The 72089-nt window shown below is 42.6% G+C and overlaps 3 protein-coding genes and 2 pseudogenes across 5 annotated transcripts in view; 3 read left to right on the forward strand and 2 right to left on the reverse strand.

The window, feature by feature from the left end:
* Positions 1-9604, reverse strand: part of sacm1lb (SAC1 like phosphatidylinositide phosphatase b) — a 30311-nt gene extending 20707 nt beyond the window's left edge. Inside the window, exons 1-7 of the mRNA XM_080750459.1 lie at positions 9573-9604; positions 8506-8603; positions 7067-7141; positions 5901-6028; positions 2429-2578; positions 1481-1540; positions 816-849 (exon numbers count right to left, since the gene is read on the reverse strand). Of these exons, the coding sequence (XP_080606585.1) occupies positions 816-849; positions 1481-1540; positions 2429-2578; positions 5901-6028; positions 7067-7141; positions 8506-8603; positions 9573-9601 (574 nt within the window). The 5' untranslated portion in view covers positions 9602-9604. The remainder of the gene's footprint in view (positions 1-815; positions 850-1480; positions 1541-2428; positions 2579-5900; positions 6029-7066; positions 7142-8505; positions 8604-9572) is intronic.
* An 11275-nt stretch (positions 9605-20879) lies between these two features.
* Positions 20880-22917, forward strand: LOC308299253 (long-chain-fatty-acid--CoA ligase ACSBG2-like; annotated as a pseudogene). The gene has a single exon. The product of its transcript is annotated as a long-chain-fatty-acid--CoA ligase ACSBG2-like (transcript).
* A 2885-nt stretch (positions 22918-25802) lies between these two features.
* Positions 25803-27794, forward strand: LOC308299261 (long-chain-fatty-acid--CoA ligase ACSBG2-like; the record flags this gene model as incomplete). The annotated part of the gene is made up of 1 exon (XM_080743001.1): positions 25803-27794. The coding sequence occupies one exon, from the start codon at positions 25803-25805 to the stop codon at positions 27792-27794; it is 1992 nt and encodes a 663-aa protein (XP_080599127.1).
* Positions 27795-31113: 3319 nt separating this feature from the next.
* On the forward strand, positions 31114-33081 carry LOC308299270 (long-chain-fatty-acid--CoA ligase ACSBG2-like; the record flags this gene model as incomplete). The annotated part of the gene is made up of 1 exon (XM_080743013.1): positions 31114-33081. The coding sequence occupies one exon, from the start codon at positions 31114-31116 to the stop codon at positions 33079-33081; it is 1968 nt and encodes a 655-aa protein (XP_080599139.1).
* An 8810-nt stretch (positions 33082-41891) lies between these two features.
* On the reverse strand, positions 41892-57214 carry LOC308305539 (myosin heavy chain, fast skeletal muscle-like; annotated as a pseudogene). Its single transcript has 32 exons — positions 57008-57214; positions 56735-56878; positions 55995-56151; positions 55798-55825; positions 55236-55353; positions 55013-55105; positions 54851-54914; positions 54611-54709; positions 54415-54518; positions 53501-53639; positions 52871-52989; positions 52304-52453; positions 51641-51811; positions 50660-50963; positions 49946-50010; positions 49584-49671; positions 49258-49375; positions 49048-49171; positions 48805-48941; positions 48013-48272; positions 47166-47404; positions 46596-46772; positions 45990-46135; positions 45400-45490; positions 44712-45101; positions 44326-44452; positions 44053-44171; positions 43763-43959; positions 43405-43588; positions 43145-43310; positions 42228-42352; positions 41892-42084 (listed from the first exon to the last, which is right to left on the reverse strand). The product of its transcript is annotated as a myosin heavy chain, fast skeletal muscle-like (transcript).
* Between the last annotated feature and the right edge of the window lie 14875 nt (positions 57215-72089).

The raw sequence follows: 72089 nt of genomic DNA on the forward strand, positions 1-72089 counted from the left end.
CGGGACGCTAAAACCACCGACCGGGACGCTAATTCCACCGACCGGGACACCAATTCCACCGACCGGGACGCTAATCCAGCGACTGGGTAGGTAAATCCACCGACCGGTGGTCGCTTCCACCGACCACCGGGCTACTAACCCTAACCCTAACCCTAACCCTAACCCTAACCTCAGTAACCTTACCTCAGTTAGGCTAACCTGCCACGCAACCTACCGACCGGGTCGCTAAATCACCGACCGCGTCGCTAAATCACCGACCGCGCCGCTAAAGCGAGCGACGGGGTCGCTAAATCGACCGACTGGGGCGCAAAATCTTCCGACCGGGTCACTAGATGTACCAACCGGGTCGCTAAATCTACCGACCTAAAACTGCAGGCAGGTCGGTAGATTTAGCGACCGGGTCGGTCGATTTAGCGGCGCGGTCGGTGATTTAACGACCCGGTCGCTCGATTTAGCGACCCGGTCGCTCGATTTAGCGACCCGGTCGCTGAAAACTAACGACCATGTCGCGACCCGGTTGTAGGTCGCTAAATGATCTCACTCCTACTGGCAAAAACAGATCTCATGACTATCTTGTGAAACAGAGTAGATTGAGACTTTTATGAAATAACTGAGACCATTCATGTTTTATGGAAATATGCTTGTGAAATAATTTGTGGCGAGTTTTGATCCATGTAAGCAGTATTTGACAAAGTAATGGAAGACCTTACCCTGATTTTACTATAATAATAAATAACAATAATTTCATAACATGTTACAGTAATGAAGCTATTGCACCATTCAGAAGAAGCTATTGCACCATTCAGAAAGGATACAGCCGTGCATAACCGGATAGGCAAACTTGTGCAACTGCAAGGATGAGAAGATTCAAGAGTTAAATTAAGTTGCAATGTCATTATGAACATGTACTGCATATACAGTATAATATACATTAGGGCTGGGCAATTTAGCCGAAAATATATAGAAAGCGACATTTAGAAAAATAATAATTTACTAAATTGATTAATCTGATTAACCACTTGAGCCCTGTATTATACTTCGTTTTACAATGGTGGCATGCACAAATAGCCAGCACACAAGCTAATAATGCGTCCTGTCGCAACACGTTGTGAGCTTATAGATCTGCTATTTTCCCTATAATATATTTGTTTTAAAGTTCATTAATCGCAAGCGAGACAAAAGTTTGAAATAATTGTGAAATTGATTCATAGTCATATTGCCTAGCCCTATCATAAATCGTTTCTGTTGGGCAGAAACCTCTATCTCCATAATTCTAACTTTATTTCCATAAATTAATTAGTCACACAAAAGTATTCAAAAGTAGCACATCCGCAAGCTCAAAAGGCACCAATTTTCACTGTGATTTGAGCTTGCAGATCTGCTATTTTCTTATTTGAATCCTGAACAGTTTTGGACATATGGGGTTTCCGCCAGACAGAGACGAGATGTTCATCAAATAGAACAATGAGTTGTGTTTAACCTCTGGCTGTGCAAGGAATTCTCTCAGGAGATGTCCGTTCCACACAAACCGCTGGTCTGCCTGGAGGAGGAAGAAGAAGAAGAGGTACAATGAGCTGAAGTCAGCAGTCATACACACTCAGCTCAAAATATAACTGCTGCACCTGCTGGGTTTTTCTGCTGAATAGTTGAAATGTGTGACAATAACTAAAATAATCATGAGCCTGAAGACATTAACCCATTTAGACCCAAGGCCGAAACTAAAAATGCCTTCGAAATCAGTAGTTCTCAAAAAAAATAAAAAAAAAATAAAGTAATTTAAAAAACACCTTCAAGATTTTTCTAAAAAGTTCTAGAGCGTTTGCTTCCAGCAGCGATTATCAGAATATAGAGCCATTTAATTACACTTATAAACTAATCCGTCCTCACTTCTCTCATACAACCTTTTGGCTCACTCTCTCCAATAGGGTCTCTCCTCTCATACACACTGATGGAAAAAAGGGATATTTACACAACCCATAAAAATATCTGTCCGCGACCCACAAATGGGTCCCGACCCAGTGTTTGGGGAACAGTGTTCTAATCTGTCCTTTCTCCTCTCATACACACTAATGGCCACAACGGAAACAGAAACAACTCCCCAGGACTTTTTAGCCTTAATGTCTGACTATACCTTGTGCTGTTTACATTAGAGGGTAGCACGGGTCCAATTTTATCTACCCAAACCCAAATGGACCTGTGAGAAATGTACCCAGACCCGAATGGACCCGCCTATTATTGGGAATTTGAGATCCGATACCCGAACGGACCCGTGGCAATTAGACCCTACCCTACCCTGACCCGAGGGACAAGTCAATATTTTAGACCCGAAACGGCTCGGTTCGGGTCTCGGGTAATCGGGTCCTGGAAGACCCGTGCTACCCTTTAGTTTACATTTCTGACCAATAAGGTCAATCAATCAATGGCTCACCCTCTCCAATAGGCTCATCTCCTGGAACTCTGGGCTGGTGTTAGACAGGCGCTGCAGACTGTGGGTCAGGTCATAGTCTGTGGCAAAGTAGAAGCCGTCTGTGTGGAGGACGTTGTTGATCATGGACAAAAAACCCTTGTTGTCTTGCATCTGAGAAGAGAGGTTTACAGTGTGACCAGAGGTGAGAGAGGTTAACCCATTAAGACCTGAGGCCGATTCTACAAATGCCGTCTAGCAGTTCTTTCAATATTTTTCAAAAAAAGCAGAAAGCTCGCAGCGCGACTTAAAAATGTGTGTGATGATTCGTGTAGATTATCTTGTTGAGCAAAATGAGTGAATATAATGACCCTTTTTTCTTTTTATAGACACTTTATAATTCTCATACTTCACTCCCAAGAGATATTATTCCCTGGAGTCGAGAGACAAACCTTTGGTACTAAACAACCTTTGCATTTCTCAATCATGATAAGACAACATTCAAAGAACGATAAAGATTAGTGACCACAATGGAAATATGATAAAAAATGCTTCTTGCAGGGAGTAATCTTTTCTCTTGAATTCAGGCTTGTGCATAACTTTCATAACTTTGCATATATGTACCGGACTTAGGGGTGTAACGATATAGTAACTGCATCGAAATATCATTTTTAACTTAAAAAATCGAAGTATATCGAAATGAAAACAGCCAAAATCGAATCGTATCGTTTGATTTTGTATTGTATCGAATCGGCAGTGCAAAGAATCGATTGTATCGATACTACCTACTTGTGCATTGTATTTAGCATTTTTAAGAAAAAAGAAAAGGAGGGGTTTCGTTTAATTACTTTTCCTTTCCATATAGCTTCACTGGTCTATTGATAAATGTGTGTAATCACTGGGTTCATGTCAAGATGCAGGTTTGTCAATATACAATGTCCATGTATTGAGCTGTGAGCTTACAGTACAGACCTGTATCCTACCTGTTCTCAAATTCTGCCTGCCTCCTGCATTTAACTCATTTACTGCCCCAACCTGAGAATCCAGGGAATCCTGGAATTTATATAAATATTGTCTGAAATCTCTAAAGGAAAAAAATAATGGGTTTTCTATCTCTTGTATCACAAAATGGCAGACACTGCTATGCCCAATACTGCTGTATGGTCTGTTGCACTTTCCTGTAGGTGCCAATGCTGCCTTTACAATGGCATTATATTGATTGTGTTTTTGGAAAAAGTGACAGCCCTAGTAATCAGGGCACAAAATAATTGCTAGTATAACAGAGTGAGTGTTATATTTGACCAAATCAGTAAACCGTGCAGTCAAACAAATTGAAACGCAGACCGCGAGTCATGGACAAAACAAAGGCTTCATTGTAGCAGCCTTGAAACGTGATGCTACCTAACTGAAAGCACTTCTTGTTAAACCTGACAGCTTCTTGTTTTCTACCTCTCCATTTGCCAAGCACTAGAACCACTGTCTGTCACCAGCACAACCAGAGAATGCAGTCTCCACATAAGACAAACTCAAGACGCCAAGCATTCTCACACAAGACAAATGGGCATCTGATCTGCAACATGTGTGCTTATCTCTACCATAAACTACTGCATGTTAACCACAGGAGGAAATGACGTGTTTCAGCCTGTCAGTCTCATAGCCTGCATACCACGGTTATTACAAGAACGGCTTGTACTGCAGTCTAAGTCAACTTGGGCTTTAACAGTTTATCAAAAGACTCATATATCCAAGACTATTTGACCACTTCAATGTTGCTCCAATCTTAAAATAATAACCAGAAATAGCCAATATACAAATTGAGTACTCGTAGATTGGCTATTTTCGTTGCGCAACATGCATCTATAGAAGACATGCTGGCTTCTATGGAATCCAAATGAATGAAATCAGTCGTCGTGACTGAGAACTTTAATCCATGAGAACGTCATTCTCAATTATTCAAAAACATAACTAGAGGCAGTGCTCTTCCGAGCACCAGGCCAGACGTCCTGGTGGTGCTATAATAGGCCAATGTAAAAAGGGTGGCATGTGTTCTTTGCCAATCTTAGACCTTTCATGGCAGTCGGACGCTGCATGCATGATTTGAGGCATTGTGTTCCAAAAATGTGTTTTGCTTAAGTCTACCTGCTGGTGGCGCTATAACAGGCCAATGTGAAAAGGGTAGCATTTGTTCCTTGACGTAGTGGGAATATGTGTGGCAAATTTCATGGTAATCGCAAGCTGCGTTGATGATTTGAGGCAATTGTTCAAAAATGGAGCAATCCGGCAAACTTTGGAAGCCAATATTAGCCAATTAACTGTTCTGCTGCCCTTGACGATCCTCACCGTCATTAAAACCGGTTACTACACGACGCCATTGACAGCGCTCACCGTCAATCTTACTGTATTTACAGTAAATGTATTAATACTTACAGTATGTAGCTCCGGTCGCGGCCGCATCGGTAATGTCCGCGATTTGTTTAAAACGCACGTTGGGCGTGCACGCGAAGTGAAGCTCCTCCATGTTAAGTCAATGGAGAGGCCCATAAAGAGACTTCATTTACTCCAAAATAAGACTTTATATCCCATAGCACAGCTCCAAACAACAACAACAAGACAAGCCTTGCGGCTGCCATGACACACTGTCACATGACACATGTCATGTGACTAGATGACGTAATCGTTGATGTCATTCAGCAGTCCGTGTGTGTACACACATTCCAGGCATGCCTTACACAATAACAGCGTGTGCTAATGGGCGGATCTGCGTGGCGTCAACGAAAAGTTAACCCTTCGTACCCTGCAGCACTAATTGTGTTAAGATGGAATATGAAATATCAGACGGATCGGACTTGATCACATGACTATAGAGATACTGTGTACTGATTTGCATGATTGTTGGAGAAAATTTGATGGAGTAATAGGAAAGAATGTGTTTTACATAAGTTGTCCTCCTGGTGGCGCTATAAAAGGCAAATGTGAAAAATGCAGGGCAAAGGTTTATCCTTAGGCTCTTCTAGGGAGTGCGCATACAAAGTTTTCCACTTATCGGTGGAGTTAAAGGTAAAAACACAAATTGCCCTGTTATAGCGCCACCATGAGGCTGATTTGAAAAAATTTAAGTGGCATTTCTCGGCCTAGTGGGAACGTGCGCTCCCAATTTCACGGAGATTGCACGCTGTGTTCATGATTTGAGGCATTTTGTTCAAAACGGAGCTATCTTGCAAACTTTGGAAGCCAATTGTAGCCAATCAGGATGGAATATGGAAAATCGGACAGATCCATGTTGATCACACCGATTTGTAGGATTTTTGGACAAAATCTCTAAGAGTAGTGTACAGAAATGTGTTTTGCAAACATCGGCCTCATGGTGGCACTAGAACAGGGCCATTTGAAAACATACTCTCCCCCATGCCTTCAGCTGGTGGAGACAATCAATAGAATAATTGCAGCTCTAGTCAACCCAAAAGAGGCATGCAGACTGAGGGCGGTATGACCCTACCTGGTTGTCTGTCAGGTGTAGCACCGTCTTCTTATACGAGATCACATCAAAGTCTAGGGCCTTCCACACAGCATGGCCCAGGAGATCACCCACCTTCTTCTTCTTTGTGATGACAATGAGATACATGCCTGAGAAAAGAGTTGGTGTGAATGCAAGACTATGAGCTAGTCTTCAAAAGTATTGCTAGTTTGCCACTATTAACTGTTTTACTGCTACGGACGTTCCCGTTCGACCCCAATTCTCTGTGTCGCGTCGCGCCAATACGGCCGTTCGTTCGTTTACCTTGTTGATGTCCGTAAGCTGATGAGGGGTAGCGCCGCCGTGTACTGTAATCACATCGCCCGCAGTGATGGTCTTAAAAATCCCTTATGCGTTAACATCAACGGAGACCAATTCTCTTCCGTGTTGATTTCTCTGGCCCTGTGGCTCTGTGGCCAGAGACTGGTCTCAATGGATGGCAACACATAACGGCCAAATTCACATTAATTCTTGCATGACGCCGCCCTCTGCTGCCTGGTCTGCCAAAGTGCATGTTGCACAATCAAAAAAATAATAATAATAATAAATAAATAAATGTCTATCTATCTACTATAACGTCGCAAAGGTAAGCCGCTTTTTGCTGGCGCCAGACCCAATAAATAAATAAAACATCTGGCAGTAATAGAGTTAAGCAAAACGCACCTATGCTCTAGTCTATCAAGTACAAGTGCAAAAAGAGGCCCTACATATTTTTTTTATTTGCTACACTGCGTTACATCATTCCATGTTAAAGCGGCACCATGTAACATTTGTAATGAATAAAATACAATACAGGGATAACTTGGGGTGGTTGTATTTTGTCTCCACACTCTTCTATTGAGACATTTACATCACGTCAAAGGTCATGTCTCACCTAGACACAGGATCTGACACAAATTTTGACCTGATGGCCAAGATTCAATTTATCCCCTGAGCAAGCAGGCAGGCTCTATTAGCTCAATTGTAAAAATGTCAGCACTTGCGAAGGAAACAGAGTTCCGAAGGAAACTAAATTCGGGGTAGAACAGGACAGTTACATAGTGCAGCTTTTAAGTGTTGTCGTGTTTGGCAACAGGCAAATATTAACCATGTTTTACAGCTGATTTGCTCTAGAATTTACTTCTTTCGTGACAAACAACTGAACTTACCAGCTACCAAGCGAATCGTCCCCATGATCCCACATATTGGCCTAGTCACAGCGGAGGGAGGAATGTCCTTCCTCACTAGAGATGGAAACAGAGACAAGGTTGTAAACAGCAGCAAATCAGTCATAGTGTGTTGGCAAAGAGACACAGGATCTGTTTCATGAGCTCCAGGAATCCACTTAACCACTTAAACCCCATATGGTTGAGAGGAGTTCCTCAGGGATCTACAGTATACTAGTGTATTTTCTGTTATTGTGAGGAAAGCTCGATTCGATCTGTACATATAATTTGATTTGGTAGATTGCTTTCTATGTCTAGTTAAAAATAAATAGTGTATAAAATATATAATAAATAGAATATCATATACATTGCTAATAACAAATAGAAAGTTAAGTGTGCCTTATAATGTGAGTTATATAAAAATGTATTGATAAAGCTTTACACTGGCAGTCTTAGACCCATGGTACTGTAGGTAGGCAGATTATGGAATATTTACCTAAGTTATGTTCACAGATCCAAAGCAAACATTAACTCATATTCCTCTCAGGTCAATGTGAGAAAATATAGTCTGTGTAAGTAACTGGGACGACTGATATACCCAATACGCAAAGGCAGGTTTACGGTCATCACAAGTTTGTGAGGTCTATTCATTCCACTGAGCAGTCAATTTCAACCAGGACGGTTTACATTACCGATCAATTATGCATGATATACAATGCAGAATGATGATAGCTTCTACACCTGACCCGTCTTTCTATACTTGCCCTTCTTTCTCTCTCCATTCCTCTTCCCTTTCCTGAAAACTGCAAATGATGGAGAGCTTGTCCTAATGTGTGATTTATGAAACAGTGTGAAATATACACTACCCCACACTACATTAACACAATATGTAAAATGATGAAGCAATATTGTTCCTGCTGATCTCACATCACAGATCGAGACTTTAATCGTTTGTTTCATATGAAATATCCGAGACTATTAACATTGTTTATGGAAGATGCTTCTGAACATATTATTGCTGGTTTGACCACTTGCAATAATCTTGACAGCCCTATACGCGACATGCTGGCTTCTATGGAATCCAAATGCCTGAAATCAGCTATGTGACAATAAAGCCAATTATAATCAAGAAGCACATCCATGACATGCCATGCATGCACAATCAACCAATGCTTACCTGTGGGGAGTGTGTCGACATTGCCACATAGCATCTGTTCAACGGTTCATCCTTTCGACACGGGTGAATTTTAACCTAGTGAAAAGCTAACCTGTCGACGCGGGTGAGTAGCTAACCTGCCGATGTGGGTGAATGTTAACCTCTATGCCTAAACCTAACCCAAACCCTGACCCTAACCTCAGTAACCGTGACGCGGGTGAGTAGCTAACCTGCCGACTCCCTTGGTCGAAATGATGGGACGTAGGAATAGCGACATCTCCCCTACCTGTGAGGGTCATTTCTGTTGACACCCTGTCAATCGCAAGGACATCATTGGAGCCATCATCACAGGCCTCAATGTAGAACCTCTCTGGCGTGGTGTGCCTATTATGGTGAGGAAGAGACAACACAAAGCGAGGAGTTTATATTGTATATATTCACATACTCATTCCCCAATTTCCCCCCAGATTCGGCACAAACGTGGGGATGAATTCATGCTACCGTTATGCCACCAAAGAATGGAATACCCTACCACCAGCCATCAAAAGGTGTAGTCCCCACCCTCCTTCAAAACCGCTATGAAATAGCACCTGTCTGCATGCAATTTGCAACTGAAATCTGGAACTAGACAAGTCTTCAAGCTTGCCAAAGGAAATTACTCCACAATGTTTTTACTGTAACTATACTTTTACTGCTACTAGTTACTAGGCGTCTTAATGTAAGGCTAATTTCTTGTATATGTCTTGATTGAAACATAAGCCCTCAGGGCTTTGTGTGCCATCTTCTTTCCATCTCCATTCTTCTTAAGTTTCCCTTAAACTACAAATGATGTGAGCTAGGACGAAAAAAGACACGTTCGACCCACTTCCTCACAACACCACCTGTAGACCTGCAATGTGACAATTAAAGCGTATTCTGATTCAGGGTACTTATTACAGCTAGTGCTGGAACAGCCAACTTTAATAGTTCCTATTCATCATGGTGGCGTATATCGATAGGCTAGTAGCAACACTGCACACATGAAGGCACACTGTAGTGCGTTACAGGGTTGGCATTCACACGCCGTAAAAGCAGCTCTGTCCATTCATTATTATTATTTTTATTATTATTTTGTAAACAGTGGCTAACGTGCTAGCGCAGTACCTAGCGGCGTATAGTAGCCCCTCTGTCTATCTGTACCCCAGGCGACAAGAGTTGGCTACGAATGTAAACACATTTCTTACGTGAACAACAGAACCGTCATGTCATAAATGTGTTTACATTCCCCTCGAGCAAGCTGCCACCTCTACGCGTACACACAAAACAACGTTAACGCAAAATGTTTGAATTAAATGTATATCTGCTGGGACTTACAGGTTGAATCTCTCGTAGGTGGTCGCCATCTTTTCCTCCCCCGGTCAGTGACGTGTCAGTGAGTGTCGCTCCTGCACAGTGCACAAGCGCGAGGGCGGCGTCACGTCAATTGTGTTTTTATATATATTTATATACCAGTAACAGTAAGACTCCCTAATAGGGCAAAAAATTGTTTTTCCAAAATCTTCCTGATCCACGTTGATGACATGAGTGTAGACATGCTGTGTAGTGATTTTCGTGATTTTAGGGCAAAATCTGTAGGAGTCCAAAAATGTGTTTTTAAAAATCGGCCTGAAGGTGGCGCTATATGGGGCAGATTCATGTTGATGGGATGAGTGTAGACATACTGTGTAGCGATTTGCGTGATTTTAGGGCAAAAACTGTAGGAGCAGTGTCCAAAAATGTGTTTTAAAAATCGGCCTGAAGGTGGCGCTAGAAGAGGGCCATGTGAGAAATGAGGGGTGGGGTCTCCGCGTTGCCTTGGCGGACGAATAGGTACAGGCCCCGGCTCTCCCGGACGCTCCTAGCCCGAGTTACGGCATTTTATGTGAGCTGCAGTGGAGGGGGTCCTCCACTGGGGGCGCCACCACTTTTGCATCCGTTCTGGAGCACCAGGAGTGGGTGGTCCCCAGGAATTCCCCGTGAGCAGCCCCGTTGGGGTGGTCATTTGGTCATTTTTGCACATTTGGTCATTTTTTACACCTGGGGGTCCCCCAGGGACCTGGGGGTCCCTGAAGCTCCGGGGGTCCTTGGAGGTTGTAGTTTGGCAGGTAAGGAGTGTGTGTGCAAAATTTGGCATGGATGGGGGCAACGGTTGTGGAGATATGAGCAGGGCAAAAGTGTGACGTGTGACGGACGGAGAGACAGACAGACAGCCGGTGGAGGTTTTGGTAGTAAATGCGACCTACGGTCGCAATAAATATTGATATGGTTATGAACCAGTAAGACTCCCTAATCGGGAGATAAGCGACCGTTGGTCGCTTATCTCCACAAATAGGCCAAAAGTTTGTTTTACCAATTATTACACTCTATGTGAACATTTACATCAACAAATCCCAAGTACTATGCAGAACGACCCATTTCAAGTTTTTAATGTACAACAATATTTAGAAAATAGGTCTACAAGCTGACAGTCCTCGTCCCTTATATTCCCATAGGTTATATGGAGATCTCAGTGTTTGTCAGTCCTTGTTCATTTATGCCCATATATGGACATCTCTATATCTACTGTAACAGTCCTTGTCCCTTTATGCCCATATATGGAGATCTCTTAACTGTAAGTCCTTGTCCCTTTTATGCCCATATATGGATATTCCTGATGTCATCAGTATATGAACATATATGGGCTTTCTGATATGCCCATATATGGAGATCTCTTAACTGTAAGCCCTTGTCCCTTTTATGCCCATATATGGATATCCCTGATGTCATCCGTATATGCCCATATATGGGCTTTCTAATATGCCCATATATGGAGATCTCTGTATCTCCATATATGGGTATAAAAGGATACTTCAGGTCTGACATCAGGTTTGTTTATATTGGGTTGCTAGGTTTGACATCACAAACTCTATGGGCCATCTGACCTAGAAATCTATATTTGGGCATAGATGACTCATCGTGACCTCATCACACGTCGACCGCACGTGTGACGTGCGGTCGACCGCACGTGTGACCGACGGACGGCCGGTGGAGGTTTTCATACTAAACTGCGACCTTACGGTCGCAATAAGCAGATTTAGCAGCAGTACAGTGATTTCCCTACAGAGGGCGGTGTAGAGCAGCAGTACTTGTTTGTAGAACACTAGAGGTTCGCGGCCCTTCGGGCCGCTCACATCTAGAGTCCACGCCCGCCTTTTTTTTTTTTTTTTAATTAAAAAAAAAAAGTAAAAAAAAAAATTTTTTTTTTTGAAAAAAAAATAAAAAAAAATTTGAATACAATTTTTTTTTTTTTAATAAAAAAAAGTTTTGGCCTAATTGTGTTATTATTGTTACTGTAATAGGCCTGCCAATGTTTTATTTTCATTATTTCAATGTTTTCATTTTAGCAACACACACACACACACACACACACACACACACACACACACACACACACACACACACAGACAGACAGACAGACAGACAGACAGACAGTATCTTGCTGTGAACTCTAGAGGTGGCCCGAAGGGCCGCGAACTTCTTGTAAGATACAGGCTCTCGGCTAGCGATTGAGTCTCTCTCTCTCTCTCTCTCTCTCTCTCTCTCTCTCTCTCTCTCTCTCTCTCTCTCTCTCTCTCTCCCCCTGTGCAGCGCCCCCCCCCTTCCCTCTTGTAACCTGAGACTCTCTCTCTCTCTCTCTCTCTCTCTCTTGCTCTCTAGCGAATGAGCGGACGGCATAGGGTTAGGGGCGGTATTCCTTACGCCCTAGACGACTACCTATGAATTGAAGTGGATGTAAAGGGGGCGTGGAAGTGGGATGCGGCAATAAGCCCATTGTAAATATAAGATAGGAGTAGCCTAGTAGCCTACAGTGACTGTGGCGGTGTGTAGAATATAAAAAAAAATTACAATTCAGCTCAAATCCAGCACTAAAGAATGACAGCATTTTTATTCATGTTTTCAGCAGGGGTGCCAATTTCACAGAGGTCTAAAACCGCAGCTACAAGCTATCAGCGCATAAGCTAACAGCGCATATAGATCTGCGACGTTAGCTTGTAGATCTATTATTTTTAATAATAATAACCAGTAAGACTCCCTAATCGGGAGATAAGCGACCATTGGTCGCTTATCTCCTGTCACACTGCTGACATCAGTATGACATCACACCGTACACAAATGACCCTTATATAAGACCGGAATTATCTACCGACAGATTAGTAACAAGATGTCAAAATCATTGAAGGTTTACCCTACTAACCAACTGTTTACCATAGCAACCATGTTTTTTACCTTAGCAACCAACTGTTTACCCTAGCAACCAACTGTTTACCACAGCAACCATGTTTTTTTTACCCTAGCAACCAACTGTTTACCCTAGCAACCAATTGTTTACCATAGCAACCATTTTTTCTTACCCTAGCAACCAACTGTTTACCCTAGCAACCAACTGTTTACCATAGCAACCATGTTTTTTTACAGGGCCTGGGATTGATGACATCAGAAATCTCCATATATGGGCATGAAAGGGATTTTGTTTCTGGAAATATGTCTGTGGGGTGCCACATTTGGAATAAAACACTTACATCACACATCTGGATATCCATACAGCCCCTTCTAGTTTGCCTGTGTCCATTTATGCCCATATATCTGATGACATTGGGACAATGATCTCCATATATGGGCATAAAACTTATGTTAATAAGTAAAGCCTGGGGATCTCCATATATGGGCATGAGGGGTACCCTAAAAGGGCATCATCTGGGAATAGCAAATATAGTTATCCTAGAAAGTGAAAATCTTACATCAAAGGCCATAACTACCTACCTACCACCGTACTGCATTCCTCATTAAACTACCTACCAGTAAGATGCCTAAGGGAGAAAAGCAAAGGGCGAGGTTGCACCATTTCTTGGTCTTCTGGCCAGTGATGTATATCGGACCATTTAACCATATATGGAGACATCTGGTACCCATAGATATTCACAGATATGGGCTTAATATTGATGACATAAGGGATCTCCATATATGGGCGTAAAAGGGATTTGGTTCCCCTGGCATCACAGGGATCTCCATATATGGGCATAAAATGGATTTGGTTACCCTGGCAACACAGGGATCTCCATATCTCCATATATGGGCATAAAAGGGATTTGGTTCCCCTGGCATCACAGGGATCTCCATATATGGGCATAAAAGGGATTTGGTTCCCCTGACATTACAGTGATGTCAGTGGCTGTTTCTACAGAGGGGATCTCCATTTATGGGCATAAAAGGGAATGTATGTATGATGATGTCAGATATCATAGACGTCATAGGACTTTCACATAACGAATAACTGAGTAAGCATGTAAACCCGTAAAATCTATATTTGGGCATGGCTGATTTATGACCTCATCATGATGACACGAGCAAACACAGCTGAATTGTATAAATGATCAGTGCAGAAACCAACAGAAGTATTTGACCAAGACTCTTGATCTTCAAGAACCCTGAGAACCTGTATTGTTTGGTATTTTACCATTTTTGGTGTTTGAAATGTTGAACTGGACTTTACATCGTGAAAGTGGATTCAATATATTGAGACTAGGGTAAACAAATGGTTGCTATGGTAAACAGTTGGTTGCTAGGGTAAAAAAACATGGTTGCTATGGTAAACAGTTGGTTGCTAGGGTAAACAGTTGGTTGCTAGGGTAAAACCATGGTTGCTAAGGTGGTTGCTAACGTACACTAACAGACCAGCAACAACAGACTGTTGCCACAGCAACGTACACAAAGGTTTGTGTACACATGTGGTGTGATGTCATACTGATGCGGAGATATGAGCAGGGCAAAGGTGTGACGTGTGACGTGTGACCGACCGACCGACCGACCGACCAACCGACCGACCGACCGACCGACGGACCATAATATAACCAGTAAGACTCCCTAATCGGGAGATAAGCGACCGTTGGTCGCTTGAGCAGGGCAAAGGTGTGACGTGTGACGTGTGACCGACCGACCGACCGACCGACCGACCGACCGACCGACGGACGGCCGGTGGAGGTTTTGATACCAGTAAGACTCCCTAATCGGGAGATAAGCGACCGTTGGTCGCTTATCTCCACAAATATCACAACCTCCACCTCTCACGTCATACGGGTAGCCATAGTTACACCTGGAATGTTGAATCTCCATATATGGAGATAACCTACGCATCACACAAAGTCTGACCTCACCAGCCCATACTTGGGCATGGACGACTTATATCTCCATATACGGAGATGGCCATATATGGAGATACGATGACATCACAGAGTCCACAGCTGATGATGTGGCGTGATGTCATACAATAAACAAACAAGCCCTATATACTGATGCGATACGATGACATCACAGAGTCCACAGCTGATGATGTGGCGTGATGTCATACAATAAACAAACAAGCCCTATATACTGATGCGGAGATATGAGCAGGGCAAAGGTGTGACGTGTGACGTGTGACTGAACCGACCGACGGACGGCCGGTGGAGGTTTTCATAGTAAACTGCTCCCTGACGGTCGCAATAACCAGTAAGACTCCCTAATCGGGAGATAAGCGACCGTTGGTCGCTTATCTCCACAAATAGGCCAAAAGTTTGTTTTACCAATTATTACACTCTATGTGTACATTTACATCAACAAATCCCAAGTACTATGCAGAACGACCCATTTCAAGTTTTTAATGTACAACAATATTTAGAAAATAGGTCTACAAGCTCACAATGCTACGCATTGTCCTCGTCCCTTATATTCCCATAGGTTATATGGAGATCTCAGTGTTTGTCAGTCCTTGTTCATTTATGCCCATATATGGACATCTCTATATCTACTGTAACAGTCCTTGTCCCTTTATGCCCGGAGATCTCTTAACTGTAAGTCCTTGTCCCTTTTATGCCCATATATGGATATTCCTGATGTCATCAGTATATGAACATATATGGGCTTTCTGATATGCCCATATATGGAGATCTCTTAACTGTAAGCCCTTGTCCCTTTTATGCCCATATATGGATATCCCTGATGTCATCCGTATATGCCCATATATGGGCTTTCTAATATGCCCATATATGGAGATCTCTGTATCTCCATACATGGGTATAAAAGGATACTTCAGGTCTGACATCAGGTTTGTTTATATTGGGTTGCTAGGTTTGACATCACAAACTCCATGGGCCATCTGACCTAGAAATCTATATTTGGGCATAGATGACTCATCGTGACCTCATCATGATTTCAATCGCTATAAAAGGACTCTCAGTGACATACACTCTCCACAGATAAAGCAGTCAACCAGCCTACCAGTCAACCCATTCTTTGATTACTTTGTACAACTAGATTAACTTTTCAATGGCATCCCCACTGGAATTGACCGAAATGTACGACAGACAATGCCGGTCTTATACCAGGAAAGAAGCATTTCTTCGACTCAGACCTTATCGCCAGGGTTGGCTTATAGCAGCTGTCGGTAGATAATGCCGGTCTTATATAAGGGTCATTTGTGTACGGTGTGATTTGCCATGGTTACTCATTGAAGTTGAATCTCCATATATGGAGATAACCTACGCATCACACTAAGTCTGACCTCACCAGCCCATATTTGGGCATGAGCAACTTATGTCTCCATATATGGAGATATGATGACATCACACAGTCCTCAGCCGATGATGTGGCGTGATGTCATACAATACACAAACGAGCCCAGATATGAGCAGGGCAAAGGTGTGACGTGTGACGTGTGACCGACCGACCGACCGACCGACCGACCGACGGACGGCCGGTGGAGGTTTTGATACCAGTAAGACTCCCTAATCGGGAGATAAGCGACCGTTGGTCGCTTATCTCCACAAATATCACAACCTCCACCTCTCACGTCATACGGGTAGCCATAGTTACACCTGGAATGTTGAATCTCCATATATGGAGATAACCTACGCATCACACAAAGTCTGACCTCACCAGCCCATACTTGGGCATGGACGACTTATATCTCCATATACGGAGATGGCCATATATGGAGATACGATGACATCACAGAGTCCACAGCTGATGATGTGGCGTGATGTCATACAATACACAAACAAGCCCTATATAAAGGGGCAATTCTCACCAGGGAAGAGAGCATTGCCTGGAATGTTGAATCTCCATATATGGAGATAACCTACGCATCACACAAAGTCTGACCTCACCAGCCCATACTTGGGCATGGACGACTTATATCTCCATATACGGAGATGGCCATATATGGAGATACGATGACATCACAGAGTCCACAGCTGATGATGTGGCGTGATGTCATACAATAAACAAACAAGCCCTATATACTGATGCGATACGATGACATCACAGAGTCCACAGCTGATGATGTGGCGTGATGTCATACAATAAACAAACAAGCCCTATATACTGATGCGGAGATATGAGCAGGGCAAAGGTGTGACGTGTGACGTGTGACCGACCGACCGACCGACCGACCGACCGACCGACCGACCGACGGACGGCCGGTGGAGGTTTTCATAGTAAACTGCTCCCTGACGGTCGCAATAACCAGTAAGACTCCCTAATCGGGAGATAAGCGACCGTTGGTCGCTTATCTCCACAAATAGGCCAAAAGTTTGTTTTACCAATTATTACACTCTATGTGAACATTTACATCAACAAATCCCAAGTACTATGCAGAACGACCCATTTCAAGTTTTTAATGTACAACAATATTTAGAAAATAGGTCTACAAGCTCACAATGCTACGCATTGTCCTCGTCCCTTATATTCCCATAGGTTATATGGAGATCTCAGTGTTTGTCAGTCCTTGTTCATTTATGCCCATATATGGACATCTCTATATCTACTGTAACAGTCCTTGTCCCTTTATGCCCGGAGATCTCTTAACTGTAAGTCCTTGTCCCTTTTATGCCCATATATGGATATTCCTGATGTCATCAGTATATGAACATATGGGCTTTCTGATATGCCCATATATGGAGATCTCTTAACTGTAAGCCCTTGTCCCTTTTATGCCCATATATGGATAACCCTGATGTCATCCGTATATGCCCATATATGGGCTTTCTAATATGCCCATATATGGAGATCTCTGTATCTCCATATATGGGTATAAAAGGATACTTCAGGTCTGACATCAGGTTTGTTTATATTGGGTTGCTAGGTTTGACATCACAAACTCCATGGGCCATCTGACCTAGAAATCTATATTTGGGCATAGATGACTCATCGTGACCTCATCATGATTTCAATCGCTATAAAAGGACTCTCAGTGACATACACTCTCCACAGATAAAGCAGTCAACCAGCCTACCAGTCAACCCATTCTTTGATTACTTTGTACAACTAGATTAACTTTTCAATGGCATCCCCACTGGAATTGACCGAAATGTACGACAGACAATGCCGGTCTTATACCAGGAAAGAAGCATTTCTTCGACTCAGACCTTATCGCCAGGGTTGGCTTATAGCAGCTGTCGGTAGATAATGCCGGTCTTATATAAGGGTCATTTGTGTACGGTGTGATTTGCCATGGTTACTCATTGAAGTTGAATCTCCATATATGGAGATAACCTACGCATCACACTAAGTCTGACCTCACCAGCCCATATTTGGGCATGAGCAACTTATGTCTCCATATATGGAGATATGATGACATCACACAGTCCTCAGCCGATGATGTGGCGTGATGTCATACAATACACAAACGAGCCCAGATATGAGCAGGGCAAAGGTGTGACGTGTGACGTGTGACCGACCGACCGACCGACCGACCGACGGACGGCCGGTGGAGGTTTTGATACCAGTAAGACTCCCTAATCGGGAGATAAGCGACCGTTGGTCGCTTATCTCCACAAATATCACAACCTCCACCTCTCACGTCATACGGGTAGCCATAGTTACACCTGGAATGTTGAATCTCCATATATGGAGATAATAACCTACGCATCACACAAAGTCTGACCTCACCAGCCCATACTTGGGCATGGACGACTTATATCTCCATATACGGAGATGGCCATATATGGAGATACGATGACATCACAGAGTCCACAGCTGATGATGTGGCGTGATGTCATACAATACACAAACAAGCCCTATATAAAGGGGCAATTCTCACCAGGGAAGAGAGCATTGCCTGGAATGTTGAATCTCCATATATGGAGATAACCTACGCATCACACAAAGTCTGACCTCACCAGCCCATACTTGGGCATGGACGACTTATATCTCCATATACGGAGATGGCCATATATGGAGATACGATGACATCACAGAGTCCACAGCTGATGATGTGGCGTGATGTCATACAATAAACAAACAAGCCCTATATACTGATGCGATACGATGACATCACAGAGTCCACAGCTGATGATGTGGTGTGATTGCGACCGTCAGGGAGCAGTTTACTATGAAAACCTCCACCGGCCGTCCGTCCGTCGGTCGGTCACACGTCACACGTCACACGTCACACCTTTGCCCTGCTCATATCTCCGCATCAGTATGACATCACACCACATGTGTACACAAACCTTTGTGTACGTTGCTGTGGCAACAGTCTGTTGTTGCTGGTTTGTTAGTGTACGTTAGCAACCACCTTAGCAACCATGGTTTTACCCTAGCAACCAATGTTTACCCTAGCAACCAACTGTTTACCATAGCAACCATGTTTTTTTACCCTAGCAACCAACTGTTTACCATAGCAACCAGATACGCAGAGCAGGGATCTCCATATATGGGCATAAACAGGTGACATCACGCTGATGTCAGACACTCAGAGCAGGGATTTCTCCATAATATATGGGCATAAAAGGGATTCTGTTAGGGATCTCCATATATGGGCATAAAAGTGATTCTGTTAGGGATCTCCATATATGGGCATACAAGGGATTCTGTTAGGGATCTCCATATATGGGCATAAAAGGGATTCTGTTAGGGATCTCCATATATGGGCATAAAAGGGATTCTGTTAGGGATCTCCATATATGGGCATAAAAGGGATTCTGTTAGGGATCTCCATATATGGGCATAAAAGGGATTCTGTTAGGGATCTCCATATATGGGCATGAAAGGGATTCTGTTAGGGATCTCCATATATGGGCATAAAAGGGATTGTATCCCAGATGATGCCCTGTTAGGAGATCCACACTAACAGAATCCATAGATGGTCCTACCGACAGCTGCTATAAGCCAACCCTGGCGATAAGGTCTGAGTCGAAGAAATTCTTCTTTCCTGGCAAGAATTGCCCCTTTATACTGTAGGGCTCGTTTGTGTATTGTATGACATCACGCCACATCATCGGCTGAGGACTGTGTGATGTCATCATATCTCCATATATGGAGACATAAGTTGCTCATGCCCAAATATGGGCTGGTGAGGTCAGACTTAGTGTGATGCGTAGGTTATCTCCATATATGGAGATTCAACTTCAATGAGTAACCATGGCAAACTGTCAACTGCCCGTATGTCTTGATAATTGGTAAAACAATTTTTTTGGCCTATTTGTGGAGATAAGCGACCAACGGTCGCTTATCTCCCGATTAGGGAGTCTTACTGGTGTCATTGCGACCGTCAGGGAGCAGTTTACTATGAAAACCTCCACCGGCCGTCCGTCCGTCGGTCGGTCACACGTCACACGTCACACCTTTGCCCTGCTCATATCTCCGCATCAGTATACCAGTAAGACTCCCTAATCCACAAATAGGCCAAAAGTTTGTTTTACCAATTATTACACTCTATGTGAACATTTACATCAACAAATCCCAAGTACTATGCAGAACGACCCATTTCAAGTTTTTAATGTACAACAATATTTAGAAAATAGGTCTACAAGCTGACAGTCCTCGTCCCTTATATTCCCATAGGTTATATGGAGATCTCAGTGTTTGTCAGTCCTTGTTCATTTATGCCCATATATGGACATCTCTATATCTACTGTAACAGTCCTTGTCCCTTTATGCCCATATATGGAGATCTCTTAACTGTAAGTCCTTGTCCCTTTTATGCCCATATATGGATATTCCTGATGTCATCAGTATATGAACATATATGGGCTTTCTGATATGCCCATATATGGAGATCTCTTAACTGTAAGCCCTTGTCCCTTTTATGCCCATATATGGATATCCCTGATGTCATCCGTATATGCCCATATATGGGCTTTCTAATATGCCCATATATGGAGATCTCTGTATCTCCATATATGGGTATAAAAGGATACTTCAGGTCTGACATCAGGTTTGTTTATATTGGGTTGCTAGGTTAGACGGAATGTGATGTCACAATGTGATGTCATAGGTCAGCTATAGACAATTTGAGGCTATACGTATACATTGAGAGGTTGAGGCGTTAACCTTTGTATTTAATTGTGTAAATATCAAATCTGCTTGCATAAATCAGGAGAGAAAAGGTGATTACTTTGTATGATGACAGAATAATGCTATAAAAGGCTTGACCTATTTAAACATTGTTGTTCAAAGGACGTTGGAGTAGTGAAACTTTGCAGAAATATACCAAACAAAACCAGCAGACGAGACAAAAGAAGAGAACAGAGGGAACCTAACTACCTAATGAAAGTAGTGAGCTCTTGATCTTCAAATCCAGGAGCTCTCCTTTGAACGTGCCTGTTGAGAGAGCTCAGTAGTGCCATGTGGAGCTCAGCCTCCCAGCCTGTTTCATCAACAGTAGATGCGTCTCGTCTGTGGACATCCAAAAGCAATGAGGAAGTGACACTAAGAATAGAGTCTGGTGTGAACGATGAGCCCCCAATAATGGTCCACCAGATGTTCACCACATCTGTGGAGCGCTTCGGCAACTTCACTGCTCTTAGCTGGAAGGACGGGCAGCAGCAGAAGGTTCTTAGCTACAAAGATTACTACCTGACCTGTCGTACGGCAGCCAAGAGCTTCCTTAAGCTCGGTCTTGAATGGTACCATGGTGTGTGCATCCTGGGCTTCAACTCCCCCGAGTGGGTTATCTCTCATGTCGCTGCTATCTTGGCAGGAGGTTTTGCTGTGGGCATATACACTACCAGTTCTCCTGAGGCGTGCCAGTATGTAGCAGATAACTGCAAGGCCAATGTGATTGTTGTGGAGAACCACAAACAACTTCAGAAAATCCTCCAGTTTCAAGACCAGCTGCCCTACTTGAAAGCCATCATCCAGTACAAAGGCACTCTAAAAGAGAAGAGACCAAATCTTTACACATGGGCGGAATTTATGGAGCTGGGAGGCGATGAGCCAGATGCTCCCCTTGATGACATTATTGCCAGCCAAAAGCCCAATCAGTGCTGCACACTCATCTACACATCAGGGACCACAGGGCAACCCAAAGGAGTCATGCTAAGCCACGACAATCTAACATGGGCAGCCTTCGCCCATTGCCGTCATGTACAGACATGCTTGACAGATGCCACTGAGGCCCAGGAGCGAGTGGTCAGTTACCTACCCCTCAGTCACATCGCCGCTCAGATGGTTGACATCTGGCTGCCAATGAGGGTTGGAGCGGTCACGTACTTTGCACAACCCGATGCAAACCAGGGCTCCCTAGGAGACACTCTGAGGGAGGTGCGTCCCACATTCTTCTTGGGTGTCCCGCGTGTCTGGGAGAAGATGGAGGAGAAGATAAAATCTTCCGGTGCCCAGTCATCCACCGTTCTCAGGAAGGTGGCCACCTGGGCCAAGAATGTGGGGCTACACACCAACCTCAGCAAGATGAAAAATGGAGATGACGGTCATGCACCGCTCACCTACCACATTGCCAAAATGTTGGTGTTCAACAAGGTGCGCAGGGCGCTGGGTCTGGACTGCTGCAACAAGTGCTACACGGCTGCTGCTCCCATCACCAGTGGCACTCAGGAGTTCTTCCTCAGCTTGGACATCCCTGTGTATGACATGTACGGTATGAGTGAGTGTGTCGGACCTCACACCATGTCCAGGGCGGACACTTTCCAACTCACCAGCAGTGGGAAGGTTTTGGAAGGGTGCAAGACGAAAATTCACGAACCAGATAAGGAGGGCAACGGCGAGATCTGCTTCTGGGGCCGACATGTCTTCATGGGCTACCTCAACATGCCTGAATTGACCAAGGAGGCCATTGATGCTGACGGATGGCTGCGCTCTGGGGACCTGGGTAGGCAAGACGAGGATGGTTACCTCTTCATTACCGGACGAATCAAAGAACTGATCATCACAGCAGGTGGAGAGAACATTCCTCCTGTTCCCATTGAGGATGCCGTGAAGAAGGCCATACAGCTCATCAGTCATGCCATGTTGATCGGAGACAACAGGAAGTTCCTGTCCATGTTGCTCACCATCAAGGGCCAGGTGAACAGTGAGACAGGCAACCCAGAGGATGAGTTGACACCCGAAGCCGTGGAGCTCTGTAGGAAGCTGGGCAGCAAATCCACACACGTCTCTGATATCGCCAGCGGGCAAGACCGTGCTGTCAATGCTGCCATCCAGCAGGGAATCAACCAGGTCAACGAGAAAGCCACCTCCAACGCCCAGCGCATCCAGAAGTGGATTGTCCTCGGCCATGATTTTTCCAACATCGGGGGAGAGCTAGGTCATACCATGAAACTGAAGAGATCGGTGGTCATGAAGATGTACAACGATCAGATTGAGAACTTCTACAAATCTGAAGACCATCCCAGTACTCCTAAATAACCACCTGCCTCCCAAATAGAGCTGTGTGCAAGTAAATTATTTAAGTGGGTGCCAGTTAGCTAAATGTCCAAAATGCCCCCTTGGTGAAGCAGAATTAATCTTGGCTGGAAGTTTGAGATTTGTAGCTACTTTGCTGTAATGTACCTCTAAATATTGCCAGGATATCTTCTATCTAGAACAAGCAACCACCCCACAGGTGGCGCCAACAGGTTTTCAGCTATTACTTTCAATGGTGTTACGTTCTCTAGATAGGTTGCTCTGTATAGATTAACAAATCACACCCAATGTGAAGTGAGCGGTGGTTGTGCTTGCATAGCTTCTTCAGAATAGGATTTGAGTCTAGGATGTACAGGCTATGCTACACACACACGTTTTGCTATGGCAAAACGCTGAGGGAAAAGGCTACAGACACACGCTCAGCCACTCTATGGAGCGGTTTACCACCACTCAAAAATGTATGATCAAATTATTTATTTATTCATATTTGGTGATGTGACTGGGGAGTAAAAACAGAGACAGATACAGTACCAATGGAAATACATACAAACTACATTTTCATTCTAATCTTCTATAATATCCAATGTCATACCATGCACATCTGTTGTTTGTAGTTGGCAGCTTGCATTGGGGTAGTCAACAAAGGGCCATTTTGGCCAGGCCAGGTTTTTATTAGATTCTTTCCTATGGCATGTTTCTACAGGTAGAAGAGGTCAGTATACCCAATCCATCTTTTTTGTACTTGTTTTTGAGTGGTGCTAACTGCTCTGTAATCTACATGTACAGTATGTATGTCCCGCATCTGTATGTATCTCCCGACCCATCCTACACTGGCCAAGCTTTGCGGGATGCGGGATAACTCATAAATAGCTCACTTCACACTGGGTGTGATTTTTTTTCATTCATATGTTTTTTTTTCTTTGCATTACTCTTTCTTTCTTTCTTTCTTTCTTTCTTTCTTTCTTTCTTTCTTTCTTTCTTTCTTTCTAAATAAACTATCCAGACTATAAATAGGCAATTTACTTGACTATAAATAGGTCAAGCTTCACATGACATTCTGGCTATCCAGACTATAAATATGGACGGTGACGCTATAACAGGCCGATTCATGTTTTTGAAGCGGTGAAAGCCGCTTCCAAGGTGTGACTTTGTGTGTCCCGTACCTGTCCCGTGCATCTCTGCGCTGTGATTGGTCAGTTTTGTCTGTCCCGTACATGTCCCACCCCTTGCATGCTTGACCAATTGAGGATTGGTCAAGCTTCACATGCCAATTTGGCCCTCCAGACAAAATCATTCATTCATTCAGAATTCATAAAAATATAGAACTAAAGCACATAGAAAGTATAGATCTAGAACACAGAATGTATAGATCTAGAACACAGATTTCATAGCTCTAGAACACATAGAATAAAAATTCACCGCTTCACTTCGAACCAAGGTTTGATTTTTACCTATAACTCCATTGCACCGATCAGTGTAAAACTTAGATTCCGGAGGCCGCCTTATGTAAACTAGACCAGGTCAACCTGGTTGTGCCAGACCCCCTGTCTGTCATCATCATTTATGACATCATGCCTTTTGTAGGCATGTCATCATCATGTCATCATCATATATACCCTTTATATAGAAAACCCGGACCGACATTTGCTTATGTAGGCCTACCCATTTCATGGGTCTGGCAAACACATTCTTTGATATTACTCATAGAGACTTTATCCCAAAATCACGCAAATCAGTACACATTATCTCTATAGTGATGTGATCAAGACGGATTTGTCAGATATTTCATATTTTATCCTGATCGGCTAACATTGGCCTCCAAAGTTTGCAGGATTGGTCAGTTTTTAACAAAATGCATCAAATCAAGAACATGGTGCGATTTCTGTGCAAATCTTGCACGCACACACTACCACTATAGATCGAGGAACAAATGTCACCATTTTCACATTGGCCTGTGTGTGTGTGTGTGTGTGTGTGTGTGTGTGTGTGCGTGCGTGCGTGCGTGCGTGTGTGTGTGCGCCTGCATGGGCTGCTCAACAGCGCTACTGGTCACCCAGCGGTATTGCAGCTCATGTTACAGACAACGTTACGAAGTTACATACACACGCAGTCACGCCTAGGAGACGGCCACTGCTAAAATAAAGAAATAAAAAATAAAATAGAAGCAGTGCTCTTCCGAGCACAGGTCTCCTCCAGGTCAGGTAGGATTATTGTGGCCTCCTGGTGGTGCTATAATAGGCCAATGTGAAAAGGGTGCCGTGTCTTCTTGGGCCTTTCACGGCAATCGGACGCTGCATGCATAATTTGAGGCATTTTGTTCCAAAAATGTGTTTAGCTAAAGTCAACCTGCTGGTGGCACTATAACAGGCTGATGGGATCAATCCTGCAAACTTTGGAAGCCAATGTTCGCCAATTAGGAATATATCAAATCTGAAGGAGTAATATCAAAGAATGGGTTTTACATAAGTTGGCCTCCTGGTGGCCCTATAAAAGGTACCGGTAGATGTGAAAAATGCAGGGCAAAGGTGTTTCCTTGGCACCTCGACAGAGTGCAGTTCTATTTATAATTTGTAACATCTGCCTCCAGTAACTTGGTGTGTGTATTGCTGAGGACACAAGGGAGTACAGTGCCCCGTGTGAAGTCAATAGAATTAGCAGTTCTCCAAACATATTATCCTATATTAAATGTTGTAATGGGCGGACCACAGCCAAGTCACTAAGACTCAGACATAACCATAAACAAACCCGATACGCCCATACTGTATAATTGGCAGGACCGAGGCCACGACACTATGACATACCCATATCTATCCTATATAAGGATTGACTTTGATGACTTTCACATTCTGCTCACAATAGCAACAAAATAGAAAAGCGAGATACCACGTAAGATTGGAGATAGCTGCCATGAGATACCTACCAATAGCAGAGAAACCTCGTCTGTGGACATCCAGGGGCAATGAGGAAGTAACACTGAGGATAGCGGAGTCTGGTCTGGCCGCCGAACCCCCACTAACGGTCCACCAGATGTTTACCTCATCTGTGCAGCGCTTTGGCAACTTCACCGCTCTGGGCTGGAAAGATGGCGAGCAGCAGAAGGTTTTCAGCTACACAGAATACTACCAGGAATGTCGGACGGCAGCCAAGAGCTTCCTCAAGCTTGGCCTGGAGCGGTACCATGGTGTGGGTATCCTGGGATTCAACTCCCCCGAGTGGGTAATTTCAGACATTGCTGCCATATTAGCAGGAGGGTTCTCCGTAGGTATCTACACCACCAATTCTCCTGAGGCGTGTCAGTACATAGCTGATAACTGCAAGGCCAATGTGATTGTTGTGGAGAACCACAAACAGCTTCAGAAGATCCTCCAGATCCAAGAACAGCTGCCCTACTTGAAAGCAATTATACAGTATAAAGACACTCTAAAAGAGGACAGACCAAATATTTACACGTGGGCAAAATTTATGGAGCTGGGCCGAGCCGAGCCAGATGCTCCGCTTGATGACATCATTTCCAGCCAGAAGCCCAATCAGTGCTGCACGCTCATCTACACCTCAGGGACCACAGGTACTCCCAAAGGAGTCATGTTAAGCCACGACAATCTAACATGGTCAGCTTTGGCCCAGAAATACCATGTGAATCTGCCAGATGCCACGTATATGCCAGATGCCACTGTGGCCCAGGAGAAACTGGTCAGTTACCTGCCCCTCAGCCACATCGCCGCTCAGATGGTTGACATCTGGGTTCCCATGAAGGTTGGAGGGGCCACATACTTTGCACAGCCAGATGCCCTCCAGGGATCTCTGGGCATCACTCTAAAGGAGGTGCGTCCAACATTCTTTATGGGCGTACCCCGTGTGTGGGAGAAGATGCAGGAAAAGATGAAGTCTGCCGGTGCCCAGTCATCCACCGTTCGCAGGAAGGTGGCCACCTGGGCCAAGGACGTGGGGCTATACACCAACCTCACCAAGATGAACCAAAACGGAGCAGTTAGTCGTGAGTCGCTCAACTACCGCATTGCCAAGACACTTGTGTTCAAGAAGGTGCGCAAGGCACTGGGCCTGGACCACTGTTTCAAGTGCTATACGGGTGCTGCCCCCACCACCAAAGACACTCAGGAGTTCTTCCTTAGCCTGGACATACCCTTATACGACGTGTATGGCATGAGCGAGGTCACAGGACCTCACTCCATATCCAAGCCCAATGCTTTCAGACTCACCAGCTGTGGGAAGGTGATGCCAGGGTGCAAGACGAAGATTCAACACCCAGACGAGGATGGTAACGGTGAGCTCTGCTTCTGGGGTCGACATGTCTTCATGGGCTACCTTAACAAGCCTGACATGACGAAGGAGGCCATTGATGCTGATGGATGGCTGCAATCTGGTGACGTTGGTAAACACGATGAGGATGGATACCTTTTCATAACCGGACGCATCAAAGAGCTGATCATCACAGCAGGCGGAGAGAACATTCCTCCTGTTCCCATCGAGGACGCTGTGAAGAAGGCCATACCGCTCATCAGTAACGCCATGTTGATCGGAGACTACAGGAAGTTCCTATCGATGCTGCTCACCATCAAGTGCGAGGTGAACGGTGAGACAGGCAACCCAGAGGATGAGTTGACAACTGAGGCTGTAGAGCTGTGCAAGAAACTGAGCAGCAAATCCATGCGTGTCTCTGAGATTGCTGGTGGCAAGGACTGTGCTGTTTATGCTGCCATCCAGGAGGGAATCAACCAGGTCAACAAGAATGCCACCTCCAACGCCCAGCGCATTCAGAAGTGGATTGTCCTGGACCATGACTTCTCCATCAATGGGGGAGAGCTTGGTCCTACCATGAAGTTGAAGAGATCAGTTGTCATGAAAATGTACAAGGATCAGATTGAGAACTTTTACAAATAGTTGGCCACCCCAGTACTCCCAACAACCACCTTGCAGCCCAGTTAACTGGGTGCTAGGGATGTAACAATTTTGATTGATTGAATATTTTAGACAGAAATGTAAAACATCGTGAGTTCAGTCAAAACACTTAGTCCAAAAAGATTACACCAAAAGAATCCTTATAATAATAATAATAATATCTCAAATGTATTACCCAAAGACGCTTTACTGGTGAAAGAGAGGACTAAGAATAAACAACTTTATTGAGGAAAAACACTAAGACTAGGGGATAAAACCTTTAAAAACATAAAAATGAAGCGAGTTAGCTGGGGAAAGAAATATGGAAGAGGTGGGTTTTGAGGGCGGTTTTTGAAGGTTTGGAGGGTGGGGGTATTTCTGAGGGTTTTGGGGAGAGCATTCAAGAGGGTTAGGGCAGCAAAAGGAAAAACTCTGTCGCCCCAGGTACGGTATTTGGTCTTGGGGACAACAAGGAGGTTTGCGTCACCATACTTGAGGGAGCGGGAGGGGACATGAGGTTCCAGGAGATTGAAGAGGTATGGAGCTAGATTGTTTAGTGTCTTGGGTGTTTAGTAGTACTTTGAAGTGGATTCTTTGTTTGACTGGGAGGCGGTGAAGGTCGCGGAGGACTGGTGTAATGGTCTTCTAGAACGGGTACGGTGAGCAGGAGGGAAGCTGAGTTCTGGACATATTGAAGTGTCGCTGTTACTACATGTCATATTTTCGACACCCGACTCTAACCCTCACTGCCGTGGAGTGAGTCGCTAACCCTCCAGTCGAAATGATGGTCGTTCAAAAGAGCGGGATTCTCCCGGTGTAATGTGGTCTCTAGAACGGGTACTGGTGAGCAGGAGGGCAGCTGAGTTCTGGACATATTGAAGTTTATTGAGGACTTTGGAAGTGCCTTGCGGTCTTGTTTCCTTTCATCAACATAAACTAGCACCCAAAACATTCCATATCATCACAAATATAAACCACAAGTACAGAGTATGAAAAAATAAATAATGTATATTTTATATAATGTTATGTGTTTTTGGTACGTCTCTACTCCTTTTAAAAGAGAGCCTGAAGGTGATCAGTAAAGGGGAGAACCACCCATTTTCAACAATCAACTATATCATTGATATAGTTTTGTGGAAGGGTTTGGCTTGCAAAGTACACTTTAATGATGTCATCAAAGTGTACTTTGCAAGCCAAACCACACTCGAGGGTATATTAATGATATAGTTGATTTTTTTAAATGGGTGGTTCTCCCCTTTAAACTTGGGTTGACACACAGGTATAACAGCCTGAGGGACAGCTGCCAGGGCCCTTTTATAGCCTGCTACAGCATCTTGTCTATTAGGTCCTTAATGTTACCTTCAAGTGTGTTAGGTTTGTAAAACTGCTAGTTTGGCCTTTGCATGAAATGAAAAACCCCAAAAGTGCATTCTTGGACTCTTGTCTTTTTAGAGCCTCGATTAGGTTGCTTCTTGCAGACAACATATATGGATTGCATTTTTATAGGGCTTTTCTAAGCAAGTTGCGAACTCAAAACGATTTACAATGGTCCATTCATTCATACATTGGAAAGTGAAGCGGCGAACATTCGACGCCAGCGTCCTCACTTCCCATATCCACACACCAATTGTGGAAAGCTGACACCAACCGACTCATTGGAGGCAACGTAGGGTTCAGTGTCTTGCCCAAGGACACGTCGACATGTGGCCAAGAGGAGCCGGGATTCGAACCGCCGACTCACAGCTCTACCTCCCGAGCTACAGCCGCCCCAAGATATGGGACCTGGCGGTCGCTTATCTTTGACCCTCTCAATATCATTATGGGCCTGTGACGGCATCTAACAATATTGTCGTTAACGTGATACCTTGAATCAGATGCAATTGGAAATTGGTGGAAAAACATTTGGGAGCGGTGCTACCCCGAGTATTGGTTGAGCTTCACATGACAGTTAGCTTGCTGCAGAATATAGTCACGTCGGCAAGCACACTCGCAATTTCCAATTGCATTTTTCTAGTTATCTTGTTGCTGTTGGGCAGAGACCTTGTAGGCCTATGTGCATATTTGAACTTTTTATTTTTCTCTCTGTAAATTAATGCCCTACTTCATCACACAAGAGTGTTGCACAATTGCAAATCTTGGCGTGACCGCTGTGAGCTTGAAGATCATAGATAGATCATGTATGCTGTAGCCTATCTGACTGGGACCCCAATCTATAATGTAAAATCCACAGTTAATTTAACAGAGTGTACAAACAAATGGACCTGTAACATTCACGGTCCATTTGGTACACTCTCTGAGTTGTTCAATATCTACAGTACATGCTCCCACTAGCTCAGATGATGGAAAACAACAAAATAAGCAACCATAGTTATGTAGACCATACACAAATGAAATCTATATAACCGTATCACCGTAGGGCTACACTGAGTAAATGCATTGAACAAATCAATTGATTGTGCCATAATTTTCTTCAATTAAACGGGTGATAGTAGACATAAAGGAGCACTTCTCCCATTTTCAACCGTATGTTACTATAAATGCGACAAATCTCTGTGAGCATGCGTAGATGTAATCCACTTATCTCGAGAACCGTTCGTCCGACTGGCTTCAGATTCGGCACGCGCGTTCCCCGCCGTGGCGCGGAGTGCAGTGCCGGGCCGGATGCGCAGTTTTTCCGAACCGGCGCGAAACGTTCGGAATCTCCGTATGCGGAGATGATTGTTGACATCAGGCTGTTTCTGAGGAAACTGGCGCAAGCGCTGACTCATTGTGACATCACATCATAAAAGGCTCTGACATCAGGAACGGCACATGAGTCAACAAAAAATGCCATGGTTAGGTATTGAATGTCATCAGTATGACGTGTTCTGATGTTCATATGGACACAGGCAAACATATGGTCAAAATGGCTCTTATGACAACAGGTATAATGTGGTTTGCATTAAAGGGTAGGGCATTCACAGAGATCTCCATATATGGATAAAATGGATGCCCGTATGCGGAGCTGATGTCTGACATCAGAGTTTGTGGGGCATTCATTCCCTAAATATCATCAATATGAAGTCATAGGACATCATAGACCTGGCTACAACAGCTTCTCTGACAATAGGCACAACAGTATTGCCAGTGGCATGTGTTCCTAACGGGCATCGGCATTGTTAGGCAAGGGTTTTTTGCTGTGTGACAACAGAGCAGTGCTATAAAGGTCGGCTTGTCATCATAATTGTGCTCACAAGAGAAGAGGGGAAGCTGAAAGTGGAGAAGAGGAGACAAGAAAAGAGGAAAGAGATCAAAGACGAGACGGATTGTCTGCACCAACGGAATGTCTGCACCAATAGCAGAGAAACCTCGCCTATGGACATCCAGAGACAATGAGGAAGTGACACTGAGAATGGGGGAGTCTGGCATAGCTGCCGAACCCCCACTAACGGTACACCAGATGTTCACCTCAGCTGTGGATCGCTTCGGCACCTTCACCGCTCTGGGCTGGAAGGACGGCGAGCAGCAGAAGGTTCTTAGCTACAAAGAATACTACCTGACCTGCCGCACAGCAGCCAAGAGCTTCCTTAAGCTTGGCCTGGAGCGGTACCATGGTGTGGGTATTCTGGGATTTAACTCCCCCGAGTGGGTAATTTCTGACATTGCTGCCATCCTGGCAGGAGGTTTTGCTGTGGGCATATACAGCACTAGTTCTCCTGAGGCTTGCCAGTACATAGCAGACAACTGCAAGGCCAATGTGATTGTTGTGGAGAACCACAAACAACTTCAGAAGATCCTCCAGTATCAAGACCAGCTGCCATACTTGAAGGCCATCATCCAGTACAAAGGCACTCTAAAAGAGAAGAAACAAAATCTCTACACATGGGCGGAATTTATGGAGCTGGGACAGGACGAGCCAGATACTCCCCTTGACGATATCATCGCCAGTCAGAAGAACAATCAGTGTTGCACACTCATCTACACCTCAGGGACCACAGGGCAACCCAAAGGAGTCATGCTAAGCCATGACAATCTGACATGGACAGCCTTAGCCACCAGCCGTCACATATGCGTGACAGATGCCACTGTCGCTCAAGAGCGTTTGATAAGTTACCTACCCCTCAGCCACATTGCTGCTCAGATGAATGACATCTGGGTCCCCATGAAAGTTGGAGGGGCCACATACTTTGCACAGCCAGATGCCCTCCAGGGCACCCTGGTCAACACCCTGAGAGAGGTGCATCCCACATTCTTCATAGGTGTCCCCCGCGTCTGGGAAAAGATTCAGGACAAGATGAAAGCCACTGGTGCCCAGTTGTCCACTGTTCGCAGGAAGGTGTCTGCCTGGGCCAAGAATGTGGGGCTACACACCAACCTCTGCAAGATAAACCAAAACGGAGTCGGTCGTGAGCCGCTTACCTACCACATTGCCAAGATGCTGGTGTTCAACAAGGTGCGCACAGAGCTCGGCCTGGACTGCTGTGACAAGTGCTACACGGCTGCTGCCCCCATTGCCAAAGACACCCAGGAGTTTTTCCTCAGCTTGGACATCCCTGTGTACGACGTGTACGGTATGAGTGAGGTCACAGGACCTCACTCCATGTCCAAGACCAACACCTTCAGACTCACCAGCTGTGGGAAGGAAATGGAAGGGTGCAAGACAAAGATTGACAACCCAGATGAGAAGGGTAACGGTGAGCTCTGCTTCTGGGGCCGACACGTCTTCATGGGCTACCTCAACATGGCCGACAAGATGGAGGAGGCTATGGACGCAGAGGGGTGGCTTCACTCCGGTGACCTTGGTAAACACGATGAGGATGGATACCTTTTCATAACCGGACGCATCAAAGAGCTGATCATCACAGCAGGTGGAGAGAACATTCCTCCTGTTCCCATCGAGGACGCTGTGAAGAAGGCCATACCGCTCATCAGTAACGCCATGTTGATTGGAGACAACAGGAAATTCCTGTCCATGCTGCTCACCATCAAGTGCCAGGTGGACGGTGAGACAGGCAACCCAGAGGATGAGTTGACGCCAGAGGCAGTGCAGCTGTGTAAGAAGCTAGGCAGCAAGTCCACACGCGTCTCTGAGATTGCTGGTGATAGAGACTGTGCTGTCCATGCTGCCATCCAGGAGGGAATCAACCAGGTCAACGAAAATGCCACCTCCAAGGCCCAGCGCATTCAGAAGTGGATCGTCCTGGACCATGACTTCTCCATCAATGGGGGAGAGCTTGGTCCTACCATGAAGCTGAAGAGATCGGTGGTCATGAAGATGTACAATGATCAGATTGACAACTTCTACAAATAGGTGGCCACCCGCAGTACTCTTGACCGCCCCTGCCTCTCAAATAGAGCTGCCTGGACAAATACATACTAGAACAGACACACAACTGAAAAGCACAAACTGAAAAACACAAACCAATACACATTATGCCTTTTCAGAAATAATTGTTTACATTTGTTGGTGTTGTGTGCAAAGAAATTAAGCCATTGCAAAACAATCTATGATGTTTTTCTTTTCAACTTCTGTGTTGACCAGACCACACATTTCAGTGTGGTCTTGTTTGTCACTGCTGCCCCTACAGGCTACCGGCTATCAGACAGATATGTTTCAGATGTGAAACATAATAGCGCAAACAAAAATTATAATAAACTAGAAGCAGTGCTCTTCCGAGCACAGGTCTCCACCAGGCCACACAAATCGGCCTGTTATAGCGCCACCATGAGGCTGATTTGAAAAATGTGGGGCAGAGGTTCTAGATTGGCATCCAGGGAGTGTGTGTGCTCAGTTTGGCAGCGATCGGGCCAACGGTGACTGAGATTAGCTGCTCACAAACTGCGAGGACGCACGCACGGACGGACGGACGGACGCACGGACGGACGGACGGACGGACGGACGGACGGAGGGGAAAACATACTCTCCCTCAGCCTTCGGCTGGTGGAGACAATAAATTCATAGATGTGGTTCTTGGACTTGCCAGGAAATGCATGTGCAAAAACATGGAAGTCTGACTCCACATCCTCATAGCAAGAAGGTTCTCAGAGATTAACAGTTGTATTTCTCTTGATAAGATTACCTACAGTATGTTCTGAGAAATGTGCTTGACAGCTTTTTGAGGATTTGGCAATCGTATCTAGATTACATGTGGCAGAGAGAGTCGCAACCCTAGCCTTGAAGCCTCAAAAGTCTAGTATCTCCCTCGTTCCATAAGGATATTCCTTTGGAGCGATGGTTTAGATATTGGACTTACACGTGGGAGGCCTGGGTTCGAAGCCTGGGTGGGGAGGTCTGATTCACCTCCATTACAATGGTGCTGTGACCTGGATCGGGCTTCCCTGTAGGAGGAGGTCTAAAGGGGGGTGAGTGGCGGAGAGAGTCGCAGCCCTAGCCTTGAAGCCTCAAAGGTCTATCTCCCTTGATCCATAGGGATATATCCCTTTGGACCGATGGTTAAGATATTGGATATTGGTCTGGGTTCGAAGCCCAGGTGGGGAGGTCCGATTCACCTCCGTTACACATACAGTAATCTAATCGAGTGTCATTACCTGTATGAAAGCTGTTAAAGGTCCTGTCATTGTTTGGTAATATTAAGTGTCTCAAATTTACATCCCCCCTTTTCTTTTGTTAGTGTGGTTGCCCCAAGGGCAACACACTGTAGTTCTGGGGAAACTTTATTTTCACTAGATAAACTTCTCCGCTGTCATTGGAAATTGATTGAAATTGATGGAAATCAGATGTAATTGGAAATTAAAAAAACATTTGAGGAGTGGTACTAGCTCGGGTATTGGTCAAGCTTCACATGACAGTTAACTTGCTGCAGAATATAGTCACGGCAACCTGCATCTTTCTTGTTTGTTCTTATTCTTGTTTTTGTATACTTTTGTTTTGTATAGCTTATGTCTACTCTGGATGGTCAGAAATTGAAAAAGGAAAACAATGTGAGGCAACAATTTTCTTTCATTTCATGATGTGGTGTCTTGAAATTGCTACTTTGTTTGGGTGTCTATGTAAATTATGCACCTTGACCAGAATGATTTGATTGAAAACATGTCAGTCCAAGGGCCACTATGGAACCAACTATAATACACCTGGATTTGAGCTGAGTTACTTTGAGCCACTATAAGGCTTATTATGAGCAAACAAGCCAGGAAAAAGAAACACTTTAAAACCCTAATGTAAATCTTAGTATAATAAGCTTCGGACAAGCTAATGAGAGCAATGGTAGCGGTCTATTTTTTGTTTTGTTTTTTCTTGCCTATGAAGAACAACTGGATCTCAGAAGCCATTTTTCATTTAGTTGTATTGGCAGTGGCTGGGACTAGATGATAGCCTACTGTCTTATTGCAACGAAGAAAGGGTATTTTTGAGTGGTGCTTACCGCTCCTACATCTGACTTTTTGTGTATGTATGTCCATCCGTTCGTCCCACAAAGCTGGTCATTGGCCAAGCTCCATTGTTTTTAGGGCCTTTGAGGCGTCGCAATGCCATACGTGGACTCCATAATCAGTGCAACAGTTCCCGAGTCCACAACATAGACCCCATTCCTATGAACAGTGGCGTGCTTGATGTAGGCCTACCTCCATGCTGTTTACATTTTTGACAATGAAAGTATTCAAATAATCAATAAATCAATGAAGTGGCAAGGAGACAAGATCAGTAATTACCACATTAGAAGAGAAGGCCAAAGAGGAGGTTTTTGGATGCGCTGAGAGAGGGCTTGCAGGCAGCTGGAGTGAACCGAGATAGAAACAGATAGAAACAGATGATCCTCTGTGGCAACCCCTGGAATCAGACGAATGAAGAAGATTGAAGTGACACCTAAACTTGTTAAATTAACAGGAAAAAAGATTTTCATATATTTTGTGCTCTTTGATTCCAAATCAGGTCTTCCTGTGTCCTTTATCTAAAATAAATCTTTATGTAGTTGCAGTTTCCAAGCTGCCCAGCAGTTGGAGCCAACTTTCTATTTGGACTACTGTAGTATTCCATGTATAAAGTGGGTTCTGTCAACTGGACCAAATACATTTAAACCAGTAAGACTCCCTAATCGGGAGATAAGCGACCGTTGGTCGCTTATCTCCACAAATAGGCCAAAAGTTTGTTTTACCAATTATTACACTCTATGTGAACATTTACATCAACAAATCCCAAGTACTATGCAGAACGACCCATTTCAAGTTTTTAATGTACAACAATATTTAGAAAATAGGTCTACAAGCTGACAGTCCTCGTCCCTTATATTCCCATAGGTTATATGGAGATCTCAGTGTTTGTCAGTCCTTGTTCATTTATGCCCATATATGGACATCTCTATATCTACTGTAACAGTCCTTGTCCCTTTATGCCCATATATGGAGATCTCTTAACTGTAAGTCCTTGTCCCTTTTATGCCCATATATGGATATTCCTGATGTCATCAGTATATGAACATATATGGGCTTTCTGATATGCCCATATATGGAGATCTCTTAACTGTAAGCCCTTGTCCCTTTTATGCCCATATATGGATATCCCTGATGTCATCCGTATATGCCCATATATGGGCTTTCTAATATGCCCATATATGGAGATCTCTGTATCTCCATATATGGGTATAAAAGGATACTTCAGGTCTGACATCAGGTTTGTTTATATTGGGTTGCTAGGTTTGACATCACAAACTCTATGGGCCATCTGACCTAGAAATCTATATTTGGGCATAGATGACTCATCGTGACCTCATCACACGTCGACCGCACGTGTGACGTGCGGTCGACCGCACGTGTGACCGACGGACGGCCGGTGGAGGTTTTCATACTAAACTGCGACCTTACGGTCGCAACAAACAGAGCACCACTTGGACACTGCTTATCTCCATCCTACTAACTGACAGTGGGTAGATAACCTCATTCTTCTTACACTTCTCACCCACCAGTTTGAATGTTCAGAGAGACAAGGTGACATTAACATGGCAGTACTGAAATGCAGTACTGTTGGCACCATTATGGAATCTGGAACACTGTCTCTGCTGACCAGTTTGGGGAGCAGACCGGCAAAACGATCAGGATGGATGCTCTCATGGGCATGTCACTGTTTGATGAGCTTGTGTGTGGGTAAACTGATGCCTTCCCTAAAATGCACAGAAACAGTAGAAGGGGAGTTGAAGCACTGGTGTGTCTTGGATTGAGGTGTACCCTCACCCACTGAAAGATCACCGCCCTCATCAATCCCATCATTGGATACATTTCCGTCACTCTGTTGTGAATAGTAATGTCCTTCACCCAGAGTGAGAGACTTTTGTGCGTGCCAATCAGGAGGGAAGGGACAGGAGGATGTGGTGGGTGGACTTTCTGATGCCGATTATAAGTTGGAGCATATGATGTTTAATGTTGCAAAAGATAAATACTGTAATCTTTTTGGTTTTATACGTTGTCCTCATGTTATTGTGAATACCAGTTAAAGAAACCATGAATAAAGTGAATCATGGATGTTTATCAAGCTTTTTCTATGTGTTGTTCTAGAGGTCAAATGTAACCTTTAGCTGACCTTTAACATGTGATATTGACCTGATATATTTTTTAAAGGAATGGATTCTACTTTTCTAAAAAAAAAAAAAACTAACAAATAAAAACATATAGTCTGAGCTTTATCTCACCATTTCTCAAAGAGAGATGGTCAACTATACTATATGCCAGTGTGTGGAAATACTACTCTCACTTCCTTGGCCTACTGGCAGCATGCACAAGAAATGTGGTGCTGCTTAATGCTGATATGGGGTAGAAGTTTGCAAGACTAGTTCCTAGAAAAAGACAGATGGGTGAAAACGTAATCTCCGGCCCCTGCCTTTGGCCTGGCAGAGATAATGAAAACAACGATGAACAAAATGTGTATATTTGTAATGCTTTATTGAATACAGGCCTAATGCGTCATATTTTATGACGTTTTAGGGTGAGTTCTTAGATTGATTGATTGATTGATTGATTGATTGAATACTTTATTAGACAGAAATGCAAACAGCACAGGTATAGTCATACATTTGGCCTAAAAGGATAACCATTGCGGTCCTTTGTATTCAATTCATCAACAGAATAGATCGAAGAGACTATTCAGCAGGTTCTTTTCCCTGTGAAAAGATGACAAAATACATACAATTAGACTGCCTTCAACTCAAATCTTTAGTTAAATCTCAGTTCATGATAACTAACATAATGTGCCGTCCAGTGGTGTAAAATAACTAAGTACATTTACTCAAATATTTACACGTGCAGTTTTGAAATATTTGAACTTGAGTATTTCCAATTTCCAATACTTTTACTTCTACTCCACACTACATGTTGGTACAACTAATGTTGTACTTTTACTCCACTACAATTATTTGAAAATGTTAGTTACTAGTTCTTTGTAAATATAACTTATGATATTATTATATAAAACACATAACCCACTTTAGCCCTATTTTATACCTACTGTAGGCTGTTTGAAAATAGCCGATCTACAGGCTCACAATGCGCCGTGATGCTCACAACGAGCTTGCAGATCTGCTATTTTCAAACATTTTGTACTTTTACTTTTGGAACTTGAAGTATATTTTGATACCTTTGGTACTTTTACTCAAGTAAATCTTGAATTCAGGACTTTTACATGTAACAGAGTATTTCTACATTGCAGTATTGATACTTTTACTTAATTAAAGTAAGTTCTTTTTACACCACTGGTGCCTTGTTCATATTGCATTACGCATTTACCTTGGAGTCACGACTTTTAGCTCTCATCTTGTTGACCTGGGATTCTGCGATGTCAGCGCGCTCCTCCGCCTCCTCCAGCTCATGCTGAACCTTCCTGCACTTGGTCAGGTAAGAGTTGGCTGCCTCCTCCTACAAAATCAGAGAGATGCGGTTCAAAGCCTGAACACTTGAAAAGAACATCTTGCGATAACAGTTCATACTAGAACTGCACTCGAGGTGCCAACTTGGGTCTTGTGCACAAGTATGGCCTATTGTGTGCCAGCAGAGCGCACCATGAGGTGTACTCATCACTGGCATCACTGGCCACTTGCATCACCAGGTCCCTCATTGGCTGTTAATGATGACGTTGCCAGAAATGCTGGTCCCTGATTGGGCTACAGGCTTAAACAAAGAAGGACACCAACTTATTCAAGTCAATGGAGAAAATTAATTAATCATAAGTTAATATATATTAAACTATATATGTAAGCGTATCTCTTAGCAAAATGCAAGCAGACGAGTCCCAATGAATCCAGGTGATTTGACATCTGGGCCAGGTGCGTGCCCCTAAAACTGTGGGTGGAGTAGCGAGGCAAAATAAAGTTTATCTGGAAAGATGGAAGAAAGTCAGACAAGTACTATAGTCTGGTTGCCCTGTTAGAGCAACCACACTAACAAGACAATTTCAGGAAAAGTGTGGTTGCAGCTAATGCAGGATGTGGCCCATGTTGCATGTTCATTGGTGTCTTGGGTTCAGCTCTGACTTCTTCTTTCGTCTATCATCGTCCTTGTGATTGGTTGGCGACATTTTATTTCACAAGATTTCATGTTACTTAGGGGAGGACATGGGGCTGGCTGACATCTTCTCCCCCTTGCTTATGTCGGCCTAGGCAGGGTTTGAACCACTCACCTTCCGCATGAAGGGCATATGCTTGTTGTCATCATTCAGCATGATCATCCAAGACAAAAAGAAAAGGAAGACAGACATGCCATCTCCGGTTTACTTCTAATCTCTGAGTGAAGTAGGTGGCTGCCTTTTAGGATACCGGAAGCAGTTTGGAGTCTATTATTTCCAATGTAAGAGTGAACGTGAACACGAATCCATAGCCCATAGTTTTTCATACTAAGATTTATTATCGACCTTTCTCCTTCACTACAAACATTCTTACCGCTTCCTCAGCCTGTCTCTTGTAGCCCTTGACCTTCATCTGCAGTTTGCCCACCAGATCCTGAAGCCTGGCAAGATTCTTCTTGTCCTCTTCAGTCTGAAGTGACAGTGAATTTATAACATTAGCCATATGTTCATGCAATCTAATCTATTCATTTTGCCAATGGCATGATGATCAAACGTTATGTATATATTCTTATTTGTATTGTGCCTTGCTCTTTTTGACTGTACACAACAGTACCTTTTTCTTTTCATACTTATCTCTAACTTTGTAAACCTTAAACTGCTGCAGTGCTGCCTCTGGGCGACTGAATTTCCCCCTTGGGATAATAAAGGTATCTACAGTATCTATCTATCTATCATTGAAGTGAGCATGCTATACAGTACCTGGTATGTCAGCTCCTTCACTCTCCTCTCGTATTTGCGGACACCTTTAACAGCATCCGCTCCACGTCTCTGTTCAGCTTCAACCTCTGACTCCAGTTCACGCACCTTCAGAATTGAATTATGCACTATGAAGTTAATTCCTCTTATTTCATTGTCTTATGATAATACCACCTTCAGAATTGAATGATGCACGAAGAACTTACTTCTTTTTAATTCCTTGTCTATGAGTATAACCATGCAGGCACGACGTGCACACAAAGACATCAAAGGGGGCTTGAGCCCCTGCCCTTTTATCGGTCTGTAAAAAGTGCCCTCTCCAGACCATGAATGCCGTTTTTACTCTGTGAAACATTCTCTGCACATCCCTGAGTATAAGTATAACCTGTGTTGAAGTAAACTACATCTTACCCTAGACTCCAGTTTCTGGAGCTGCTTCTTGCCTCCCTTCATGGCCAGGTTCTCAGCCTCGTCCAGACGGTGCTGCAGGTCCTTGACGGTGACCTCCAGGTTCTTCTTCATCCTCTCCAGGTGACCACTGGTGTCCTGCTCCTTCTTCAGCTCCTCGGCCATCATAGCAGCCTGGAATGACATTGTTGCATTGTAGTAATATTAATATGTATATATGTATTGTTAATGTGAAACATGAGGATAACAGATGAGAATGGGACAGGACATCCTACTGTAACTTACACCAGTGATGTCTATAAGGATATCTAATAAATTATGGTAGGACTTTCTAACTCACTTCAGTGATGGCTATAAGGATAATCTAATAGATGAAGGTTGGACAGGACGTCCTATCTTACATCAGTGATGGCCTTCTTGGCCTTCTCCTCAGCGTTCCTGGCTTCTTGAACGCTGTCATCCACTTCACCTTGGACCTGGATCAGGTCAGACTCTAGTTTCTTCTTGGTGTTCAAAAGGCTTGTATTCTTAAAAAAAAACATTCAGTTGTAAGTATGCATTACTTGTATGTTAAATATTTGATGTTGAGTTTTTTTCATTGACTTACCTGAGAGTGCAACAGTCCAGCACGTTCAGTAGCATCCACTAGTTCTTGTTCAGCAACTTTGCGTCCCCTCTCCGTCTGTTCCAGAGCCACTCTCAGCTCCTCAATCTCTGCCGCCATGAGGCCGTTCCTACGCTCCACCATAGCAGCTTGTTCTTTCAGGTCTTCCTGACTTCTGACGGCATCATCAAGGTGCAGTTGGGCATCCTAAAATAAACATTAGAAGTGGTGAAGAGAAACGTCAGAATGTGACTTTTTCAGAGCAATTTCACTGTTTGAATAGGCTATATGGACAGATGACTGCTGTCCATTATTGGAGAGAAGTTGGGTCTCTTCTCACGTCCTTCAAAGGTGTTACCAATGATACTAATGAAGGCTCTGTTCCATTTCATGTAACACATGTGGTTCTCAAACTTTTTATTTCAAGGACCCCCATAAAACTCTCAGAGTTATGGGGACCTTTTTAAGGGGTCATTTGGAACCCGCAGGGAACCATGAGGGTCCCTGTACCACACTTTCAGACCCACTGGTGTAGCAGAGTGTTTCCAGTGAGCCAACAGGCACAATATCAGCACCCTGACAGCTGACTCTTGTTTGACCAGAATGGAAAAGAGCCTTCATTAGTATTATTGGTAACACCAATGAAGGAAGTGAGAAGATACCCAACTTCTCTCCAAAATGGCTGCTGGGCATATGACCTATTATGTGTCTAACTAACAACATATGTGTTGTACCTTGAGCTGTCCCTGGAGGTTCCTCAGTTGTTTCTGGGCCTCGGCGGCCTGGCGGTTGGCGTGGCTCAGCTGAACCTCCATCTCGTTCAGGTCTCCCTCCATCTTCTTCTTGATCCTCAGGGCGTCGTTCCTGCTCCTGACCTCGGTGTCCAGCTGGCCCTGCATGGAGTCCATCACCCTCTGGCTGTTCCTCTTTATCTGTTCCATCTCCTCGTCCTTCTCTGCCAGCTTCCTGTCCACCTCGCCCTTGATCTGGTTGAGCTCCAGCTGCACACAGAGAATCTTGGACTCCTCATGCTCCAGAGTGCCCTGAAATGTTAACACGGGATCAAAAGGTAGAATGGACCTACATTATGAATGTAATTATGTATTAGTCAACTTTTTGAATCTTATTGGTACACAATCTAATATAGCGATAATTGCCTTCTTCATCTACAAGCTGAAAGTATTACCTCAGCTTCCTCCAAGGCGGTCTGGATCTCTAACTTCTCTGTCTCCACCTGTTTCTTGTTCTTCTCCAGCTCATGGATGCTCTTTCCAGTCTCACCAATCTGTTCAGTTAGGTCTGAGATCTCCTCTGCATTGATTGAAAATCATTAATGAGGAGCCTATGATCCACAATTGTTCTTGAACTCTTGTGACACCAATTGTAGTACCCAATAGTACTCAATTGACAATTGAGAGATTTTTTTAGAATCTTTACTTTATTTACATTTACTTTGAATATTAAACACACGTGAACCCAACTTTGACATAATCAGATTAGCATTTCGACCCATCAACAAACACTAGCCTTGTCTCAAAACAATGGCAAAGGTGGCAAACAGCTTTTTGTAACCCATTTTTTCACCCAGTGTCAAACTCAATTGTTTAATGTGATCCTGGGTGCTACACTCCCTCTGCCAACCTGGGGAGACAACAGACTCATGCTCATGCTTCTTTCTATGCATGAGGAGTCCAAGCCACTTCTTTTCACCCGACAGGGAGAGTTTCCCCGATTTAACGTAGCGCGTGGAAGGAACATGTTATTCCAACCGGTTCCTTTCCCCTCCATCAGGTGCCCCTGCTGGCTAGGGGGAGACAGTATAGAGACCAGGATTATTATTATATATATATTTTTTTTTACATTACCTACCCTAGGGTTCACGGGGAGAACATGCAAACTCCACACAGAAAGGCCCTTATGCCAACCTTATGGGCACTGATGACATGGACGAGAGAATACGTCCCCAACACCCACAGCGTCCACAGCGGGAATTGAACCCAGGACCTTCTAGCTGTCAGGCGACAGTGATACCGACTGTGCCACCGTGCCCTTCCAGCAAACAAGCAAACAGCTTTGATGCAAAACTGATAGAGAAAGACTCACGTTGCAGGTTCTTGTTTTCACGCTTCATGGTCTCCAGTTGGTCCAGAGACTCCTCGTAGGAATTCTTCATCTTAAACAACTCGGTGCTGAGAGAACGAGACTCTTTCTGAGCTCCCTCCAGTTCTGCCTGCGCCTCTTCGTATTTCTGCTTCCATTCTGCCAGGACCTGCAGACCATTTGTAATGACATTTCATTTAATTTGTCATTTGCCACCACTTTATGGAGGCTAAAATCATTACGTCTACTGTATGTCAAAGCACCTTATCAAAGTTCCTCTGTTTCTTGTCAAGGTTGGCAGCCAAACCATTGGCCCTCTCCACATCAATCATGAGGTCTTCCACTTCACCCTGGAGTCTCTGTTTGGTTTTCTCAAGAGAGGCGCACTTGGAATTCACAGCCTCGATATTCTCCTCAGCGTCCTGAAGACGCTGGGCGAGCTTCTTCCTGTTGGTCAATTTTGAATGGAATCACATCATTGTGGGATTATGTTTAAAGAGTGATACCTGATAGTATAAAACACTCACACTAACTTACTAATGGTACCTGCGTGTAAAAAGACCTGATGACTTACTTTGTATAACGAGTGGTACCTGACAGTGTTAAACACTGATCACTTACTTAGCTTCCTCCAGTTCCTCAGTGCGTTGGATAGCATCAGTCTCATACTTGGCCCTCCACTGAGCCACCTCACTGTTGGCCTTGGACATTCCACGCTGCAGTTCTGCCTTGGCCTCCTGTTCCTCCTCAAACTGCTCTCTCAGAAGGTCACAGTCATGGCGAGCTGACTGCACACCGTGGGCAAGGGCATTCTTTGCCTGACAAATGAAAATGTCAAAAATAATGTCAACTGAATGTAATAACACAAAAATGTAATACAAGGCCTATTTGTAAAAGAAAATGCTCCTCACCTTAACCTCCTCTTCAACATGTCTCTTCAGCTCCTCAATCTGTTGGGTGAAGGCCTGCTTGCCTCTGGTGAGCTGAGAGACGAGAGCTTCTTTCTCCTCAAGTTGACGAGCAAACTCACCTAGTTAGAAATGTAAATTGTATTATCTTTGTTGGACACAGTACATATTTGAAAACGTCTAGGGAAATTGTTAATCAAATCATCATTTCTATATGGAATTTGGTAAGGTACCATTGACAGACCATGTAAGGTAGACTTCACGATGAACATTTACCATTTTCCGTCAACAGTCTTGCTCTCTGAGCTCCAATATCATTTATCTGGCGAACATTCTCATCGCTCTTGGACTTGATTTCACTGAGTTGGTCCTCAAGGGTGCGGCACAACTTCTCAAGATTTCCCTTTTAAATAACAACAGACATTAAATGAGTGACTGTGTGGCCTACATCATGTATTAGGTCATGTTCCTTTTTAGTTTAATATAATATTCAAAAAATGTCTCTGAATTGTCAATTGAGTACTTTGTTTAGAAACGCAACGCTACAATTGGTGTCAGAAGTGGGATCAATCAATGCATTACGAGTATTTATTTTCTTCTTTTCTTTTTAGTTCATTGAACAGGTATCATCTCAAGAATCATCACATACATTCCATTCTTACCTTCGCCTTAGCAACGGCCTCCATGTTGCTGGACAAGTCGTCGATTTCCATCTTGTACTCACTCTTCTCTTTCTCCAGTTTCTGCTTGACGCGCTGGAGGTTGTCGATCTGCTCGCCCAGCTCCGCCACGCTGTCCGCCTGCTTCTTGCGGAGAGTGGAGGCGGTTGCCTCGTGCTGCAGCGTGGACTCTTCAAGGTCACGACGCAGCTTCTGGAACTCTGCCTCGCGCTTCTTATTCATCTCGATCTGAGCGGCAGTGGCTCCACCGGCCTCCTCCAGCCTCTCGCTGATCTCCTCCAGTTCCCTGGAGAGGTCGGCTCTCTGCTTCTCAACCTTGGCGCGAGCGGCACGCTCCGCCTCGATCTCCTCCTCTAGTTCTTCAATACGAGCCTTTTCAAATTAATGACATTAGAATAACAAGTGAAAATCACTTTTTACTCATAATTATTATGAAAAGATGTAACCACTTGAACCCTTGCTTCCCTATATGGGCATGTCATAATAGGCAAACATTAAAAATGTACCAAAAGTAAAAGTACAAAATAAATGTGAAAATAGCAGATCTACAAGCGATGCGACGCGTTGTGAGCTTGTAGATTGTCACTGTCAATAAGGTCGACATCTACCTTGGCATCAAAGCCAGTGTTTTAGGCGGTTCAACTTCATATTTGAAAGAAATGTTAAATACCTGGAGTTCTTTGATCTTCTTCTGCAGCTGAGTCCCCAACAATTGTTCATCCTCAATCTTACTCTGAAGCTGGCTGACTTCAAACTCCTTGCTGTGGAACAGTGTGGACAGTACATCATATTTTAACCAAGCCCCCAGAACCACCGTAGAACGTACAGAACGTAACAGATTTACAAACTAGGAGCTTGTAAATCTGCTATTTTAGAAAAGTCGTGAAAATGTGTGCAAATCTTTCAACCCTAACCCTAACCCTATTTTTAAAGCGAGCATTTGTACAGTAACTCAAATTTTGCTTCTGGGGGTCCCTGGAACAAAATATTGTGAGATGAGGTTTGTGGCCAAATACATATCATTTTGGGAGGTCCGTGACATGAAAAGGTTTGAGCACCACTGACATAGAAACATAGGTTTTTCAGAAACCTAGCTATGTCTATCAAGTATTTAGGAGACATTTATAGAATCGGGTCAATATATTCAAAGACTTGCTCAAATTGTCATGATTTTTTTTAAATAGCAAATCTACAAGCTCGTAGCACGGCACGCTGTGAGCTTGCATATCTGCAATTTTTTATGAATAGTTAAAGCATTACTTCTTTATCTTCTCGTCAGACTGCTGTTTGTCATTCTCCAGGTCCATGATGGATTCCTGGGCCAGTTTCAGATCACCCTCCAGCTTCCTCTTGGCTCTCTCCAGGTCCATGCGGAGCTTCTTCTCTTGCTCCAGAGAACCCTCCAGCTGCACAACAATGATAAAATACAACAATGAATATATTCAATACAACAGTAAACACAATGTGTTCAAAACAACCAGTTCACAAATCAAGAACATTCGTGCAAGTCTTTGAATATTTTTGACCTGATTCTATAAATGTCTTCTAAATCCTTCTTCTAAATCAGTGGTTCTCAAACCTTTTCATGTCAAGGACCCCAAAAATTATGTGTATTTGGCCACAGACTGCTATCTCAAAATATGTTGTTCCAGGGACCCCCCAGAAGCAAATATTTGCGTTACAAATGTTCACTTTTAAAAGAATATATTCAAAGATTTGCTAAAAAAAAGAAAAAAAAGAAGCTCACAGTGCAGCACTCGGTGCCGTGTTGTGAGCATGTATATCTGCTATTTATTGATAGTTAAAGCATAAAATAATGGGTAAACACAATGTGTCCAAAACACCCAGTTGACTTGATGAACCCACGTCGTCAACTTGCTGCTCCAGCTTGGTCTTGGCCTTGGTCAGAGTGTTGACTTTGTCTTCCTCTGCCTGCAGGTCATCCAGGGTCTGCTGATGGGCCTCTTGGAGGGCCTTCTTCTCCTTGGTCAGCTTAGCAAGACCTTCATCCTGAGAGGCCATCTCCTCCGTCAGGTTCTTCACCTGATATAAGCACAACAGAATGTCGCGGAATAGATCATTATTGTTCTATAACTTGATAAGACTGCTAGAGTGAATTTATCTTGGATTGGATGGATCGTTATATGTATTATAAATTGATAAGACAACTAATAGAGTGTCATAATCATGGACCTTGTTAGAGCATTACATGTATAATCATAGTGTATGATCATAGAGTGTATGACATAGATAGGCCCTATTTTGATTGTCTTATGACTTAACAAACAGCATTTGCCACGCCTCCAGGTCTTCAGTTAAGTCAGAAGACCTGGTACTTATAAGACAATCAAAATAGGGCCCAGAGTATGATCATAGAGTGTGTGATCATTAGAGTGGATGATGGATGGATGAGTGGATGAGTGGATGAAAATTAACCTTGTTTTCAGTGGCATGTTTCTCCTTCTCCACTTTGGCCAAGGTGAGCTCCAGGTCATCGATGTCCTTCTTGAGCTCAGAGCATTCGTCTTCCAGTTTCCTCTTCTTGGCGGTCAGCTCAGAGTTGATCTCCTCCTCGTCCTCCAGCCTCTCCGTTGTCTCTTTGAGCTTGGCCTCCAACTGGATCTTACTTTTAATAAGACCCTCGCATCGCTCCTCAGCGTCAGCCAGACTATCTTCTCCCTTGTGGTCAAAAACAAATAAAATAAGGAAACATGGTGTGGTGACCCATGGAACAAGACCCGGCAACAGCAGCTCTGCCAATCGAGCTTAGCTTCATTGATATGATACAGGTTGTGCCTTGGGTTGCAGAGGTCTGGGAGCGCGGTTCGATCTCGGTGCACAAACTCGCTACATCTGCATTTTGTTCAGGATGAATATATAGTATGAAATAAGATCAGTGGTGGAAAAAGAACTCACATTTTTTACTTGAGTAAAAATATCAATTCTGCAATGTAGAAGTACTCTTTTACAAGTAAAAGAATGAAAGTATTGGCATTAAAATGTACTTAAAGTACCAAAAGTAAAAGTACAAAATGTTTGAAAATTGCCGATCTACAACTTATTTTTAAAATAAAAGTAGTGGAGTAAAAGTAGAATATTTGGATCCGAGATGTAGTGGAGTAGGGGTAAAAGTATTGGAAATTGGAAATACTCAAGTAGTACAAATACCTCAAAATTGTACAGTACTTAAGTAAATGTACTTAGTTACACCACTGGATAAGATAAGATTCAAGCTAAGATTATAATACAATTTGAGCTACACAACTTCCTGGCAGAAATGTACTCACTGATTGTGCTGCCAGTGCCAGGTTATTCTTCTCCTGGATCAGAGACACCATCTTCTCCTCCAATTCCTTCTTCTTGGCCGAGACAGCAGCAAAGTCAACCTTCATCTTCTCATAGTTCTCCTTCATGTTGGCCAGCTCCTTCTCCGTCTCAGCGCTCTGCAGGAGAGGCTTGATCTTGTAGTAGAGCTTCATCCATGGCCAGTGTTTCACATTGCAGAATGCGCGCACATTGAACTGGATGGTGAAAATGGCTTCTCTGTTGGGAAAACAGTTACGGTAATTTAGAAAGTGTACCTTTAGAAATTGTTACTAAACTAGATTTTCAGGTGGCTATATGCGGCATTCAAACCTAGTCCTGTGTTGACCTGAAAGGAGAAATGGCTACGAAGTATAGCCATTTGAAGTGTTAAACACTTCTATAACACTGCTGCCAAGCATTGATGGACTTGCAGCATCCAGGTCCACTGTCATACGGTTACTGCATCATCTACAGTATTTCTCACTTAAAATGTTTTCAAAATATTCTTGAGACTGAGAGCAATGTTTAGTTGTAAACATACATGTACATTGTGTTTGTCTACAATTGCTGTAATGTTGGATACAGCATAACATTCAAGCAGAGCAGTTATAGAGCTGTGGTCTGTTATACATATATACAGTGTGTGTGTGTGTGTGTGTGTGTGTGTGTGTATATATATATATATATATATATATATATATATATATATATATATATATATATGAAAATAATATGGGATATTACATAAAATGATGTTGTCAAAGTATACCTCCTTTTCATCATCTCGACAAACTCCTTCCTCATGACGAAACCTCTGCCCAGAGCCTGAATCATGGTGATCAGAATAGCGAGCTTTTCGTCTCGCATCTCCTCCAGCGTACCCAGCAGACCAGCTTTGAAAAACACCTGCATAGGATATCATATTACAAACTATATCATGTAAATAATCCACTGCGAAACCAACTTTTGGTCCTCTCTCAATAACGTTAAACAAGGTTCGCATTGTGTTTACCTTGGTGTGTCCAAACTTGTACTCATCGTGAGGTACATCTATGGACGCAAGCAGCTTCTCAGAGGCTTTCTTATTGTCCATGAAATGACCCTCGGGTACCGCGCTGGCATTCAGCACTTTGTACCTGTTTTGCAAAAGTTTATGGTCAATTTGTACGCCTCCTGTTAATAGTTAGGGAACTAGAACCTGGGGGAAAAAAGCAATTAATACCTCTGCTTGAAATCAGCGTATGGGATTCTGCTGGGGAAGCCCTTCCTACAAATTCTGATGCCCTCCAGCACACCGTTACACCTCAGCTGATGGATGACCAGGAAGTTCTCCATCAGGCCTGTAAAGATATTGCTTCATTAATATTATTATTACATTATTATTCTCACGGCTAATAACTATATGTGTGTATACTGTATGTGTATAGGCCTATAATGTGTGTGTGTGTGTGTGTGTGTGTGTGTGTGTGTGTGTGTGTGTGTGTGTGTGTGTGTGTGTGTGTGTGTGTGTGTGTGTGTGTGTGTGTGTGTGTGTGTGTGTGTGTGTACCTGGAGTCTTGGACTCGTTTGGAATCAGGCAACGCACAAAGTGAGGATGAGTGCTCCTCAAGTTGGTCATCAGCTTCTGCAGGTTCTCCTATTGAGACATAATATAGGTCCATTATCAGTTAAACGTTATATAGCATTCTACTTTTTCCTTCACTACACATTATTTGAAAACTTTAGTTACTATAGTTTCTTTGCAGATGCAGATTATTTAAATCGTTTAGACAAAACATATCAAGTCCTATTTTATTCTAAAGCTATTCAAGAATAGCTGATCTATAGGCTCACATCATTGTTTATTTACAGCATGAAAATATATTGTGCCTATTTCTTACATGACTATAATGTTGAATAGATATTCTTACCCTGAAAGCAGCAGACACAGTCATCATGGACCCACCCTTCTTCTTGGCTCCTTTGGCTCCTGCGACTTTTGGTCAGATAGATAGATATTTGTTAGAATCATGAGTGGACAGTTTTCTTTTTTTTAATGTTCATATTTGTACGTTTTTTTTCGTAAAGTAAATCCCTGCTTTATCATGTCGCACAAAACTGGAGAAAATAGCAGATCTACAAGCACACAACGCCTGGCGATGCGAGGTGTTGTGTGCTTGTACAGTAGATCAGCTAAAATGATAAATACAAAACGGTTAAATACCAAACGGTTTTGGACATACAAGGTTTCCACCTGACAACAACAATATAAATATTAATAAACATACTGTACCTTCAGGCTCAGGAGGGCACAACACATTATATTATATTATTATATAAATATTATTAATCATACCTTCCGGCTCAGGAGGAGGGTAGAACACAACACATTATATTATAATATTATTATATTATATTATATTATATTATATTACCGGTATATTATATTATATTATATTATATTATATTATATTATATTATATTATATTATATTATATTATATTATAAATATTATTAATCATACCTTCAGGCTCAGGAGGAGGGTAGAACACAACACATTATATTATATTATATTATATTATATTATATTATATTATATTATATTATATTATATTATATTATATTATAAATATTATTAATCATACCTTCCGGCTCAGGAGGAGGGTAGAACACAGACAGCAGTTTAACTGAAGACTTCTGGTACAGCTGCACCACAGAGTCGTTGAGCGGGTCTTTATTCTTCTCCAGCCAGCCTGTGATGCTGTAGTCCACGGTCCCGGCGTAGTGGAGCAGGGAGAAGTGGGCCTCCGCCTTGCCTTTGGCTGGCTTGGGCTTCTCAAAGGCTTTGCACTTTCCAAGATGCTGATCGTAGAGCTTGTTCTTGAAGGTGGTGTCCGAGGCCTTTGGGAACATGCACTCCTCTTCAAGGATGGAGAAGATGCCCATGGGCTTTGCGAAGGAGACCAAAGACAAAGTCACACGAAGCAAAAACGTAATGCAATGACAACAAAAATATTGAAGACCAAATTTTAATTACTTCCTGAAAACACAAACGTACTACGGGATGACACAGATAGGCCCATGAATATATAATAATCTTCACGTTCCTCCATTCATGAGACCGGGAGCTAGCCTGGCAAGCCAGCCCTGATACTGCGCTCACTCATTCCTTCCCCATTGTGGGAAGGAACGAGTGAGTGAATGCACAGTATGAGGCTGGCTTGCCAGGCTAACCGGGAGCAGGTTGGAGTCTATTATTTCCAATGGAAGAGTGAGCGTGAACACAGCTTTTGAACGATTCTTTGGCCCCATGGTCACAGAACTAAATATTTGACCCGATCGTCACAAGCCACACGATATTCCCACGATTTTTTTCAGGGAGACAAATCAGGAGTAAATATTATCAACCTTTCTCTATCCCAGCAACGAACTCTTGTGGGATTTAGCACCAGTAAACATTGGACCTTAGTTAGGAGACGCTTTGTGCAGATACTTATACTTATAGACTTAGTCTGCACCGTTTGTAGGATTTGTGTTCCATTGCCTCTTGTGGCTCCAATTTGAATGGTTTATCTTTATAAATTTAAAGAGGTGGTGCCATAGTTTTGTACATGTACCTACAGTACCTTCTCAATGAGCTCAATGCAGACAGCCAAGTCCATGCCGAAGTCAATGGTATCCCAGGGAATGCCCTCTTTTTTATATTCCTCTTGCTCCAGAACAAACATGGTGTGGTTGAAAAACTGTTGCAGTTTCTCATTGGTGAAGTTGATGCACAGCTGCTCCAGGGTGTTGAACTGTAGGTGGAAATAAAGTAATAATATTACTTTAAAGATGGGCTACCAACCATAGTTTTGTACTTTTTCTTGTTTTGTATGTGTCTGTGGAGTTAACATTTCTCTAATAGACCCCTGAGTGTGGTTAATGCAAATATGTCTTCCCTGTGTATTTTTCATTTCTTCCTGAAAGCTGAAAGCCTTTGAGTCAATCGAAATACGGCGCTTTAGTGGCGCACTAAAATCAACCCCTCCCTTTATTATCATACAACAACAGCTGTGGGCGTGACTAACTCAAGGTGGGTGGTGCTAAGGTGAAAACCAGGAATACTTAATTAACTGGTGGGTGTGGCCACATAAAAACATAATTTTAACACTTTCTGTACACTTTTTTGAAAATAAAAATAAATAAAAGATCAGTATAATGGGGGGGGGGGGGGGGGGGGTCATGGCACCCCATCTTTAAAAAAGGGGGGGAAGCAATTTGTCTACAACTTAAAAGTCCATACTTACATCAAAGATTTCAAAACCAGCAATGTCCAGCACACCAATGTAGTAGTTTCTCTGCTGCCTAGTGTCCAGCATCTCGTTAATCCTGATGACCATCCACAAGAACATTTTCTCATAGATGGACTTAGCCAAGGCACCCACGGAGTTCATCACCTATAAGGAAACATGAAAATTATTAGTAGGGGTGAGAATTATTACTGTACATTTCTTCCAAAGAAGTATAGATTCATGCATTTTCCGCTCCCATGTAGTGTGGCCATATAGCACTGCGGTATAGCACAGACTGACACGCACGCACACACACAATCACACACACAGTTTAACATAATATAATATATGGCTACACAATGTATAGTTTATATGGGTAACACTACCGTCAAAACATGTCAGACTATACAATTAAGTCTGGACACAACTCAAAAAGATATTGGAGTTCTAATGGTATGTTGTGTAAAGAATGTGTATGAATTCAGAACAATAAAATATATTACAGTTCTAATTGTAAGTCATATTGTAGAAAATATAAAGTATGTATGAATTCAGAACAATACAATGAAGTAACTTTCTCACCTGTGGCACAGTTTGTCCCTTAGTGACATACTCGTTTCCGACCTTCACTCTGGGGTAGCAGTAAGCCTTCAGCATCTCTCCTGAGTTCAGACCCATCAGGTAGGCAATCTTGTCAGCCTCTAAAATAAGTCATAAAAATGTAGTACTTACTTAAAATACAATACTTATGATAAACTATTGATTGTTCATTCCTTGGCTGAAGATAACACTCACCAGGGGCGTCACAAGGGGGGGGGGGGGAGTGGGACTGAGTTACTAGGGCCCAAGGTGGAGGGGCCTTTATTATTTTCTACTTTAGGGTTAGGGTTAAAGTCGTGAAAAAGTGTGCAAATCTTTGAATTTTGCTTCTGGGGGGTCCCTGGAACTAAATATTTTGAGATGGGAAACAGAAATATTCAAAGACACGATTTTTCAAAAATAGCAGATCTACGAGCTCGCAGCTCGGTGCCGTGCTGTGAGCTTGTATATCTGCTATTTTTCAATAGTTAAAGCACAAAATAATGCTTAATAATGCGTTCCCAGTCTAAATGGGTTAAACCCCTCCCACTATGAAGAACATTAATGGGGGGCCCGCAGTGAATTCTTGTACCCCCGGGGCCCAGATTTTGGTGGGACAACCCTGACACTCACCCTCTGTGCTGTCTGGTTCAGCCTGTTCCTCGCGCTGCTTCTGCTTGAACTTCACAACCCCATGATGCATCACTGCACCTGTGAACTTGTAGATGGACTGCTTCTCATCGTTAGTGAAGCCCAGGATGTCAATAGCATCCTGTCAATCAAAAGACTGGGATCAAATCACTACACTAACAAACATCACTTTAGGTTTAGAAAAGTGGTTCTCAACCACTGGTTCGAGGACCAACAGTGGTCCTTGAGGGGGGTTCACTTCCAGGTGGTCCCCAGCTAAATGATGGAGAGTTGGTAACCAAATGGACCCTTATAGATCTTTAACTATTTGACGCTCTCAATTGTTACATTACTGTTAAAAATCTGCAGTACGGGGGCACGGTGGTGCAGTGGTTAGCACTTCGCCTCACAGCTCGAAGGTCCTGGGTTCGATTCCCGCCGGGGGAAGCTGTGGGCGCTGGGGGCGTGTTCCTCCACCCGCGTCATCAGCACCCACACCCTAGGTGGGGTTGGCGATAGGGCCTTTCTGTGGTGGGTTTGCATGTTCTCCCCGTGTCTCCTTGGGCATAGGCCCTCACACAAAAACATGCAGTAGTCCTGGTTTCTATACTACCTCCCCCTAGCCAGCCGGGTGCTCCCCAATGTCCCCTGGCACAGCAGGGGGAGAGCAGAAACCAGGACTACAGGTTAGGTAGTCACCGGGTGAGAAAAATGGGTTGCAAAACTGTGGGATAAAAATCGGAGAAAACTCATTTCGGCCGCTTGAACCCGCAGCAATCCTATTTTTCGGCACAAATGACATGCCCAATTCATGCCCATGACAAACATCACTTTAGAACATACATGCATTGCACTTGCAGAGCAACTGACTGCACACTGAACTTTAGAAACCTTTTGTAAAAAATGTGTTTACTGACATCAGTGGCCTCCAGCTCAAGCTTGTCGTCAATGCTGGCCACAGCGATCTGCCCCATGCTGCACAATGGGAAGTCATAGGGGTTGGTGGTGATCAGACACATCTCTGAAAAGGGATTAAAAAAGAAAAAGGGTGAAAATTTGTTTTAATTAACTAATTGATGTAATCACGGCATCATTAGTCCATTTTCAACTTACCAATAAGGTAAGGTTTGTGACCGGTCATCATCTGATAGAAGATATGATATCCTCTCTCAGCAGGGAGCTGGAAGGTCACTCTGGACTTCTCAAGCAGATCTATAAGGATTGTATTGTATTTGTATTAATAATATTAGTATTGTTATTATTATTAGTAGTAGTAGTAGTACATAAGTCAAAATCAATTCCTCTAAGGCACATACCGATATTTAAAATATCATAAGGGAATTTCATACTTACATGTCTCAATGTCAGCACTGGACAGTTTACCGCTATTGTTGAAATGGATTCGGATGAATTTACCCTGTGTCATAAAGCACCATTTGTAAAAAAAAAAATCCCTCTACATTATGATGAAATGATTACAGCAGATTTCTCATTACATTACTATTTTAAACTTACAAAACGGGAGGAGTTGTCATTCCTCACAGTCTTCGCATTACCATAGGCCTCCAGCAAGGGATTGGCTGCAATAATTTGATCTTCCAGTGACCCCTAGCATGTTTTAGACATCACCAAATGTAGAACTTAGTCAGCTTTCTTTTAAATTGAATTGCTATGGTGCATATACAATCTTTATGTTCAAAATGTGTAATTTGTTCAAGTTTAAAACCTGTACATATACCTTGATTTTGCCGGCACCGACTGGTGCATCCGTCTTTCCTACACCAGAACCTGCTGCTGTTGCAAAATACTGGATGACACGCTTGGTGTTCACAGTCTTCCCAGCACCGGATTCTCCACTGGTTATAAATGCATATGAGAAATGCACTTAGTGCAGTGGTGTAAAGTAACTAAGTATATTTACTTAGGTAATGTACTTAAGTACAGTTTTGAGGTATTTGTACTTGAGTATTTCCAATTTCCAATACTTTTACTTCTACTCCACTACATCTCGGATCCAAATATTGTACTTTTGCTCCACTACATTTATTTTAGATTTATTTTAAGTACATTTTGATGCCAACACTTTCATACTTTTACCCAATTACATTTCGAATACCGGCCTTTTACTTGTAACGGAGTATTTCTATATTGCAGTATTGATGCTTTTACTTAGGTAAAAAATCTGAGTACTTTTTCCACCACTGCTCCACTGGTTATAAATGCATACATTCAGAGGAATGCAGTTAGTGCATTTGATAACGATGCTTTTGTTATGCTTGCCTAGTAGATGAGAAACTTACGTGATTAAGACAGACTGGTTCTCTTTATCTGCAAAAGATAAAGCAAATATACTTTTAGTCATGTATACAGCTCAAGACCATTAGTTATATAATGTACAGTATGTGTTTCCATTGTCCAGAGCAGTAAGTACCCATCAGCATGAATTGATAGTTACGGTATATACTGTATTGTTTCTATTGTTCTTAGCAGTACGTACCCATCAGCATGAACTGATAGGCATTGTCAGAGACAGAGAAGATGTGGGGTGGGGCCTCCACGCGCTTCTTGCCTCTGTAGGCATTCACAACATGCTGGTCGTACACTGGGAGCCACTTGTAGGGGTTCACAGTCGCACAGAACAAACCAGAGTAGGTCTGAAGGGGAGAAGAGAGGGAACATTATAACAACATACAACATAGCAGTGAGCACAATGGTGGAATGTAACTACAGTAAATACGTGTACTCAAGTACTGTATACAGTAAGTGCATTTTTGAGGTATTTCTTTTACTTTACTAGAGTATTTCCAATTTTCAGTACTTTTACTTCCGCTTCACTACATTGCAGAGGCACGCTACAATTATTTGAAAACTTTTAGTTACTAGTTACTTTGTACATTTTGATTAATATCACAAAACATTCATTCATCACTTCAGCCTTATTTAAACTTTGTTCATTTTAAAATAGCTGATCTACAAGCTATACAAGCTTGTAGATTTACTATTTTCAAAAGATTTGTACACATTTGAAAACCTTAAGTATGTTTTGAAGCCAGTACTTTTGTACTTTCACTCAAGTACCTTTACTTGGAACAGATTATTTCTTTCATTCATTAAATGTTTTGTTTTTCTTCATGATGTTACTATTCTGTATACTTTTTTTCTATTTTCTTTGCTATTGACAGCTCAGAGCAGATTGCTATACTGTTCTCAGTCGACTAGGCAGGTATAAGATCTTACATAGATCATCCACGCTGCATAACGCTCTTTGAGGTTATACAGGACAGTGGCTTCAGTGAGGTGGGTCATCATGGCCATGTCCTCAATTTTGTCATACTTGGGAGGGTTCATGGGGGTCACATCGCTCTCTTTTGCAGTTACTTCCTAGACAAAAAAACAAGAAATCACACAACTTCAGAATGTACTGTGATTATGTACTGTTACTGTGTATGTACTATGATTACAGTTGTACTGTGCTCTATATTGATTTTAGATACAGCTCGCCCTACGTACCACCCCGGTGTCACACACTTCCACGGTGACTTTGCCACCGTCCTTCTTCAGAATTTTACACCTGAGATACATCTCCTTGGCGTCGGCCACATACGCTGCTGTTTTGGCGTCAAAGGGCGCAGCCTGAGCCTCGATCCTCTCCCTCTCTGACTTACGGAGGTACGGGGCGGCCTTGCCATATTGCTCCATCTCTGCGTCCGTACTCATGGTGGCGGCTTTCTGGAGTGTGGACAGAAATTAAGATGGAGTTGACACCTTTTGCTGAGCTGAGAATTGTAAAACTAGTCGTGTAGGTTAGTTTAATAGAAAAAAAGGCTGAACACTCACTTTTCCCCTCTATGCAGTAACAGATGGAACCTGTGCAATCTCTAAATGTGTGGGGGAGGGGGATTTTGAAGGAGAAGAAGTTGTATTTGTCAGTACATAAAGTGCAATTCTGTGCAATCCACAACGTAGGCCTACTGTGCTACAACAAGTACAATGACAATAGTAATAGTAAACTAAGATAAGATAAGAATGAAAAACATTTTTTAATAATAAAATGAAATAGAAAGCCCACTGCTATGCCCTATAGCACAAGAAGGGCAGGGGGATACAAGTAAAACATGTATAAATGAGCAATGAAGCACAACGCATATAAATGTAGGCTGTACGTAGCTTTAGAAAATGTGTGTAGTGTAGGCCTATTTGGGAGACACTAAAGCAGCAATAATAACTTAATAACTAGTTATTTATACTTGCTGGTAGTCACAACAGAAGTCACATACCTTTTATCTATACAACTTTTTTTTAACTATTAATTTAACTATAACTAACATTGATGTTAACATTCAACAGTACAATATATGTACATTGTGCACTGTTGATTTGACCATACTTTATCAGAAGACTGCAGTTTCTGGGTTAAATGCTTTACACCACTTGGTAAGAGAAAAATCACACCCGTGTGAAGTGGAGCTGTGTGTGTGTGTGTGTGTGTGTGTGTGTGTGTGTGTGTGTGTGTGTGTGTGTGTGTGTGTGTGTGTGTGTGTGTGTGTGTGTGTGTGTGTGTGTGTGTAGATCATGTGTACCGATCTTTGTGACATTTTAAGAAAATATGTAGGAAAAGGAGCAAAAAGTGTGTTTTGGAGAAGATTCAAGATGGCGGAAAATCTATCCTGGCGCAAATGGGCGTGGCCTATATGGGGAGATGCGTCTTGACCCAAGGAATCCAGGGAAAAAATAATTTTAATTTTCCGACGGTTCCACGGTTCAAGAGTTACGGGGCAAAACGTAAAGTGGGCCGTTATAGCGCCACCATGAGGCCGAGTGATGTAATTATTTTTCGATTCATTCTTAAAATCATTATGAATCTCCTCTCCGAGGTTTGAAACTGTAGCTCCTATGGTTTACGAGAGAAAAATACTTGAAAGTGATTTCTTGCATTGTCCCATTATAAGTCAATGGGGACAATTAAGCGTCGTTTTTTGCCGATTACGTCGGCATGGTAAGGCGGATCGGAACGAAAGGTAATAGAACACCATTCCCGGCCGAGCCGCACATTTTGATGTATATATTGCGCGAGTGGCGTAAATGGTGCGGCACTAGTTACGCGCCGAAGTCAGGCTACATACAGACACACAGACAGACACACACACAGACCCACACAGCCACGTATAGGGAGCCTGTGTTTCACACAGCTCCAAAAAAAGGCTCAATATCTCAATAGATCCACATCTGAGTTTTGATCCAATTTAAACTTTGTTTTTTTACAACAAGGGTTCATATTTTATATTGTAATAACAGCAAAGAAAAGGTGAGAGTTAAAATGCTTTCATTTACTTCGTTCTATCATTTTAGCACGTTTAGCGATTTTGATTTCAGTGGTTGGGGGCATTTGATAAATATGTATTTTTAGACACAATAAGCCAGCGATTTCTTTATTACTTATTTGTTACAATAACACTATAGCCTCCATAAGTCACATCTGACCATGAAAGATTGTGGTGCATCTTGGGAATGGGCTTATTGTGTCTAAAAATACATATTTGGCCACCTGTGTTCGTATGTCCCAAGCCACTGAAATCAAAATCATCAAAATCTCTAAAACGATAGAAAGGAGAAAATGAAAACATTTTAACACTCATCCTTTATTTTCTCAATTACAATCTAAAATATGAACCCAACTAAGTTGACCTTTAACATAATGACATAACACAATTTACTTTTGTCTCTTTTTTCTTTTTCTATTCTAATGCCACAATGTGAATTAGGGTTAGATTGTTTGTCAAAGACAACTGAACAAATTATCAGGCAGTTAACATCTTACGTTTATTTCACTCTAAATGACAAGTCTCACTCACCTCCGAAATGAAACTCTGAAATGCTCCTGCAATCAAACCATCTCAAACCGGCCTCATTTATATTGAGGGTTTATTGCTTGCTACGCAGGAACTATAAGGAGGGACATGCCTTTAAAAGGATTTTATTCAGTATGATGACATGCATTTTCTGTTCATGATTTTATTAGTCATAAACATCTAAATCCTATTAATATACCATGATATCAAAGTGGGTAACTTTATACCTTCAACCTTGTCCACCAGAGTTGGTACCACTTGTAAGACATTGATGACCTTGATACCAGTTGCTTGAAATAAAAATAATCAAGGTTTGGCAGGGTGCTGGGTTTCTTCATTGGGCGTAGAATTAAATGTTCAATGTGATCTTAGTATTCAGAGTATGTTTGATGACTCTAAAGCAAAGAAGCGGAGCGGAGGAACAAGCGGGGGCGGGGTGTTAATTGGGCACCAAGGGCACGGGATGGCGATTGCCACCCCTCGCACCCGCTTTCAACCTCACAATCAGTTCATTTCCTTCTTTGAGTCAGTTCAGCAATGGTTTTGTTCAAGATTGTAACTGCTTTATAAGATTCTTTGTTTGTTTTAGCTGTTTTTAATTATTTTTGTATGAATGACTCTACCTAGGCTACATTGAAAATGAGGGCCTACCCCTCAACTGTAGCCTACTCCCGAGTTTATATAAAGGTTGATGATGATGATGGTGATGATGAACCTCAAATTCAGTTCTTCTACAGTATGTATGTATATTTGCTCGTCTTCTGAAAGTCTTTTGCAGATTGGAATTCATCTCAAGCCACTATACATCTACACATCTGACACATGATACATGATGAACACATGTACATTCATTAATCACTTTCAATCTGCTGTCAATAACCCAATATTGAAATGTTACTTGAGTAACAGTACAAAGCCGGTATTGGCAATTTCGCATTTATAATACCAAATGGAAAAGTACCTACCTTATTATACAGCATGTCCCATTTTGCATTTGTCAACATTGTTCAAAAATAGTGGACTATAAGCTCTCAAGATCTTTGCACCACAATGCATTGTGAGGTTGTAGATCAGCTATTTTCAAAAAGCAGAAGAATAAAATCCTCCCTTATTTGGTGGGAGAGGGTCTCTCTTCTTTTTGTGATCACTTGGTGAGGGCCAAGGAAAGGGTATTTCTGTCATAGGGAGGGTCATGACTTTCAGCAACCCTTCAATTTAAATAACAAACCATCCCCTACTGTATACATCACCAGTATACTGTACCTGTGTTTCATACACATGTAGTGTACAGTATGTGCCCTCTTGACAGACAGTATGGATATGTCAATGAGCTGATCCTCTTCTGTAGTAAGCTTAAAGTGATAGTTCACCTATTTTTGACATAAAGCTGTGTGAAATACTTGCCATTAAAACAGTGGTTAAAAATGTATTAATTGATTACCAGAGTCCCGTGGTCAGAGTTCTGGTCAGTTTCTAATGAATATTAAGTAGTTCCAATGGGGTGGGGGCCATTTGTCGTGGCCCAATCATTGAAAATAGATTAATCCACAAAACTAGCGTAATTTGTATTGTTGGCCTATTTCTACCATATAGAGCGAGGTTTCGTTCTGATCAGCTGCCTGCAAAGCACCTTGTTTTGGGGAAATACGTTGCAGCGGCGTAGTGATACTGGACACAAAAAATAGTACCATGTGACAGAGGGGTCAAAGTTGAACGAAAGTTGGTCTATTTGGTAGAAATAGGTCAACAATACAAATGAAGCTAGTTTTGTGGATTCATCTATTTTTAATGATTGGGCCATGAGCCCCAGCCAAATCACCGGAACTACTTTATATTCATCTAAAACTGACCAGAACTATGACCACGGGACTCTGGTAATGGATTAATACATTTGTAACCACTATTTTAATGGCAAGTATTTCACACAGCTTCATGTAAAAAATAGGTGAACTATCACTTTAAGCTTGAAATATTGGGGAATTAAAGCACAAGCCACCTCAAATGACCACTGCTCTTTTTGCCTCAAAACAGACTGATACCTCCTCCTATCATTTTTGAACAACCAGGCAGTAGAGAGGGTGACCTCAAATTGGTAAATTCAGCTGATGCTGAAGAAGGAGCAGCCAAGGGTTTCATTATTTAAAGTGTGGTCAAACGGGCACATCTCCCTTTGATGACCCAGATATATACCTGACCTTCATCAGACCAGTCCTGGAATAAAGCTTCACCTATTTGGGCCGGCCGCCCAATAAAACACTTGATCCCCGATCTACAAAGTCATCAGAGAAGGTGCAGCCAAATCATTGGGATAGCAGCAGATTCCTTCCCTACTCCGGAGGCAAGGAGAAAGGAGGCCAGGAAAAAAGCAGGTGTGTCTCCTGACCCCTCCTCTGGAATCTGGATGCCTTTTGTGTTTAGACAGTGACTGCTCAGCTATATAACTTCAAACAAAAACTACCGAAGTGGAAAAGGCAGCACTCCAAGATAAAGAATGCAAGACTCGCTCAGATACACATTTTATTGGGAACACTTACGTGTTTTGGCCTTTCGGAGAGAGGAGGCCACACAGACAGAATTCAATGAACTACTGAGAGAATCAGTAATCAGTAGCTGTCTCGGAATCTCATTGCTACATTGTTGGGTGAACATGGCCACACATCACGTGACGTTGATCCCCTTCCCTATTCACTCATACTAGGACGTGATGTATGTGTAGGCGGAAGAGTTCCGACGAGGAAAAGCAATGACAAGCTTGAGTAAAACACTTCTTTACTGAAAACTATGGACTGACACATTCCTTATAGATATTCCTAATGGATAGATTACACTTGGACCAAGACAGTAAGCACCTGATATTTTGCATTTGTACATGTTTGGAGCAGTAATGAGCAGCAGAACTCTATCCTCTACGAGCGTTATCATTTATGGCTAGTTTAACATAACTTCACCCAACATGTGCAATTGTGACTTTCTCAATAATGTCACAAGGAGGAAGAGGCTAGCGCCTAGCGTTCACAATTATTGTTTCTTTTCAACATGGTGAAGTGTCCCTGTACATGTTCATACTACATGAACTACTACTTTCAAAAAAGTACTTGGAAAGTACTGGGTGACACGCTGCTGTAGTAGTTATGTGTGAAGAGGGATGTGTTTTAATGTGTACCTTGATCTCCTGTAGCCTCCTGTGAACCAGAGCCTTGGTCTGTGAGACTGTCTGACACCATGTTCACCTCCTTTCTCCTCCTGCATCTCCTCACTGACTCCTCCATCCTACTGAACCCTCTTTGAGAAATGACACAAACATAACCTCAAGTTAATCAGTAAAAGTACTAATCAGTTCAGGCTTGGCCCCTAATAATAATAATGAATAATGATAATAAATATAATAATAATAACTGCTGGTGTAACGGTCTGGTCACTACGTAGCCTGACAGCGTGTCCCGATCCCAGGCCGGCAGGCAGGCAGGCAGACAGACACACAAAAGATCTCCATACATGGGCATACTGTAGAAGGTACACACAGACTTTCAGGAACTTTTAAGTTGACAGTGATGACTCAACCTGCATGAGATAGAGGTGTTAACCACCATGACCTAAAAACGCACTTGTATACACACACACACACACACACACACACACACACACACACACAAACACAAATATGCACGACAAAAATGAAAGAAATAAACATCGGATATCGGCAAAATTGTTATTTGAAACCTCTGCATCGGCCCACAATTTCCATAACGTTGCATCCCTACCTCACAAAAAAATATAAAGTTCTATAATACAGAGACATTCGAGTTCAATATATGTAAACTGCATTTCAACAAGCATGTTTTCACAGGAAATATGCAACAGAATGTCATGCTAATGAATGAGGAACTAACTTCAACCACAAAACATCTTGCCTGGTTTCTATAAGTGCTCACTGGACACTCTGAGAGCTGAGGCACATGAGCCAGGGCCGGATCTAGCCTTTAGTAGTAGGTGGGGCAGCAAGAAATGATAGGGGGGCACCTCCAGCCCACGCCGTTAGGCGTGGGCGGAAAAAAATGGGGGGATCAAACCCCCTAAAACACCCGAAATGCATAAAAAACAAAGCATTTTGGCACACTTATACCTATAACACGCATTACAAACAACAGGTCTTACACCTATCTCTCTCTGTCTCTATATATTCTAGTAGAGATGGACTGATTGCAAAATTCTTGGCCGGTACCGATCCACCGGTTTTATGAAGGTCTGACCTGCCAAAACTGATTTTCCGATACCGATTTCTTTAGCTATGAACTAGAAAATAGGGTTGCTCCAATACCCTTTTTTCAGGCCAAGTAGGCCTACAAGACATACTTCAATTTGAGTACCAATAAGCTAGAAGAACACTAATGCCAAATCAATCACAAAAGTACAATATCCAAAATCACAGACAATATCCAGTCTAATATGATATGGATATAATATTGATGCCAGCTGATCATTCACTGTAAGGCCTAAATGGTAAATGGTGCATTTATATAGCGCTTTTAATCCAAAGCGCTTTACTTGTGCATTACATTCACCCATTCACACACACATTCATACACCGGTGGCGGAGGAAGCCATGCAAGGCACCAACCTGCTCACCGGAGGCAATTAGGGGTTCAGAGTCTTGCCCAAGGACCCTTCGACATTAACTCAGGGGGAGCCCGGATTCGAACTGGGAACCCTTCGGGATTTATACCCTTCATGCTCTAATACCAGTTTCTCTACCCCTGAGCTATGCCACCTAAAGTAAAAAATACATACTATTGTATATATTGTATAATTGCTGTGCCATTGCTTCTGTCTGTGTCACTGTTAGAGCTGCATGATCATGGCAAAACCTTTATTTTAAAATTATTGGTATACATATTGAGATCATTTATTTCAAATATTATTAATAATATTATTATTGAATAAATATTTTTTAACAAGCAAAACGATTGTCTTAAAAGCTAAAATAAATAAGGTTGCATTCATTGTCTTCAAGGTGAGAAATTTACCTTGTGTCACAGTAGTCTGACTCTAGTCTATTCCTTCCTTTCAAATATTTAAGGGCAAAATATTACCTCATGACCCTGGCTGTTCCTGTTGTTTTGGGTTGTAAAACCTCTGTAAGGGACTTAAAATGTTACATAATACATTTCTGTTGCTTAATGTACTTTGTGAAACTATCGGAGGATACTATAACGACCTTTAACAGGCTTCACCTGGACATGCATTGATTAATCCAGCGTGTGGACAGACACACATGACAGTGACACCACGCAAAGTGAACTGACTTTTTTTTTTTCCAACAACAGAGAAACGGGAGGTGGTTTTCCTTTGAAACTGGCTAAAATAAAGGGACATTTATAGGATGGCTTTTTCTGTCGCTTGCAACAGCTTTTGCAATGCTGTTGCTTTCTGTTAAATGAAAGTGAAAGTAAACTCATTCTGCATGGACCGTCTGGACTGGAGGCAGGAAAGCCTTGCGATGCTTTTTTTTTTCCCTTCTTCTTTGAGACTACATTGACACAGGATTATGGAATATATCCTTACATTGCAAAGGTAATCAGCATCATCTGTATTCTGTTGTACTGTAGGCTGCCACTAAGTAGACTGGCTGCTATTTGCTAATGTTTAAATTAGTCCAGAGCATGTCAGTGACCGTCCGGTCACCGATGCGGCCGGTTTGATATCATACCGGCCGATTTTAGATTTTTGCATGCCATCATGTTTGGTGGGGCAGACAGGGCATTTAGGGGGGCATTGCCCCCCCTTGCCTATGCCTAGATCCGGCCCCGCATGAGACAGAGACACACGGACAGAGACACAGACACAGAGACACAGAAAGACAGAGAGACGACGAAAAAATTATTTAGACAGACAGACAGAGAGAGACAAAGAGACACACAAACAGATAAAGTTCAGATCAGAATGTCTGGGATCAGATGGATTCGACTGTTCATTTTGTTGCTTGGAGTCGACAACGTCCACTTGTTCACCATAGTTGACCTGTACAGAAGATCTGGAGAAACTGTCAGTCTGTCGTTTAACAACATGTTACCTGATGGTCCTGACTGTGAATCGACGTTGTGGATTTACACTGGAAAACATACAAGAAATGCTGTTACTGTGGCTGAGGGTGGTTTGATTAAGACTGAACTAAACCCTTCTGCAGACAGAATGAGTCTGGAGTCTAACTGCTCTCTGACTGTTAGAGACATCACAACTGAAGATGTTGGTCTTTATGAATATAACACAGGACGCCAACATAGTAAACATATTGATCTGTCTGTACTGGATGTGAGTGACATCACTGAAGGAAACGACACAGCACAGACATTAAAGTGCTCTCTGTTTTTAAACGAGGGAAGATGTGAAGATTACACTAACATCTTCTTGAGCTGGCTGCATGAGAACGGTACCCTGATAAACTCTGGGTCTGGATGTTTTAAACATCTAGCCATCGACAAACACGACCAGAACAAGAAGTTCACATGTCAGCTGACTGTCAACGGAAAAGTGAAGACATCCATGGACTTCCTACGACACGTGAAGAGTCAGACACAACCGACCAACCCTCCAGACTCTTCCTCCTCCTGCTCTGACCATCACTATGTGGTAGTGATGGTGGTTCGTGTCGTAGGGACGGCAGCCATCTTCCTCATGCTCCTCATCACCATTCTCATCAGCAGACCGAAGACCACAGAAACCCCAAGAACCATCGACCCCAACGCTGTGATAGAGGAGTGAAGCAGCCAGGGGTGTCGCAGCAAATTCTGGGCCCTGGGTACAAGGATTCACTGCGGGGCCCCCATGAATGTTCTTCATAGGGGGAGGGGGTTTAACCCATTTAGACTGCAGGAAACGCATTATTACGCATTATTTTGTGCTTTAACTATTGAATAATAGCAGATCTACAAGCTCACAGCGCTGCACTCAGTGCCGCGCAGTGAGCTTGTATATGTGCTATTTTTCAATAGCTGAAGGGCACTAGTAACTCAGTCCCACTTTTCCCCCCCTTGTGACGCCCCTGGAAGCAGCCGACCCTTTTCCTTCTACACCACCACATCACAACCTTTGTTCCTTCTACACCAGTGGATCCCAACCTTTTTTCCTTCTACACCACCTACAAGTCCAATCTGTCCAATTAGTTTGACTCAGAGAGAGCACAAAAACAATCAAGTACATCTGCATGCAATGCTTTCAGGCTTGTGCCCAAGGCACTTTGCAATTTATTTTGACTCAGGCCAGGTGTGACTACTTCAGTCAGCCATCACCAATCACACATTTGGTTTTCGCTAGACAGCAGAAGCACTCATTTTGGTGTTCGTTTGAAAGTATAAGTATTATATTTCGGTTTTCAAATATATTGCATTTTGTGTATGTTGAGCTGTCAAGTCAAGAGCAAGTTAATACATAGTATTAGAATATGTTAAAAAATTTGACCATTTTTACAGCATTACAAATATATGTGTATTTTATTTTAAATAAATCGAGTTTAATATTTATTTTAATAATGTTCATTGTATTCATTGGTTTTCAGTGTGTGTTGTGGTAAAATGCGTTGTGGTAAAAAACACAAGGCAAGCTGTCCTGAGAGAACAGGTCATGAACTCCTTTAAAAATTGACGTTAAAAAAAACAAGTTCAGTTGTTATTTTTATTTCTATGGACACGTTAGAACACTTACTCAGGTTATCATAATTAATGCGTGAAACGGTTAAACACGGTTAAAACACGTGAAAGAGCAAGCACTAATGTACTTTAGCTTGTAGCTACCATCTGCCTGTTGACACATCTTCCGAAAAGAACATACACATGTACAGTACACACCCCCATGCACTGATACAGGGGTGTCGCACCAAATTCTGGGCCCTGGGTACAAGGATTCACTGCGGGCCCCCATGAATGTTCTTCATAGGGGGTTTAACCCATTTAAACTGAAATTAATTTGAGTTATAAAATACATATATTCAAAGATTTGCACACATTTTCACGACTTTTCAAAAATAACAGATCTACAAGCTCACAGCGCGGTACTCGGTGCGATTATGTCTAAAATAAATACAAATGTCTAACAATACATTTAAAAAGTTAAATATTTTCATTATAAACTGAACAAATTACAGATAATATATAGGCAATGGATTCAGGATGTATGCACATAAGAGAACACTCACCTGTTAATACTGGTGGAGAGAAAGTGTATATTCAGAGAATACTGTACTCATCACTCTATACCACTCACAAGCTTCCAGAGACTTACAGTAGCTTACAATGAAAATATTACTTAATGTAATTTTGGGTAGCCTACAACAGTTTGTACCTGATCAAATGTTTGAGTTTTTCTCATTTACATTTTGATAGAATGAATACTTTATTAGAAGTTTGCATAGGAAAAAAACATGACAGTACAGTTCAGATACAAGGTCTCCTAATAGGATGAACCCAGGAAAGCACAATGGATTGTTTAGCAGCAGTATCAAATCAAACATGAAAAAGAAGACAGCATACAGTACATGTACCGGTACTTATATTTTGTTCCTAAAGTATGTTTTAGTTTTTTTACATTTGGTTTCACAACTAATTACTACTGTGTGGAACACTAAGCTGCAGTTTCATCAATGAAGTCAAGATAAATATACAGCTGTCTTCTCACAGATCCAGTAGGCTTCATATGAACACAACCAATTACTCCATCCTCCATCCCAGCGGCCGTAGGCTGCACAGTTTCTGTCTTCTTCGTTACGAGGATATCTAATGGCCCAGTACCTGCACGGTAAATTATACATTATTTATTATTCTATCAATTACTTTTTTGATTAATCATTTTTATATAAATCGTTTTTTTTATTTATATAATAGTCACAGTGATGTGACAGGGGAACAACAGTGTCAGGCGTTACATGTCAGAGACAATTGATTAACACGTCGGACAGACACGGAACAAGCTGTGGCGTTTCTGATAGTAAACTGCGACCTACGGTCACAATCAACATCAATACATCAAATGCATAGAAATAGTACGAAAAAGAACGTAGGTTGACCAAGCTCTACAAACCTTTTGCCAATAATGATATTCCCAAAAGGGTTTGATTATTAATAGATTATTTGATCAAATTATTGATTATCTAACTATTAATTTACCGAATATCTGTCCGTCTGACCGTCTGTCTACATGCTGACATCACTGATACTAAACAATATCGCCGCCATGGTAACAGCCGCATGCTTCTTCTTCTTTCGTGTATCATCGTCCTTGATAATCCTAAACAGTGTTGCCAACAATGTCCGCCATCTGTCATTTGTCTGCATGCTATCATCATTGATACTAAAGAGATCGCCACCATGGTGACAGCCGCATGCTGAAACAATGCCCAAATTTGGAGATGAGCATGCTGACATCACTGATACTAAACAGTGTCGCCACCATGGTAACATCCACATGATGAAACAATGCCCAAATTTGGAGACACCACAGACTGATAGAATGGGAATTACTTTACTTTACATTACTTCCTACATTCAGTCCCTCATATATGTGAATACCCCCCGGGCACAGGACTAGTTTCTATAATCAATTACATTGATTAATTGGATTAACAGTTCCACCCCTATTTTAAACCACATCCACTTAGTCTCATATAGGCTACAGTGACTTTGATAGGATTACAATAAACTAATAGAAAAAATGTAAAATGTCTCACTGTGTTGTCAGTGGTGTTCCATCCACCCACATCCATTTGCCCTCAGTCATTTTCACACCAATCCATGATGATGTATACTGATCCCCAGGGTTCAGTCCTTTGATGAATTCCTGGCCATTTGTACATGATTGAACCATAATTAATTGTCTCTAATATGTTCACTTTTCACTATAATCACAGAATAACATCACATGTTGATGGACATTGGAAACCTGTACACACACATGCGCACACACGCGCACACACGCGCACACACGCGCGCGCACGCACGCACGCACGCACGCACGCACGCACGCACGCACGCACACACACACACACACACACACACACACACACACAGACACACACACACACACACACACACACACACACACACACACACACACACAGATGCACTAACCTGTTCTTCTTTACTGTTAATGGTCAGCAAATCTGCTCCTGTCTCCAGACATTTTTCTCTACTTTCCTCCCAAGTTTTAAATTCAGTAGATGTGTAATAACAACTGCATCCAAACTTCTGCCATCCACTGGGACACAACTTTTCTAAATATCAAACAGGAATATATCTATCAATATTATATATTGATAGATTGGATAAAGCTTGTACAACAGATGGATCAATCGTTCGTATTTGTGGTGCCCCAATAGGCTGACTTGAAAGCGGGTGTGCAGGTGCACTCCATAGAGTCCAACAAGTGATTCCAATTTGGGTATGATTGGATGTTGCATTCATGATGTGTTTCGTTTTTTGTAAGAAATGGGCCCACCCACAATTATGTGAATCTAATTACAGGCAAACATTATGGAGTATTAAAGCCCTGTTGGACAGTCATTGTCACATGACGCTTTCATTTGGTAGAAATCATGTTTCTGTAACAAATGGCGACATTTATATAACCCCCTGTGAATTGTCTCTGCATTGTTCTCTAGAGGTCCTTCAGAGCGTGATGAAAGAGGTTTAGGGATAAGGGGTCAGGTTTAGGGATAAGGGGACGAAAATATAGCTCTGCATGTGTTTATGGCTTGTGGCAGTATTTCCAAAACGGGACCCTCATGCAGACAGGCCAAATGAAATAGAATATGAAAAGCTTGACTGATACATGTTTATCCCAGGACTCCAGAGAGAATGGGCCTTTGGCCAGGAGCAAAAACATAATCCCCACACCTGCCCTGGCAATTCCGGCCTGACAGAGATAATAACACACTAATTAATAAAACAAAAATTGTAACCTGACTCACCTATTCTCTCTCTTTTAAACTGGTTTACTTCTCTTTGCAAGTGATCTCTCTCCACAATCAGGTTGTTGTATTTGGTGTATAGCTGGTCTCTCTGCAGGATCAGGTGAGCCTCTAGCTGGTCTTTCTCCAGGATCAGGTGGTTGTATTTGGTGTTCAAATTGTTGTATTTTGCGTGTAGCTGGTCATACAGGTTGTAGCAGTTGTTCTGGTTATTTCCTGAATTATCTGTAAACATCATAAAGTTGATAATAAACACAGTTGTTACTACTGTTCATGATGAGGTCAAGCATCTGTGTGATCAGGTTGTGTTTTATGTGAATACTGTAGGTCTCAACATGCAGGAAAAAGTACTAGATACCCCAAACACTCTCAAAAGTGAAGCAAGGTGGTTTCTTGTGTGAATCACAAGTCTCTTTTTACTGTTGTGCAATAATTTGACCCTTGACCCCCTGATACTCACAGTCCACGGCCATGTGTGTGGTTCTCACTACTGGTAGAACACACAGCAGCATAAGACTCACTGCAAGCACTCTGATGATGAGGTCTCTCTGGACAACTGGAGGATATTAATACAATAGAGTTCAACTATGATGAGCTTCAATAGGCTATGTTTCATTTCAAAGAACAATGGATTGCAATTATGGAACCATATAATCTTCCATTTCTTCCAGGTTAATACAGTATGTGTGAAGTAATACTGTAGGGTTAGCTTACAATATACCAGTAAGACTCCCTAATCGGGAGATAAGTGACTGTCAGGTCGCATACACAAACTTTAGAAGGCAATGGTAGCCAATCAGGGAATATGGGAAATGGGACCATTCATACTACTACTTTAATTATTGTGTGACAAACTGCTTTAGTAGTGATGTGATAAGAGAGAGAAGCCCTGTAAGTGTGTTAATGTGTACCTTGATCTCCTGTAGCTTCATGTGAACCAGAGCCTTGGTCTGTGAAACTGTCTGACACCATGTTCACCTCCTTTCTCCTCCCTGACTTCTCCACCCTAACCTTCTTTGAGCTGACTGGATTGTCAGAAATATCATGAAACAACACAAATTGTAACTCAAGTAAATCAGTAAAAGTACTAATCAGTTGTTGTAGATTGTATACATTCAGATATGGCTTTAGCTTATACTGTACATGTTTGTTTCTAAAAAATAACACACACATTTTGTTTAAATAACATTTGTTATAAGTGACTGGCCTTTCGTTGATTTGATTGCATTTCTATGTTGACGTTTTTAGGCCATAAGTGAGTCTACTAGTGAGCCAGAATATTTATGTGGTTTCTGAGAGTTACATTGTTCTCCAAATGCATTGTGTTAACAATACAGCAAAGTATTTATATAAAGATAAAAATAAAGTGTACTTGTATTTTGAATATCTGAGTATTTGTAAAAGCAGGTACTTTTGAATACTTCAACTTTCACTTGAAGTTGACAAGATATTGTGTATTTATTGAATATTTGACCAGCAGTATCTATCCTTTGACTCAAGTACGGGGTTACTTTGTCCATCACTAATTCTAATTCTAATAATACATATATTGTAATGCATTACAATATAACATATTATTTAAAAATATGTTTAAATGTTGTCTACTCACATTGTCCAATATCTGTGTTGTCCTATACAGTGGTCTTCACTGTTGCACTCTGAGCTGCTGTCTGTTCTAATCGGACTTTAAGTGAAAAACGTAACAAAACATGAGTTTGCCTGAGGGAGAATAATTGTTGACATTGCTGTCCTAAAAAGCAAAATACAACATTCACAACAGGGTTTCTTC

This window comes from Nannobrachium achirus, assembly GCF_963921795.1.
Source record: "Nannobrachium achirus genome assembly, chromosome: 2".
NCBI classification, from domain to species: domain Eukaryota; kingdom Metazoa; phylum Chordata; class Actinopteri; order Myctophiformes; family Myctophidae; genus Nannobrachium; species Nannobrachium achirus.